This window comes from Electrophorus electricus, chromosome 4 (genome assembly GCF_013358815.1).
Source record: "Electrophorus electricus isolate fEleEle1 chromosome 4, fEleEle1.pri, whole genome shotgun sequence".
Taxonomy (NCBI): Eukaryota; Metazoa; Chordata; class Actinopteri; order Gymnotiformes; family Gymnotidae; genus Electrophorus; species Electrophorus electricus.
Window position 1 is genome coordinate 20,387,680 of NC_049538.1, and position 55,195 is coordinate 20,442,874.

Below are 55,195 nucleotides of genomic sequence, written 5' to 3' on the forward strand. Positions count from 1 at the left end.
AGAAAATGGGGGGGTGTAGAGAGAGGGGGAGAGGCAGAACGAGGGAGAGAGACATAGAAAGAGAGAAAGGGAGGGACAGTGTGAGAAGGAAAGAGAGTGAAAGAGAAGAGAGGCAGGAGGAAGAGAGTGAGAGGGAGTGAGGGAGGGATTGAGAGAGAGAAGGGAAAGGAAAGAAAAGGGACAGCCCATTTTATAGAGATCCTGAACACTGTAAAACAGATACAATCTACTGTTCTCTCTCCTAAATAGCTCAACGATTTCATTTCATTGTCTGTCTCCCTACAATCCTGTCCCCTGCCCAGCAGAACTGCGTATGGAGCAGAGAAATTGAAAGTAATTTTCCCTTTCGTGACAAAATAGCCCAAGCATTGACTTTGCAGTCTTGGCCCATATATCAAGCGATAGAGCTTTGCACGATTTGGAACGTGCCGGTGGCGTGCCGGAGAGGGGTGGTGGCTTGGAAAAATCCAGGCTGAAGCAGGCATGCACACTGTGTGAGCATGCCATGTAAATTAAATTCCTCTTGCAGAAAATCAGTTTGAAGTGTGTGGAAAGATAGGAGACAGATAAGAAAGCAAGTAAAGCAAAAAAGAAAAAGGTTGGCGCAATGGTGAGGAAAGAATGGGAAAAACAAGCTAAATGAGAAGAGAAGAGAAGAGATATGGACTCCCTCTACCTCCACTGCAAATAATTTAGCATCAGCCTCCAACTGCCCCATTCCCCATCCCCCCTGCGCAGGGCACACCACAAACCTCAACACCCCACCACGGAGCTCACACAGATGAGGCAGGCTCATTTGAATGGATGTTTCAGCCCAGGTAGAGAAAGCCGTGCCGTCTCCCGCTTGGCCAGCTGGAAGGGAACATTCACATTTCTGTTCGGCTCCAGAGGGAGAGGCTTAAAATATCCACCTTTTGTTTCCAGAAAGATGAACAGGAATCTGATTGGGAGCATCACACCTGGTGCCGGTTTCAAGTCACATGACAAGGAACAACTGCTGTCATTCAAACTGCTGTCACTGGGTGGGGTCAATCAGGACGCCCTGCCATAGCTGCTCACAGATAGTAGTGGTGCAAGAGATGGTATTTTATACTGAGAAAGGGGTTAGAAGGCCATATCAGATCAGATGGAATGATAACATGAGAGTAACTGACTGACATTTATGAATATTATGAACATTTATGGTTCTAGGTTCCAAAACAGTTTTACAGCCAAACCATGTTTTTAATGTTATGAATACCATCAGCATAGTAAAAAGGATTGCTTGATCATGTACGCACCAACACCTACATTTGTTAGGCATTTAGCGTATATCAAAAATAAGATAAACCTTGCATATCACTTTTTCATACCACTACTGCCTGACTGACATTATTAGCTCTTCGAGTCTTTTTCCATGTAATCTCTTATTGAAGGAGTCCATTGTCCTCAAGTGGTACGCAACTGTGACATGTCCTCTCCTCGTGGTACGCCGCGTCAGCTTCCTTCGGTTAAAGATCCAAACCCGGCCCCTCTGCCCCCAACCAGGCCCTCTCAGTCTCCTGTTTAAAAAATTCATTTGTTTTAGCCTCCCTCTTTGTTTCCTCATTTTGCAATTCACTCTAATTGCCAGAGGCGCTCAGGCTTCAGGTCATCTATTCTCATCAGCTTGGTGATCCCCCGCGCTCTGATCTCCATGCTTCCTTATCTCAGCTGTCAGCAGTCTGCAGCCAGTCAATTGGCTTTTACGAATTCCTTTAAGTTTCTGGTGGACCAGACTGCGGCTCTTCCCCTAATGTTCCACGGAATAAGCAGATAGCTTACTGTGCACAGTGAAATTGCTGGTGCCGAATTAATTATCTTGAAGAGCTGATTTAAGTTTAATTTTGTGCTAATTTAGCAGAGGTGTTTTTTTAATAGCAATCTGGTTTCTGCAGGAATTCTAATAAGGATATTTCTCATAAGTGTAGTTGTAAGGAAAGTTATAGCCAATAAAACCCAAAGGTTGACCATGCGCAACTTCAATAAATTGAATTTCTTCGCATTTACTGTCATTCTGAAAGCAGTGCATTTGGCAATCTAATCGTGGGTTGCCATTCTGGCCAGGTGACATTATTCCCCTTACATCATCAACCCCGGTCATACAGCATGACGCAATGAATTGCAGTCAAATGCCAGGCAGTTTGTCATGTGTACATAAATTAATTTTACATTTCACCACTGCCCATTCTTCTACTACCAAGAAGATTAGATTCAAAGCCCAACAGTGCCATGTGCACTATGGTCAGGGGTCTGTGAAGGCAGAAATGTACATCACCAGCTGCTGGGCTCTCTGATCAGCCATGTGGTAAGAACAAATTCTTTGTGTTCTTCTTTAAGAGCACTGAGAGGATTGGGACTGCCAGGCTGTGTTGGCCCACAGTCAAACTTACTGGCATCATTTGTTTCAAGTGTTGCTTGCAGTGGAATTCTGGAATTCTTTTCTTTTCTGGACCTGCTGTGTCTTTTCTGAGGTCTTTTTTCTTAACTAATCTTAGTCAGTGGGTCACCATCAGCATTACTCTCTGCATGCAGAAAACAAAAACCTCTGTGACACAGAAAATGGTTTTCAATATCAAAATGTTTTACATCAAAAATATAAATTTGCTCTACTATATTAATAATGCACACAGAAAAATAAGTAACAAGTGTCTAATTGCTTAGTAATAAATGTTATCATATTAGTTTTCCTTTAATTGCTTCTCAGTGTAACAAATTGTAATGCTGACAAAATCACAATGTATCACAAAGTATTGACAATCAACAAGTGCAATACTCCCCTGTAAACTGGGAAACTAATTTTCATGTATATACTATTAATTACTTGGTAATTAATTGATAAACATTTAGTATCCAGTACAATGCTAGATTTTTTTGGAAACTGCATGAGTGTGACAATGTGTTTTATTGTTAACACTTTTTATAAAAACTTTTCATAAAACTTTCCATAACACTATTCTCACCAGCTTCTCAGAAAGAGCACCTATATCAATCACACCATCATGCAGCTGGCCCTTCTCTTCTGTCCACGGCAATTTTAAAAGTGTGTGTTGAGTAGACCTCTGAAGTGTGTGTTATTTTCGTTCTTGTAAACCTGGTCATCTTCCTTTCAGTATTCGCCGTGCGGCCTTATTTATAGCCCAGCCACGGTTTTCTCAGACCTGTGCAAATGTGGGATTATTTCTTTTCACCCTCATGCAAAATCACTTAGACGGTTGTGCATCCATTAGAAGCTCACGTTCCTATCCTCTGTCTCTACATTGCATTTAAGGTTATTTAAGGTTGCTTCCCTAAACCTCTGAAAAAACAAAAAGCTCTAGCCAATCCAGGGTCTGTCCTTCCTCTCAATTTTGTAAAGAAAAAACTTATTTTTGCTTCTAGTCTACAGTCCGTACAGTTCCTGCTCTACTATGTTTAGAAATCTCAGTAACGAATGATATTAATTTGCATGCATGTCTCTTCTTTCTGCTCTTCATGATAAACATTTGTGCGATATGATTTATTACACCTGTGAGATTGAACTCTAAATCATTCGGTTCTGTTCCTGTGCTTGTAGATCCTCAGTCCCAGTACTCAGTATATGACATGTTAATATCACTGAATTTACACTCATAACCACTGAAGATGGGGTCGAGAACAGTCCATAAATTACCTTCAAAAAGGTTATGGACATATGTGTGAATTGAAAAGCCCTGGATCTGGCCGTGCTCGCAGACCTGTGATTGAGGCAGGGAGATAACAAACGGACCTGTCCCCTCCAGTGTGCTGTGTCTCTCTGATGGCCAGCCTGGGCCATCCATCCCCCTGACCTGCTCTCGGCTGCGACCTTGGTGCCTCCTTTGCAAGCCATCATGAGCAGGCCCTTCAGCAATCGGGCGGAACAGGAAACTGCCACATCGGCCTCCCGGGCTGCCCCCTTTTTTCCTGCGCCCCGCCCTGTCTGCATTACTGCCACGAGAGATGTCGTTCTGTCATAATAAAGACCCTACAGATGCATGATGAAGGAATCTGGTGTGGCGGTAAAAACTGCTCAGGACTAAAAGCTATCCCCTCCTCTTCATGGAGAAAAATGGACTGACTCCTTTTTGAAGGTGAAACGTTGGTCACCGGTGGGGGAAGGCGTGTTATGTTTTACATAAAATCATTCATCATCTATGCCTAGAGGATGAAAAGTAGAATTGAAATGAAACTTCTTGTCAAAGATTCCCTTTCTTGGTATGGGATTGTAATTAATGTTTTTGTATGCTGTGGATGAAGCTTCTTTTTTCATAGACTTGTTTATCTGGATAATTGACTCTCTACCTGGCAATAAAACTCTTTTTTTAATGGCTCTAATCTAGCTTGGGATAATAGCTGCACTGCTTTGGAGCATTTTCACCATAGTTTTCAAAACTACAATTCAAGGCAGTGCAATAGAGGTTGACCCAAAAGTGTGGCTCACTAAAAATGCAATATTCACCATCAAATGCAATGTGATGGACTGCAGTGCAGCCAAAGGGAGCAATGCATCACATTTCTGATGATAAAATGTTAATGCTTTCAAAACACATGCTGTGTGTGTTTGTGTTTGTACATGCTGTGTGCGTGAGTGTGTGTGTGAGCATGCAAGAAAAAAAGCATGCTGTGTGTGAGTTTATGCAAGTCTTCTCTCTTAAAAAAGAAAGAAAATATATATGGTTCTGTATACAAATATTTGAACATGAAAACCCCTCGGTCTCCTCGGTTTCTCCTCGGTTGCTTCCAGGGATTCCTCAGTATCACTGTAACAGGAATGATCTAACAGCAACATCAAGAAACTTTGGGGTGTGTGCTGTGGCAGTGAAATTTGGATTTAAACTGCCTCAAATCCATAACCACAATATATCCCACCATGGAATGCCAAACAAGTGAGATTAAATGTCAGAGCTGGACAGGATCTAATATTCTTGCCCTTGCACTCATTACTGTCACTGTGCAGTGAAGTCATGACAGGAAGATGATGTGACAGTCCCCACATTTGGCTCGCAGGTTAGAGAAACCTTTCATGCTGGCAACAGCTGTATTGGCTGTCCCCAGAACTTCCCTTAAAACGTTCCTCTCCAGACCACCTTATACATGCACAAGCACATGCTGAAGATAAACAGGAATTTAGCATTCCATGCTAATTCTGCCCATGTAGATCTTTATTTGACTCTGGTCTGGAATGATATAGGATCACAGTGAGCTGTAGGAATGATTCCAGATATCCGATGTTCGCGACACTTCGCGATGCCCAATGAAGGCATGGTTATTAGTCATTCCAGGTGGTGGTTTATCCACTGATCTGTCATTTTTCTGTGTGTATTTCGTAGTGCTTTGAGAATGTGTAGGCCTATTTTATCTATCTCCCGCTCCATGTGTATGTATGTGTGCATATATATATATATATATATATATATATATATATATATATGTGTGTGTGTGTGTGTGTGTGTGTGTGTGTGTGTGTGTGTGTGTGTGTGTGTGTGTGTGTGTGTGTTCAAAATTATAGTAAAGCACAAAAGGTTTCCAGAGAAACAGGACATTTCGGACAGAGGTGTGAAAGCATCAGCTGTTCAAGCAAAGTGCTTCCACTTAACTATATCTCAGCTTGTGTTCCATGTGCAGTGTGGAGGGGAGCAGTGACTAATGGTGATATTCCATTAGTTCTCCCCCAGAGCTGAGGACACCCAAGTCTCTGCCATGTTCCTCCAGCTCTGCTGTCACCTTCTCCGGCTGCTTGCTAAACTGCCCGCACCCAGAATGGAGTTCTCGTTTTCAAGCGGAACGGCTGCCTGGAGTAATGCTTTTGCCTTGAGAGTGACTCCACTGTCACCGCGTGCTTGTGTGTGCATGTGTGTGTGTGTGTGTATGTGTGTGTGTGTGTGTTCATGAATCTGTGTGTGTGTGTGTGTGTGTGCATGAATACGTGTATCTGTGTGTGTGTGCGTGTTTGCGTGTGTGTTCATGAATCCATGTGTGCGTGCATGTGTGCATGTTTGCATGTGTGTGTCTGTGTGTGTGTGTGTGTGTGTGTGTGTGTGGGTATGTGTTTGTGTTTGAGCTCATGCTCGAGGCTACAGACATGGCTGACTGGCTCTAGGGTAACAGATATCAGTTGGTAGCAGAGATGACAGGCACTGAGGAGGTTCTGATGAGCGTGAGACTGTGGCTTCCCAAGGAGCAGGTTGTCTGGGTGATGGGTGGTGTCGCCTGCACTCATTCCTAACGCCGCCCCCATCCCCCACCTGCACACTTTCACTCTTCCAATCCCCTCCCACACACACATATGTACGGACTGTCCGTATCCAGCCCATAGAGAGAGTGTCCTGATGGCCAATGCAAGTGACTCACGATAGCTCATAAAACTGCCACACTCATTTCTCCCTATTTAATTTAATTTAGAACTCGCACATTAAAGCAATTCCTCTAATGGTGCTATTAAAAATGACCGTCTGGCTGTTTGCTTAAGTCTTTTTATGTAGCGTCTTTAAGAATTTGACAAGATCAGACACTACTGATTTTGGACCTTTTCTCATGATTTTAATAGTTTGGTAGTTTTTTTTGTCAGCAGTACAAGCTACATTTCTTGAGAGTGAATGCTTGTCTATGTAGGATCAGCCTGTCCTTTATGGTCTATGCTCTCATGACATTCACAACATAAAAGCCAACATGCTGGGTGGCTGAGACAATGTCATCTACAGTGCTAAATGTCAGGAAGTGACGTTTAAGAGTGGTTGGTATAGTATATTGAATAGCATCAATGCCTCTTCTGTGGGGGTCTGGGGATTAATCCTCATCTAGACAAGGCTGCCATACTGTACCAATAGGAGTCCTTGGGCAAGACTCCTAACACTACATTTGCCTATCTCTATATCTCTGTAACATGATTGAAATTCTAATCTGCTCTGGATAATAGAGTCTGCCTAATTCAAAAATGTAAATAAATGATTCAGTTGTGATAACCTTCTGATTCACCGTGCACATGCAAAATTTTACACTTCTAACTGAAAAAATTAAAGCTGAAAATTAAATGCAGCCATATTGAAAATGAGAGGTTAAGTATTTATGCTAGTGCCTTATTGTTGAGCTTTATGCACTACAAGGCCTGAAGTTTCAAATGAGCACCCACAAGAGAGTATGAGAGAAAGAGAGAGAGAGAGAGAGAGAGAGAGAGAGAGAGAGAGAGAGAGAGAGAGAGAGAGTGTGTGTGTGTGAGAGAGAGAGAGAGAGAGAGAGAGAGAGAGAGAGAGAGAGAGAGAGAGAGAGAGAGACCAGATAAGAAGGTTGAGCAGAGATGACCCACATTGGAGTAACTGCTTCTGCATACGAAATGAGGTAGTTCGGCTTGTTAGCGCCCCAGTGGGGAAGCTAAGGGTGCTTAGAGATGTACAGACTCGGCTAGCATAGCGGCTAACTCCTCCTGCAATTCTATTACACTTGTTTATAGCTTCTGGCAAAGCACACACCAAAGATATTTTAGCACTTCACCTCTGGGACAGAGCGCGTATGTGCATGATAGAAGACAGATGCTACTTAACTCAATGCAACAAGGAATAAGGACAAAGCGAAGAGGAGAGTGAGTCCGTACGAAAAGAAAAGAAAACTGGACAAAAAAGGCAAATGGGAGAGAGAAAGAAAGGAAAGGAGAAATAAAGAGAGGAAGGAGTGAAGGAAACAGAAGCAGGAAGTATACAACAAGGACAAGTACTCTCTCCTCACTCTTCTCTTCAAACACACACACGAGTCCATGCAGGCACACTTGGCACATGTAGACGGTAGATATGAATAAACATTCTCTCAATGAGCTGATACTGACACACAGTGTGGTGTGTGTGTGTGTGTGTGTGTGTGTGTGTGTGTGTGTGTGTGTGTGTGTGTGTGTGTGTATGTGTGTGTGTGTGTGTGTGTGTGAGTGAGTGAGACGTCCTTTTTGTCTGTTTCATCTGTAGCCAGGAAAGAAGACCAACAACCTGGAGTGACAGGCCACAGTCAACAATAATGCAAACAAAACTAGGAGCAGGGAGAGAGGGAGAGAGAGGGAAGGGAGAGAGAAAGCAAAATGGAGAGACATCCATAAACATCTAATCTTTGCAAACTTGGTAAACATCATGTATGCACACACTACTCTCGCATGCAACTGCAGACTCCAATATGTTGCTTATTATTACCATTTTCATACATGAAAATGTGCAGTTTTCATTAGGAAATCCACAACATATGTTCCTTAGCAAAAACCAAATTATAGGCTAATTATAAATTCAAACGCTTTGAGGAATTGTTGCTCAGATCTGCCTGTTTTTCATCTTTCTTCGCTCTCACCAGACACAGCTTGTCTTATCTTTGTGACAACATACTGCATCCGTCTAATTTTGTGTATGAGAAGTTCCCAGGGCTCCTCCACCCCGCAGTGCCATACAGTGGATAGCTTTGGAACTGCAGCCTTAGTGAAGCAAATATGATTCCCACTGCTGTGCAAACTTGATTTTAGATGCGCTACTCTGGTTTAAAGCACATTTGGAAGAATTTCTCTGGCATTTGGTAATGTTCCACAAAATGTAATATGCATAGCCTTATCAAAAGGAGGAGCAATTTCGGTCATTTGGCTGAAAAGGGGAGAACTTATTGATCCCTGTGTTCACTAAGGTCACAAAAATTCTTCACTTTATCACACCTACACAGACACCCACCCACGCACGCACGCACGCACGCACACACACACACACACACACACACACACACACACACACACACACACACACTCACACACACACTAGCAAAGCTAAGTTGTTCTAGATCTGGCAGCAAAAGAAAGCAGCCAAAAGCTGAATTGTGTAATGGAAAGATCCTTGATCCTGAAGTATCACATAATGGAAGTATGATTGCTCAGTTTCAAATAAACAGTGGCAGTCAAATAAAACAGTGGCTGGCTTGCTGGCACACTCTCCCTCATGGCTCTAGGAGCACATTACTACGGTGATTTCCTCCCAAGGTACACCTGTGAAGGCATGTGCAAGAGCCCTGCAAGAAAAATATTGCATTCTATAAAACTTCACCATAATCGGGCCAGGCACAATAAATCCAGGGCAGAAATATTAAAGTGGGACCGATATTTTCTCTAGTTCCCCTCCTAAAAACCACCAGTCAGCTGACCTTAGCATTAAAGATATATAATGCATTGGCCAAAGCGAGAGAGAGAGACAGAGAGAGAGAGAGAGAGAGAGAGAGAGAGAGAGAGAGAGAGAGAGAGAGAGAGAGAGAGAGAGAGAGAGAGAGAGCGAGCGAGCGAGCGAGCGAGCTGAATGCATGCAGTTGTTTGGTAGTCTTTAAGAGAGGTAGTGTCTTACTGTGTTACTTGCTTACTGGGGTCATTTGCTCTGATGGTCTCTCAATGAAAAGACAGACATATTACAACCAGCCTATTCCAGTGGCATTTTCAGCATTCATTAGATACCAAATTATGCAGAGCAGGCTTACATAAGACAGTAAATGCATTTAAGGGAGAGACTGCAATTATCCATGACTTATAAAATGGGAAAGTGCACAGGCACCAAGGCAGTGACTCTCCCAAGGACATCAGCACAAGATTTCTGTTCTTTTTTTCTCCACCATTCAGTAGTGCCGCCTCCAAGAGCCGCATCTGTTCAGAGTAACACAGTGCTATGTGTGAATAGGGATGATTTGGCCTCCACCTACACATGTGAGTGTACATCACACACTCATACACATGCAAACACACACACAAACACATACACACACACTAGCACTTGCTCATAAATGATGATAAGCTTGTTTCACAGTGGACTAGAACACAAGGTCTGGGACACACTTTCCTTTGTAAATGCAGAACTCACCCAGGAGCCATTCTACAGCAGGGAATCAATAAGTCCTTAATTAATATGAACACAAACAGACTACATAACAAATCTGTATACAGAGTATACAGATTAAATATATGTTTGATACATAAAATGGCAATGGAATTATATTCTGCTTTTGGTGAAAACATGTTTTATTGATCAAAACAAAGCATACAAAAGAGAATATTTTATATAACATCATATTCTCAATTACATCCATAAGCCAGTAAATGTTAAACAAACACTCGGACCATTCCTCCCCAGTCCTACTTCTATTAATCAAAAATGAAACCAATTCATAAATACCACCTTGGACAAAACTCTTTATATCATAGAAATTACTGTACAAATAAATGAATCGTTTACACAATTCGTTTACACCATTATCATGTCCTATTATGTATATTTGAGTTTGGAGCTGGGCTATTCTCTTGACAGCATGTTGTCCCCTGATCCTGATGAACTGAATCAGAGTGAGGGGTGAAGGATGAATACATAGAATAACGGAAGAAGAGACCCAGAACACTGTATGGGAGACTGCATGGAACAATATCAAGAGGAGGAAATAAAGAGGCATAATTGTCGATTCAGAAAGTGGGATGGATTTGGAGGGAGAGAGAAAAAGACTGAACTAAAGGGAGCGATATAGAAAAAGAGAGAAAGAGGCTGTGTTCTCAGTGGCTAGGGTTAGCTGCTGCTATCTCTTTAAGTTCCCTGGCTCCTCCCCCTCTGCACGGATGGTGAGAGACAGAGAGAGAGAGAGAGAGAGAGAGAGAGAGAGAGAGAGAGAGAGAGAGAGAGAGAGAGAGAGAGAGAGAGAGTTCTGACAGCAGCCGGAGCCACTTGATAAACTCTTGATTCTAGCAACCTGCATCCACCAGTGTGCGAGGGAGAGAGGGGAAGCGACAGAGAGAGAGAGAGAGAGAGAGAGAGAGAGAGAGAGAGAGAGAGAGAGAGAGAGAGAGAGCGCGAGAGAACGAGTGTGCATGCATGCATGCGTGTGCGCCTCCACAGGGCTCTCTCTCTCTCACACACAGAGACAGAGCCTGCATCCCTCTCCCAGACCCAGGCTGTCATCACGGACTATGGGAGGCGCCTCTACCTCGGCGTCGCTGTAGAGACACAGCGTGAGGCATCAGCAGTAGCAGCCTCAGCACGAGTGGCTGCTGTCGCCGCAGCAACGCAAGCTTCCTCGACGACGGGAGTTCCTGGGGGGGAAAGTGCTCTCTTCTCGCGCGCTTAGGCACACGCCACCGGTGCTCCACCTGCCTCGTTCTCCTCCCACCGCCTCATGCTCTTCCTCTAGCCCTTGTCCTCCTCCAGGTTCCTTCTCTCCTCTGACTAACGGACAGCGCTGGAGGAATCATCCTCAGCAGCCCAAAAGGACTCAGGTGAAACAGACAGTAAGTAACTGAACGAGAGACAGTTGCGTGTGTAGGGGGGTGGGGGATCCAGAGGTGACACGTGTGTGTGTGTGTGTGTGTGTGTGTGTGTGTGTGTGTGTGTGTGTGTGTTTGAGATAGTGATTTCAGCACTGACAGGAGAGGCGTTTAGGCCTTCAATGTCACCCCCAATCATCCCCCCACTGACCTAAAGCAGAGGGCAAAGGGCAGAGGTGAGTCAGTCAGCCAGAGGAAGCATTCTGTCTGGAGCCAAAGTAGTGAGCTCTGCCAGGCACCTTGACTTTCGTCTCTCTCTTCCCTTGCTCTCATTTGGCCATTGAGAAAGATATTAAAAGCTGTACCACAGAGAGAAGGACAGACAGACAGGGTAAAAGGAGGGAAGATGAATGGCTCTCCTTTGTGTCTCCTCAGGTGTGGGCTGAAGTGCTCCAGTGCCTCTACCCTGTGGCAGCAGTAGCACAGAGCCTGGAGCCGTGACGGCAGCCAGACCTCCTCTCCCGTCTGACTCCCTGCGGGAACAGCCACGGAATTTACCTACGCCGGCCACTTCTGCTAAAGCCCCTTCCTCCAGAATCTCACAGCAGGGAACGGTGTCCCGGCAGACTGGATTTTGTGCACTTTCAAAAGGAATTGAATTGAGAGCTGTCTCTGGGGTGACAGTTTACAATGTTTTCCAAAGAATTCGGAGAGCCGCAGTAGTTTCTTTATCATGAGGAGAGGCGCGGCAGGGGGGTTTGGATCGAGCACACGCCATTCGCCCTGAGGACAGGAGAGTTGCTGTGCTATTCATCATGCAAAAAAAAAAGAGCTCTCACCATACTCTTCCTCGGAGAACTCCCATCGTGAGTAAGGTTTCTTAGTTTGCTTGTGACGCATTAGGTGAGCCTAACTTGGATTAGGTTGTGCTTAAATAACCACACACACACAGTCACACGCACACACACACACACACACACCACATAAGCACATACAAGCTCACATGCACCACAAAATATTTTCGTTTGGTGAGGACCCCTTTCAGTTCTCTGTGTGAAATGGTTGCATGTTGCAACACGCAACTAACAGTCTTCCCTGTTTGGTGTAGGTTTCTCAAACCCACATTAAGAACAAAAGGAGATCCGTGCAGGACTTTGGGAATATCTGATCTTCTGGAATCTTTTGCCTTTGCCGCCTCCTTTCAAAAAGACAACAGTTTAATAAAGCAGGTTTTTGTGAACAAGGCCTGTTTTCTCCATTGAGAGTAAAATAATTCCTGAAGCGACACTCTGTTAAGAATAGATTCTTCTAGTCTGAATTCTGTGTGGGTGTACAAAGTGGACCATCACACAGGATGGCAATCGAAGAGGCAATTTCTTCTCAATAGTCCTCCGTACAACTGAATATGTTCTTCGGGAGTATCTGCACTACACTGACTGTAGATTGTAGACCCACAGATTGTAGACCCACCACATCCCTAAAGATGTCTGCGGTCCCAGAGGTGTGATGTGATGAAACGCATGTCTACTGCCCAGTTACCCCTGCCCAACCTTTCTCCGTAGCGTCTCCATTCCTGCACTGTGCCTTTCCCCAGCTCTTCTTGGATTTTGGTCCCAAGACGTTGTCCGATGCCCCACGCACCCCCCTCTGCTCCGCCGTCCCCCTCCAGAGCTCGTGGACCTGGCCCAGCAGTGTGTGGGAGGAGGCTTCCCCGGGTCTCCTGGCCCCCCGAGCACGTCTAAGATGCTGGAGCCCGCTGGAGCGGCCCGAGCCCCACATCGGATCGGCAGCAGCACCGCGCCCCCCGCTGGCCCCGGACATGGACCGCGGCTCGGCCCGGCCCCGCCCTCAGCCCTCCGCCCGTCGGCCCCCGCGCACCCTGTGAAGGATGTCCGAGAGCGTGGCCCCTGCCCGCGAGCCCTCTGAGACCCCCAGCCAGAGAGAGCGCATCCGCAGCCACATGAAGATGGTGATCGAACAGCTGGAAGGCATCCTCAGAGAGCTCAAGGATGTGGCCAAGGAACTGCGGGAGGTAAGCCTGGGATGCCTGGAGGGGGCATGGCATGGGGGGCGTGGCTGTCTGGAAAAGTTGAGCTGTTAGATGCGCTGGTGAACTGAGGCAGGAACTCGCATAGCTTAGATGTTGAGCCAAACCCCTTGCCTACTACTTAATGGTTAACACATTACTCTTGGACGTGAACAGGAAGTAGAAAGAGTTAGGAGGCATGAGGAAATTCAGGACTTTGGAGTAGATATTCAAGTGAGCTTGGCTGTGGTGAAGTGTAAGAGAGTTCTAGAATATGCTGCTCTTTGGTCATAGAGGGAAACTTTGAACATAACTCAATTGAAGTCTGTCTCCAACATGACCTACTTTGCTTTCATTTCAAGTGAGGCTGCGACATTTGTGAAGGTAGCTAACTTTGTCTTTCTGGGTGAAGCATTTTGTAAATTAGAAACAATCTAGAGAGAGTGGGATATCTTGGGATATCTCCAGAATTCTTATACCAAACAAAAGACAAAACCTTGGTGCTTGGAGTAAACCTTTGGTAAATAAGATTGCAGGAGGAAGAAAGTGTTACATGTCTCAAGATGGATGAACTCAAGACCATGACTTGGCCTAATCCACCTTCTTCTGCCTTTTCTTAGAGCTAGCGTCAACTCTATCAGCCTGGTTTTTGGAGTCGCGCTGCTTGCCTAGGCTTAACACTGCAGTTAGGACTAACTAATGACCCCTTCACTCTGTGATCCAGCATGTTTCGCTGGTCATCAGTGTGACGGTTGGAGAGGTGTAAGAGGAGGTGTGGGGCTAGGAAACTAGAGCTTCTAATGGAATTGTTGGATAAATTAGCTATTGACCGCATGTCATGACCAGTGCATTTGCGCAAAAGAAATGGTAAAATAGACATAGGGCAAACAGGCAAATGGAGTGGATTTTATACCAGAGGATGAGAGATGTGTGTGTGTGTGAGAGAGAGAGAGAGAGAGAGAGAGAGAGAGAGAGAGAGAGAGAGAGAGAGAGAGAGAGCGTTCGGGAGAGAGCTCAGAGGTGTGCTAGGTAGGAGTCAGGATTTGGCACTGCGATAGTTATGTAAGCACTTTGTTATCAGCTGGATTCCTACTGTATTCTACCAACTGCCATGGTAACAAGATCAAAAGATTCTATGGTGCATGTGTGTGTGCATAAAGGGAAGCTGATGGAGGGGAAAGAAAAGACAAATGTGTTGTGTGTCTGTGTCAATGTCATATCTGAGCTGACAAAACAGTGTGTGTGCGTGCGTGCGTGCGTGTGTGCGTGTGTGTGTGTGTGTGCGTGCGTTTGCGTGCGTTTTCATGCATGACAGAAAGTGAGAAATGGATGTAAGGTGTTTGTTTAGGACTGTGACTGAGGTGTTAGAATAATATTTATGTGAATTTCTCATGCATGTCATAAAGCATAATATACAGACCAATATGAGATAAATTGAAAGATTTCTCTCCCCTTTTTACAATATACAAAAAACCTTACAATATATAAAAGATAAATGATGTGTGTACATGTCTGTGTAGAATAACAAACCATTTTTGAGTCTAAGATCAGCTTTCTGTCCTTCACTGTGATGTGCTGTAAGACTTAATAAAAGGAAGGGAAGGTGAGAAAAAGTGTTCGTCTCACAGAGAAAGAGAAAGTGAGAGAGAGAATGTGTGTGTGGGGGGGGGATAAAGTCATTCTCAGGAGAGGAAAGCTTAATTAGAACAGCTCTTGCAGTCTCTCGCTATATATGGACTTCTTTATCGGCATTATCATTTTCCTGCCACGCCTACACCCAACCACCTACCCACCCACACAACCAGCTGCATTCTGCATCCCTCCTCAGCTGGCCTTTCTCTTGACCCCTCACTCTGAGAGGTGGGGTGGAGGTAGAGGGTGCTGACCTCTCACTCTGATAGGTGGATAGGTGAGTTGGAGGTGCTGACCCTAACTGTGAGAGGTGGGGCACTGACCCCTCGCTCAGCCCCACCCACTCACTCCCAGAACCCAGCCACTGCTCCCACAGCCTCCTTGCCGGTGTGATCCTAAGCAGCAGAGAGATGCCACGCCCCAGAATGCCACACCACGCCGCCGGGACTCGCCTGATCTCTGGGCACCACCGTGATTGATGATCAGAGGAGGTGAGCAGTGAAAATAACGCCAGCTCCAGCTATTTATAAATACCAGCATTACCAGTGCCCTCTGCAAAGTGTGCCTTCGCCCACACCGCGTATGCATAACACTAGAAATAGAAGGCGAGCGGTACAGGAATATGTTCAATCACACAAAGACAAAAATGCAATGCTCTGCTCGGAGCAGCGCTCGACAAACGCTGACTACTGTACCGGTAACGACAGCGCTGTACCATCCCTGCTGCTGTTCCAACCGTGGGTTGCCTGTTCGAAGTGCCATCGCGTGTACAGACTGCTAATGTTCCATAAAATCTTACATCTATTTCCATGTGAGACGAGCAGTATGATGTATAGCACGTGTCAGATAAATCGATGATAAATGATCGCACAGGCATGAGCTCCCTAATTCAGCAGGCTGGTATTACTTGTGTATATACAGTGATAAAGCTGTAGGTTACGCGTGTATATGTGCACGCGTGCGCGCGTGTGTATGTAGGAGGAGAGTTGTCCCACATACTATCCAATGAACCTCACGTGGGCCTCTGAGTCCCTGTATTCGCGGGGGTCCCAAATGCTCCAGCTCCGTATCAGTTGTAGTAGGCTTGTTTTGTCTGTAGGCATCTTCCACCTTTATTGTATACAGTAGGAGGATGGCTGCAGCTGCTGGTCTGAAATCAGTTGTGTTATACTGAGCAAAATGACTGCCAGAGCAGCAAGGCTGGATGTTTATTGACCTAGATCTCCCCTCAGACATGAAATAGGTAAAAATAACACTAAAAATAAATAAAGCATGCATGTGTGTGCGGGTGTGCGTGCGCACGGAGTGAAAGAGAAGCCTTATGCAACTCTGCCAATAACTTACATAAAATAACACAAACAGTTTTGATTTAGTCATCAGGCCTCTCAGTCCAGAAGACTAGTGCAAATCTGTTCATCTCTGAGGCAGACTTAGAGAGCCCAATTTAGCTACTGCCAGAGCCAATTCCTACAAACTGTTTAAAGGTCAAAGACAGGTCACCCAGTCTTACTGATTGTTTAGGCAGAGAAACAAGACTTGGCTAGACTTAAGTTATTTTAAGACGATTTAATTGGGGTGGACTCCACCCCTTTGTTTACTCTAGTGACCTCTTTCAGCTGGTGTGGTTAAAGACAGATATATTTGTGTTACAACAGTTGTGATTGCTAAAGTAAACAGGTCCCCTGAAGGTGGACAGTCTTGAATTGAATAATCAATATGTTTCATTAACAAGTAAATATCGTGGCTCCTTCTCCAATACAATATCATGCTTCTAAGGATCAAACATTAGAAGGAGATCTACACACAGATCCTACATACAAAGCCACGAATGGGCTTCTTGCAGTGGTACCAACATTCCCTCAGGCTGTTACTGAGATGCAAGGCTCACATCTAATGAGGCCAGGTATGAAGAATCAAGCGCAGAAAGATCATAGAAGCGAAGGGAGCTGAGGAGCATCTCAGTGATGTAATGCAACTCTGCGCTTGGAAATGAAGGCAGCACTAGAGGAAGAATTAGACGCCATCTAAAACACAAGAGGGGAGAGGACACAGGCAGACTGCATGATGGAAAGGAGAGAGAGATAAAAAAGAGTGAGAAAAGGAAAGACAGACAGACACACACACACATGCATGCACACACACACTTACACATGCACACATATACATTCACATGCACAAACACATGCACACATAATTGCAGCATTTAATGAGAGGGAATTGAATTTGGAAACAGCAATTATCCCCAGCAAAGAGCACTGGTAGACACTCCTAGCTTCACCTACCATGCAGATCTCGTCGTAGTCCATCTTTGCTGTCTCACACAAATTTTCCCAATCGTAGTGACATCATTAGATCTTTGCTATCCCTGTATTCTTGCAGCGGTTGAAAATCTCTCCGAAGACGTTCCATCCTCCGTTCCATCCTCCATTCCATCCTCTTGACGTGTCTGAAATATGCCAACTATTCCCGAAAATGTCAGAAATACTTGTCGAGATCCTGGAGTGTGAACAGTGCTGTGACAATAGCCATATCCCTGGCCGAGGGGTTGGGATACAGATAGAGATCTTATGCCAGACTTGTATGACGGAATCAAATCACGAAGTTTTGAAGCTTCTGTACCATCCCAACAGCTACAAATATGCATTGTCCTGGTTTAGATGTTCTTTCAGTATGTCCTCCATGTTAACGATGATAAAGAATGTTTACCTGAACTTGTAAAGTCCATGCCTAGAACAATCAGTGGGTTTCTCTGGTGGTCAGAGGGCCAAAAATCTTAACAACTCATTATAAAAAAAATGAACATTGATTTGTGTACATTGCCGGTTGTTGATATGACCGCAATCATGTTAGTAAACCCAAAGAAAAATAACTGATATACACTAATTTGTGATGAAGTACACAGAGTTTCCAGGGAAACAGGATGTTTTGGACAGAGGTCCTTCATCAGCTGTGCAAGCAAAATATATACATACATATATACACACACACACACACACACACACACACACACACACACACACACACACACACACACACACAAGGTAATGATTCTTGCACCCATATATCATGGCCTGAAATCCCAGAAGTAAGAGTTGTTTCCGCAGCTCTGCACTCAGACAGAACTGCACCAGCAGCAGCACTGAGTTACAGTTCCCACTGAGTGCCTTCTGGCTCAACTAATGCTCGGTGAGAAGTGACACGCCGCAGAAGTTAATCCAGGAGAGCACGCTGGCAGAAGCTTTCTCCGCGGCCACCCCGTGTGCCGTGCGCTCCCGCTTTTCGAGGCGCACTGTCCGCCGGAAGGGCAATGAGGATATGGCATGGCCATGAAATCAAAGAAATAAATGTGAGTAGTGAGATGGTAGCAGATGGAAAGGACAAGAGGAAAATGTTCCAAGCCAAGGAGATCTGTAAGTGGCATGTGGCAGGTCCTCGCAAACAAGGGAGTGGGGTATGTGTATCTGGAGTCAGATCACATAGCACTGTGTGCAAAGATATCTGGGTGAGACACAGAGAGAGCAAGGGAGAGAGAGTCACTCTGAGGGGGTGGGGGGACACAGGCATGCAGACAGCAGGAGCATGCCAAGCAGAAAGCCTTTCAGTGGGCCCAGACCCCCTCTATGTGCCCAGACGTGGTGCTGAGCATGGTGGAATCGGCTCAGGACACGCGGGGAGCTGTGCGGAGCCACGTGGAGCCACACGGAGCCGCAGGGGGGCCTTAAACCCTGAATCAAAGGCTGCTGCTCTCTCACCGGGAGTGTTTACTCTGGCTAATGCTCCACAACTTCCTCCAGCACTGGGTGAGCAACAAGGCGATATGGCCATGGGTGCAGCATTGCATGCTGTCCACTAGGGAAACGTAGAAGGCCTGAGACTGAGTTATAATTCATAAAGTTTTGTTTCCTGTCCTCTTGAGATGAATACAAATATTTGCTATGACCTTTGCTTGTTTTGAGCAGAGTACAATCTTGCTGTTTAATACCAAAAGCATTAAAATCTTGGAGCCAGTTTAGCTGTAGTGTCTAACATGTTTGACCAAAAGTACAATAATCTTATATACAGTTTAGCAAGTATTCTGTTTTGAGATGTTGTCTTCTGACATGGCAGTCAGCTAATATGCTGTACTCACCAAGGCCAAGCTGGAGACATTCTGTCAGAAATGGGTAATTGGAGAAAAAAATGTGTGCAGTAAATAAATGTGGTGAGCCTGAATATTTGTTTATCACTCCAGATGAAAAAATGACTGCATGAACATTGAAACAATTACTAGTCCAGGGACTATTATTTTAGGAACATTCAAAGCAACGAACAGTAGTAGTTGAACAGTTAACATAATTTTACTTAAAAAAGTCATTAAAGAAATGTGCAAAGGGATAAATGTCATGAAATTGTTGACTGCGGCCTGCTGAGACCAAATGCTACTAACAGCTTGTTATTGACGTTCTTCAATAATGCAGTAATCATTTGAGGCGAAGAAAAACAAGTGACTGCCCAGCATCACTTTTTGATGGGCACTAATCTTTATTGAGATGTCAAAGCAAGAGGCCTCACACTGTAGTGACTGAAACATTGACATTAAAAGCATGCTTTTTTTTGGTGTGTCATGATTAGTTTGCCTTGACAGCGTTATTCTGAAGGAAGCATGGAGACCTTCAATTGTCCATTTCCAGTACTTCGAAAATCTCCCCTTTTGCTTATAAGTTTGCAACATGAGTGGATGAGTGAAAACACAGCTTGTGAAAAGCCTGTAACATATTAGCTCACATAATGCATGACTTCCATTATGGATACAATCTGGGGTGCAGGTAACAACACCACAGCTGGTGTTTGTCAACTGCCAAACCTCTAACTCCCTGGATGGATGTTGGCCAGTTTGGCCACCTCATGCTCTCTCTGTGGGTCTGGGGTTCACTGCCTTTGCTGGGCAGCCAGCTAGAGACTTAATTTGCTGCAGATTAGCGTGAAGCTTAGGCCAGGCCACAGGTTCCGTTAGCGTTCGTGCTTTCTGACACTGTGCTCCTCAGCCAGACTGACGAGAGGAACTGTCACCCACTCCATCCCCCTCCCTACCTCCCCTCAGGCACTTCGGATGCACACGCAGTTGCCGGTCCAAGGCCACCATCACCGTCACCAGCACTTGGTTTCACTAACACATACTGGCCAATTTCTCTTTGCCCCTGACCTCATTTCCTTGCTCGGATTAAAATCTAAAATTAATGAGTGCCACCTCAGGGACAGGTGCATCGACTGGAGCTAAACTAATGAAGGTTCACAGCATGTACCTCTGCTTCAGTGACTTGGCTCTTTAAGGTAATGATGTCATCTTAGTGCAAACTCACCAAGGTAGCAAAAATGTTTTTACTACAATTACGGTTTATTTGTAATTTTTTTTATTTTATTTTATTTTGAAGAGGGATAACCTCAGCAGTGAAACACAATAGAGAGCTTATCATTGTTAATCAATTGAGATGTTCAGCTTAGTTACTAAAAAAAAGCAACAGGACACAGGGATACTTAACGTAAATAATTCAACACCTTGTTGGATCTAAGACAGCATAGAAAGCCCAGTAAAATGGCAGAGGAGTCCCAGTCTAAACTAGAATGCTTACTGTATGTTTCCGAGGGAGCATGAGAGGGCAAAAAATATAAAACATCAAGGCTGAGGGTGACACAACTGCATTAAAAGAATAGTTCCATTGCATGCTTTGGATGCTTTTTCTTGGTGGAGCGTTTGGCTATTCTGTGAGCTGGGTTCCCTTGATGCTATTTCTCGATTTCCAGGTGATAATACCATCTTGGCAAACAGAGCACTGCTTGTGCAATCTGACCTCACGTTTGGGGTAATGGGGGTTGTGTTTGGAGGACAAGCCAGTTATTCTCCACTAACAAATCAAATAACGACAGGGACATGATGACTGGGTGTGTGCAACCAATCAGATAGGCCTCCTTCTAATTCTGCATAGAAACTGTACTGACGCCACCACTAAACACAGCTCATGATGGTGAATGCTTGTTGAGCATCAGTTTGCTGGAGATTTGCTGGAAAGTTTGCTTTATAAAAAATGGCAGGGGTGCCAGGCCGAAGTCACAGTGCTGAAGACAGAGAACTGGATAGTTGAACAAGGTTGCAAAATGTCAACCATGTTGTGAAATTATGTAGAATTCACCCACAATGCAAGCTGTCTTTTGTTTGTTGATGTCAGAAGTGATTGGCTGCAATTGTAAGTTATAATTGTTTTTGCTTTTTGTAAAAAAGTTAACATTAAAATGTATACAACATTTATAGTGGAAACATTTCTGAGAACATTTTTGCAGACAACAGGACACTGTTTGAAGATGTTTCTCTCTCTTTCTCTCTCTCTCTCTCTCTCTGCATCCATCCTGTTTCCTGTCTCATTAACATTTGAAAAGCCAGTGTATCAGCAGGCAGTAGCTAGAACAGCTGAACCTCAGCTTTAGCGACTGCAGATTCACGCTTCACAAATAAAACCTTATCGATATTATATACAGAGGCCTACCTTCGCCTTAAATTTCACAGATGTATTTGTTTCTCCTGATTTTCCTCTCTCTTCCTATTTCTGATTTTCATTAAATCAAAAGCACTAAGTGAGCTGTATGTTAAATGCACACATCTTTACCTAGTGAGGACACAGTCTTAAACCTAGGGGCCCCAAACACAGAGCAAAGCAGCAGCAAAGCAGCGCCTGTAAACAACATCTTTTGACGGCAGCAAGAGGGGAGCTTTTCTTCCTTTAAGTTTGTCTTCATGTCAGCAGCACCACCAGACATCAGTCACGGTGTGCTGTCTGCTTCTGTTTGCAAGAAATGCAAAAGCATGCCTTCCTGGGAGAACACAAATAAAATGTGTTGCGTCCGTAACTTCGAAAAAAGCCTAAAATTAGACTGTCAAGACTATTAAAATCAGAAAAGGCTTATGATAATATGACTAATACCGATCTGTGTAATGTGTAATGTAATTCTTTTAAGATAACACATGGCTGAATATTTGCCTCATAGCACGAAAGTGCAGCCTTGTTTGAAGGAGGAAGCTGAAAATCTCCTGCTTCATTATGGTGTGCTGATATGCTCTGCACTGCAATATTGACCAGCCCATCATGCTGGTGAAATCCAGTGGATTAGCCTCCTGGTTCATCTTATTTCCTTCCCGGGGGCCCTCCATGGGCTTACTGTATGTTTCAGAGGGAGCATGAGAGGGCAAAAAATATAAAGCTATAGTTAGATTGTCCCAAATTGTACAAACAGTGCTGCATGGTGCCAGCCATGAACCAGTTTTCTCTCTACCAAATGTGAGTCAGGAGTTTGTGCTTTGAGATTTAACTCATTACATAGTACACGAAAAAAACACAGCTGACATGGTCCTTTCCTTGAAGGAAACAATGCTACATACTTCCACATTAATATAAGTTTTTAAAAGGATTAAAAACATTCATTTTAATACAATAATACATATATGGAATAATAATAATAATAATATTAATAATAATCTCCCGTGCCACACCCCTAGGTACCATTTTGGGAGTCCAAAATGTCAGCAACCATTTCAAAATGTTCCACCTCACAGGCTTCTGACCGTGTGTGAAATATGAGGATCGTTTATTCAGCTACGCCTTATGGCATTATGTTTCTTGTTTGTTTTTGTTTTTTATCTATTAATACGTGACAAAGTGAGCATCCTGAAATCTTAAACCAGAATCGCTTTGCACATAACTAGACCCAGGACATATCTATAAGCTTGGAAATACATTTATTTCATACCAAAAGGCTGCTTCACTCTGTCCGCCTCTTCTCTGGGGAGGGATAATGTTGGTGCATCCAGGAAAGGCAGAGATAATAGCTTCTCCCTGCAGCTCACCCCTGTTCTTTTGCTCAGAGAGAGAGCTAGCCGACTGGCCAAAGCTGCCGATTGCATGTGCACTATGACTTTGATCCATTGAAGCAGTTGCACTGACGGGTGTGTTCAGGACTCTTTCTGCCTCATCACTGTGCCGTGAATTAAACCACTGGCCTGGACCTAATGGAGTGAAAAAAATGGCACTCTGACTTTTACATGAGTTAATTGTTTTTCAAGCATGCTTAATGCAGAGAGGGGAAAGGATGCTTTTATTAGCGTCGAGTAGGATTGTTTTAAGGGTTGAATGCTTGATGGGTTTTGCCATGCAAACACATTTTTCAGAAAAAAAAAAAAAAATAAATAAATAAATGCACCATTTGGCCTGGTAACGTATCAGCACGGATTAACAGGACAGACTTGGAGCTCAGTGCTAAACAAGCACTTACAACACTGGCAGAGGGCACACATGGACTTCCATAATTGCTGGTTGTATCATGAGCTGACATAAACTGCTGTGGCTCGGTGATCCAAGTCGCTTGCAAGTTATATTTAGACAAGGAATAGCAATTTTTGTCTAACGATAAACACGTTGCCCATAGCAGTAGACAATTCTTTGCACCTCCACTTCAGACACAGAAATATAGTTAGGACCTGGTTCTGGTAATATCATGCCTCTATTACGATATGCCAAAGGATTTTCAAGCTTTATTTTGTGCCAAGGCCTAGAAGACACAGTAATGGCAAGAGATCATGCATAACTAAACTGTATTTCTGGGATTGGACATGGTGACTCGACCTAGTTTTCAGGGATCCTGTAATGTGATTGTTCTGAGAATGCAAGTGGTAATATCCACAGCTTTTACAGCAGGCCATTGACAATCATGCATGCCTTGTCTTTAACCTCTAATGCCTCTCAGTCAGTGTTTGAAGTCAAAAGACGGGGTGAAATGATTCCAACATTAGATTGATTCCTGGCATATTCTTTTATTTTTGGCTCAGATGTAGGTTAGGTTGAATCTCAATGACAGAGCGGGTCTAGAATGGCACAAGCTTTCAGATTACCTCTACCATAATTATAATTCATTAATGCAATACAGCATTTCTTATTTAATTCAAGAAATGCACTGCCAGCTCAAAGATAAGCACTTAAATATCATTAATTACATATATTCAGAAGTCTTCTCTCAGCTTGAATGCTTGCATGGACCTAATCAACTAAAAATGTTACAGAGGCCAAGAGGATGTATATCTGAGATCTGCTGAAGCCTAACAGAGCAAGCGAGTTATGATTATGCTGGAGTCTAATTCCTCTCGACCTCAACCTAAAACCTAAACATAAAACTGGAGTTTCATATAGTTGCACATTACAATTTGAGACTTCAGATCAGCTGTGGTAATGTGCAGCTATTTGCCATTACCCTAGCCTTGCCGTGCTAGCTTTGCTGCTGGCCTTTCAGAAGCAGAGCCATGTCTTCTGCTGAACAAATGGTCGAGACACATTGGAGTGACATCAGGCTTGCAGTGATGTGGTATTCGCCCATGCTGCTTATAGCCCCCATCCCCAAAGTGAAAAAATCGACATCACTTTGAGCTCAAGCCAAGCAGCTGCCTCCACAGCACCATCACACTGACAGGTGTCTGCTCCAGGCTGGTGTTGATGAAGGAGGAGTAGAACAGATCACAGATTCATTATTCACAAGATGTGTTCCCTAAATCCTGTACCGTGTTGGTGGTCCAACAAACTGAGGTGGCCATGTGGAACTCAGGTGTTTGGCAGTGTGAAACTAAGCTGGTGTGGAACCTAGGTGGTATTTAGGAGCATGGAACTAAGCTGGTGTTTGGGAGCATGGAACTGAGCTGGTTTTGGGAGCATGGAATCAAACTGGTGTTTGGGAGTGTGGACCTGAGCTAATATATGGGAGCGTGGAACTGATCTGGTGTTTAGGAACGTGGAACTGAGCTGGTTTTGGGAGCGAGGAACCAAGCTGCTGTTTGGGAGCATGGAACTGAGCTGGTGTTTGGGAGCATGGAAGTGAGCTGATGTTTGGGAGCGAGGAACCAAGCTGGTGTTTGGGAGCATGGAAGTGAGCTGGTGTTTGGGAGCATGGAACTGAGCTGGTTTGGGGAGCATGGCTCAGTGCAACTGGCCTCTGCTCTGTTAAAGCTGAGCATTCCCTTCCAGGCCACTGAACAGGCGATGTGGATTCACCGTATGGATCAACAGGGCACAGACCATGGACCATGCATGGGATTATGAAGAGGGCATGTGTATGTCAGGTCCATCAGCATAATGGAAGAAACACGATCATTTTCTGTCCTGACCTTAACTCTGAATCACTGGACCTGTCGCCTCTGGTCCTGCTTAATTGCACTGCACACAAGATGGATTGGTCTGATGATCTCTTTCGAGCTTGCACAAGTCAGTCACACTGATCATTTGATGGAATTAGGGGGAATGAACAATACTTTTTGCTTAAACTTAGAAGCAGAGACAGATAGTTTTGGAATTTCAAGACACTATGTACAATAGCTAATTTACAGTAATGAAGCAATTGCTTCACCAGGAAGCAAGCAAAAAGAAAGCTAGCAATAGGTAGCTAGCCACAAACCCATTAACTGTCATAAAATCACCCCCTCTGATCCTGAGTCCTCACTCAGGCACTAATTTAGCATGCACGCCTCTCGCCCAAAAGGCAATTAAACGCCTAATGGGCAGAGACATTAATTCCTGGGCTTGTTGGCCTAAGAGCCAGGGATGACATGGCTGTAATAAAGCACTGTGTTGAGGATGGGTGAAGAGACAAGAGCCTTCAGGTGAACAGTGAAGGTCAATGGGACTGATGAAGTTTGAGGGAGCAAATATGTCCTTTTCAAGCGTTATAGAGGAGTTGTGAACTCAGTGGGTAGGACACAAACCTGTGCAAATACACACATACATGCACACACGTGTTCACACACACATACACATGCACATCCTATGGTTTCTCTGGAAATCATTCACCATGCTACACTGTTGTAACTCTCTGTACTGGAATCTTCTTCACATATATGCAAACGGAATATATATATATATATATATATATATATATATATATATATATATATATATATATATATATATATATATACATATATATATATATATATCCACACATTATCTACATTTAAAAACTGCTTTCATAATTTTAATTTGCTTGCATAAGCATGAAAAATAGTATTCTAATGAATGAATGAATTGATTGATTGATTGACCTTAGGCCCATGTTTACGTAAGTGTAACACAGTGCAAGTAACCAGTCAAATATAAGCTCCCTCTGCTGTTTGGCCATGGTCATAAGCATACTGAAGGCATCAGGTTCCCTTTCATAAGCACTCAGACTCAAATAGGTTTGATGGCTGCAACCAGTAGTTGGGTGAAGTGGCATTTGGTTGGTCAGCAGCTCTTGCAAATGGTCCAGCTCAAATGAGCTCCCATCACGTGAACAGAAGCTGACATTTGCACTCAAGGAAAATTGCACATTCTGTTATGTTGCCACATTCCCAGATTAATTCAAGGGTTCCTTAACAAGCTTTTGTATTCATTACATTTTCTACAACATTAACCAATTGCTACGCAAATTGCCAACACAACTTGCTACAATTTTCTTTACATAAAAAGAAACAGTTTTGATTTTCACAAATAAAAAGAAAGAGAAAAAAAGAAAATGGATGCAACTGCTATGGTATTTTCTAGACTGTTATGCAGCTCAGGTTGTTGTCTGCCTGTGCATTTATCGCTGTGTGAAAAGGATTGCACATTAAGCCGTGGGGTTTTTAACTGTTCATGTTTCATGTAGTGGAGAAAGTCACAGAAAATGAAAGTTCAGAAACCTCTGAAGGGATATTCATCAATGCCTCACTGATCTAATATGTACTCATTGAGCTCAGAATAGAAATAAACTGCTGAGAGAAAGAACACTTCCAGGGCTTTGCCCCCAGTGGACCCAATGTGCATTATTCTGTTGTTTTTTTTCTGTGATATGCATTTAGCCAATTCTCATATTACTTACTTCCATCTTTCTACTGGGAATACTTCTCAAATAAAGTCACATGTATTCATCATCATTGTCAGTGGATTAGCAAGCAGATGCTGGGCTTAATCATAGCCCTCCCTCTCAGGACACAGCGTACAGAATAAAACTCCAGTGGGAATGGAGGATCCTACTGCTACATTCTGCTGTGAACAATACAGCTGTTCCTTATGCATGATTAAGCAAAGACAGAAATCTTCTTTACTATAGATAAAGCAGAAAAAGAAAATAAGTGAAAATCCAGATAAAAAAAGGACAGAAAAACAATTATATTGCACTATGTTGGCATAGACCAATTAAAATGTCATGTCATGCATGCAACATTAGGGAAGCTTGACAAGTCCCAAGTTCTCCATGAGGCTGTGATGACCTAGATTGGTACAGTGGATTCCTAAAAGAGGGTCTCTCTTGGACAAGAGAGCTACTGCGGAACAAAGTGCATTCAAGTTGGAAACGCTTTCCAGATGGCAGCCTGCCTTTAAATACAGCCTCACTACCCTTCACGCAGAGCCATGTGGAGAATGTGTCTCTGCCTCTTTTCTGCATCGCCACTAATTGATGCCTCGGGCTGGGAAAAACAAAACACGTCTCTGTGTGACACTTCAGCATGTGGTCGTGAGCTCTTAAAGGTGCACCTGCAGGGAATTTCACACCATGAGATGATGCAGCTAAACCGGGCTGGCCGGGGACAGGCATACACCTGGGAAAGAGTGACACGGGGAAAAATTAGCCCTGCAGACAGGATCTGGCTCGCAGCAGAAGGCTTTTTAAATGGAGAGTAACAAAAGTTATGTAACCAGCTTTGCATTATACCATGCTAATGTGACATCATGCTTTCATAACACAGACAAGGATGGGTAATCTTTAGTAGTGTTAACCATGAAAATGATCAAGAATGCACTGGGCTCCTAAAATCTTATTACATTTGTCTTATCATTTGATTGACAGGTAGATGTGATGACCAGAAGGATCCCTGGGGTAATATCACTCTCAGTGCATTTTGGCTCATTGGAGTTGTGGTGAAGGGTAAACTGAGGTATTGCTCCATTGGGGTGTGGCCAAGCAGAATGAGGCAATACCTGCTGGTAGGTGTGCAATTAGAGATACTGCACCAATGCACAAATCTCAGAGCTGCTCACTGATTTTGCTGCTGCCAGCTTTTTTGCAACACAAAACTCAAGTGTTGCTAAATCTAAAGGCTTTTAATTCTGAGTTTAGTCTTGTGCTATTTTAACACGAGAACCAGATGTATAAACTCAATGCGGCCTTCCATTACATTACCAGAGATGTTTCAAGATGCATAAATCCACAAAGAAAATTGTATTTTTGCAGGGAATTTCAATGAAATCCAAAGTAGGCTACTAATAAACATAATTGAAAAATGAATCGAATTATTACATAACATACATTATAAACCTACATTATAAACGTTCATTGGTTTCGCGGCTATGCCTGGCATTGTCGGGAGTTGAAATCACAGGACACATGGCCTTTGGAAAAAGTTCGTCCCTAAGGTTGGCCAATAAGTAGTGAGTATTAGGAAAAGGTTGCACTGCCATAAGAAGTGTTAGAGAGAACAGAGCTGCGTGTTGCAGCTAGTATTTACACACTGCAATAAAAGCCAGAAAGACAGCCCAGTTGCCATAAGTAGTTTGCTTTGCAAGTCAACTGGTCGTGAACCCTCAACAACCAACTGTAAAATGGTCAAGGCCACTTTAGCCTTAAGATGGTGACCACAGCACCTAAAAAAAGCTTGGCAGGCATAAAATGGTGGTGATTTGAAATCTTTTAAAATAGCTTCAATGTCTGCCTTTTTTATCCATTAACATTCCACGCTGTGATTCCCTCCACCTCCTCCACCTGATTTGTTTATGATACTTTTTATGTGAAAAAATTCACAAGCATACGTAGACAGAACATATTCAACATATTCAACAGAGAAGAGAAAGCATAATATCTGTAAGAATTCTGTAACATTATGCTATTAAACAGGAAAAGAGATAGCTAAGCACATTTTAAAAAGGACAAGCCAAAGATTCTCTTGCCAGGGCTTTATGAGTAAAAATCTATCAGAAGTGCTTCCTGTCTCAGGATAACTGGCAGAAAGCTGAAGTAGATGATATGAAGCTGTTCTTAGAGCAGCTTAGTGAGACAGAAGGACCAAGGGTGACTAGTAGAATGCCAAAGTGGATGATATGAAGCTGATTTCAGAACAGCCTAAAAAAAACCAAAGAATGACTGGTAAAAGACTGACAAATGATTAACTGATTTCGGAACAGCTTAAAAAATTGTTACTGTTATCCCCATAAGTTTCAAAAGCAGTGAGCTACTGTCTTTCATCCTGTACATGTGACTTCCATGATCAGGGACACTGTATTTCGCGGGCACTGTGACTGTGCTCCAGTTTAACCGCACACCTCTGATATAATTTAAATAGACTGACTATGCCCCAGATTGTGGTGTGTATTTGCACACATGCATATTGGCATGTTGGTTTCAGAGAAACTATTTGTGTGAATGTGTGTGTGTGTGTGTGTGTGTGTGTGTGTGTGTGTGTGTGTGTGTGTGTGTGTGTGTGTGTGTGTGTGTGCCCCATAGATGATGAGAGCTGTACATTTCAGAGGAGTTTGGTGGGATGTGTTTATGTGCATGTGTGTGCATGTGTATGTGTGTGTGTGTGTGTGTGTGTGTGTGTGTGTTTGTAAGAGATAGAACATCTGGTTGTGCAGGCTCTTGACTGAGGCACACTCTGTGTGAGGCAGACAAATAATCACAGAATAAGAGGACTTACTATCGCAGGTCACCTCACACAGTCCAGGCAGAGTGTGGGGCCTCTTTTACATCTTTTACTGCTCATTCTCTCCGTACAGCCATGCTATGATTGGCTCCTCACTGCTTCTAGCCACTCCCCTATTCTAGCCAAATTACTGCAGTTTCACATTTGGTTTCAAGCTTTGCATCAAGAGATCACAACCCAAGCTGTTCATGTCCAGTGCAGAGCTGAGATATGTGGGTGGCATATGAAACATTTATTGCTTGTACATGGACACATGAATGAGTGAGGCCGGTGTCATGCTGCATTTATTAAATTTATATGAAGCCTTGAGTGTGTTGTTCAGAATTCAATAAAGGCAAACACTGTCTGTAGTGTTCCAGGCCCAAAGGGATATATTTTATTAAAAATGTAAAGCTTTATATAGAGCATATAGGGCCTGGAATAATGATTAGAAGACAATCGGTATACAGATTTGCCATATGAATATGAACTTAATATGAAGCAATTAAATGCAGAAGATATGAAACATGTCTTGCTTCAAGAAATCTATTATTAATGCTGAAAGCTTGCAAGCAATTTAGTAATTTTTTGATCATCCCTCATGACACCACAGCAATGTACCTACAGTACACTTGACCAAACGTGAGCACAAACACGATTCTTTCCAAATATTAGCTACAGTTGTTGGACTGAGCTTTCTGTTCCATTTTTATGTTTCGAACCTTTGTTGCTAATCCATATAAACATTTAGAAATTAAATGAATGTCAGAAAACAGCATTTGGTTAGTCCTTGTACCTTTCAAGTCCTTGTACCTTTCATTAGTGGGTATTCATGGCATGTCTTTGAACCTGACAAACACTGTCAATCAGTGTTAAGACCAGCTTCTTTTTATGCATTAGCCAACAAAGCATGCTGAGTAATATACAGTGCTAATAAGACAGATATTGTAGTTGTTGAAATACAAGAACAAAGCTAGGATTATGGTCATATATTTTTCACAGAGGGATATTTGTTGAATTTTTGAAGTGGCGTTTTATGGATTGCGAATGTATGAGTTTGGCCAAGCAGTTCGATTCAGTGAAATCCACAGGATCTGTACATTTACTTGTAGATGTTTGAAAGGTACTGCAGCATCGACTCAGATATGATTTTATATCCATATATATATATATATATATATATATATATATGTGTATAAACCCAGGAAGACCACTGAAAGCTGTATGTGGTCCAACCAATCCTGAAATCCTGGCTGATGTTTGGATGGCCATGACAGGCCCCTCTGCATGTCTGTATTACTGTAGTCTATACTGAGAACCCTGGGGCCTGGGACCCGGCATAAGAGGGCAGTCTGCAGTCCGTGTTCTACTCCGCGACGACTTCGTGCTGCTGGACTTGTTTTCGCTGGCTATATTTAGAGTGGCCTGCTCGTGTGCAGATAGAATACTAATAAGTGCACAGTAAAAGCCCGAGCTAGGGTTCAGCATGAGAGGCAGACTCCTGCATGGTTAAGCTCAAGTGCGCATGCAAGCATATACACACATGTATGCACACGTACACACACAATGCATATTTGGTGCTAGAACTTCTAATGATGTTAATTTTTGCATGCAAAATTCGTAAATATGGATGAGAAACTTAAACGGGCATGGCTACACGATGCCATTATATTCCTTTAATTTTGGATATGGATGAAAGGATGTTCATGAAAGTATGACGAGACAATGGAGATGTGTGTTTGAACAAAGCTGTGCATCATGTAGATGGTCTGGGAAGGGTTACAGTAAAGATAACACGACTCACATCATGTACAGATTCAGCCAACCTCAGCTGTTCATTTCCTGTATCAGTCTTATCACCCCCATCCCACCCCTTCCTCCTCTCTTTGTTTTGGGATTTTTCTGCTTGCTCTTTCTCTCTGTTTCCTTTCTCTTATGTATTGCACCCTTCTTCGCAATTTCTGCTTCACTTTTTGTATTTTTCCTTCTAGTTGTCTCCTTTGCCTTCCAATCTACTCTCTCTCTCTTTCTGTGTGTGTGAGTGCATCTCTGTCTGTCTCTCTCTCTCTCTAAAGGAACACTGCAGCAGATGCCAAAAGACAGCATTAGGCAGAGAACTAAATATGAATGCATCTGCATAACTGATACTGTATCCAGGCAGTCTTCAGAACTGAGACACTGATTATGGAAAACAGGGTGAACGGAGACATCACTTCAAAATCATTAATAATGTCAAACATTATTTCAAAATCAAAGAATTTACAATTCCAAAAATCTGTGTAAAGAAAAAAATTTTTTTAAGACATATATAACATGATTTTAAAAACAGAGTTTTTTTAAAATTTGTGTAATTGAAACAAATTTTTATAAATCATTTTTATTATATTAAAATGTAATTATACTATAAGCTCATGACCTTGACATATGCTTTGAGCTTGCTTGAGCATATGACCTCTGTGGAAAGCTATCAGAGTGGATGATGTTACTGGTGCAGTTATAGTATAGAAGTGGCTAAGGATTAAGGTCTATAAATTTTGCGTGATGCACCCATCCCCCAGTATTGAGTGGGGCAGTGAACTGGATGAACAGTGGCCAGGTACAGAGGCGAACTCTGCCACACATCCAGAGAACGATAGTAAGAGGGAAATGGCAGGCAAGATGGATGGGTAGTGGAGTGCCTCATACCCGCCAGAGGGACCTGGACACTGCTAGGAGAGATTATTAAAATAATGATCATATACATTGCCTGGCCAAAAAAAGGTCACACAATCTAATATTTCATTGGACCACCTTTAGCTTTGATTACGGCACGCATTTGCTGCGCCACCATTTCCACAAGCTTCTGCAATGTCACAACATTTATTTCTGTCCAGAGTTGAATGAATTTTTCCCCAAGATCTTGTACTGATGATGGGAGATTTGGACCATTGCGCAGTCTTCTTCAGCACATCCCAAAGATTCTCAATGGGGTTCAGGTCTGGACTCTGTGGTGCCCAATCCATGTGTGAAAATGATGTCTCGTGCTCCCTGATCCACTCTTTCACAATTAGAGCCCGATGAATCCTGGCATTGTCATTTTGGAATATGCCCGCGCCGTTCAGGGAAGATAAAAATCAATTGATGGAATAACCTGGTCGTTCAGTATATTCAGGTAGTCAGCTGATCTCATTCTTTGGGCACATAACATTGCTGAACCCAGACCTGACCAACTGCAGAAACCCCAGATCATAGCACTGCCCCCACAGGTTTGTACGGTAGGCACTAGGCATGATGGGTGCATCACTTCAGCCGCCTCCCTTGTGCCCTGATGCACCCATCACTCTGGAACAGGGTAAATCTGGACTCATCAGACCACATGACTCTTCCAGTGCTGCAGAGTCCAATCTTTATGCTCCCTAGCAAATTGAAGCCATTTTTGCTGGTTAGCCTCACTGACAAGTGGTTTTCTTAAGGCTACACAGCTGTTTAGTCCCAATCCCTTGAGTTCCCTTTGCATTGTGCATGTGGGAATGCTCTTACTTTCACTAATAAACACATCCCTGAGTTCTCCTGTTGTTTTTCTACGATTTGATTTCAGCACACGTTTAAGTGATCGCCGATCATGATCATTTAAGATTTTTTTCTGACCAAATTCCTTCCTCGAAGATGATGTTTCCTCACTGTCCTTCCACTTTTTAATAATGTGTTGGACAGTTCTTAAGACGATTTTAGTAGTTTCAGCAATCTCCTTAGATGTTTTCTCTGCTTGATGCATGCCAATAATTTGACCCTTCTGAAACAGATTAACATCTTTTCCACAACGACAGGATGTGTCTTCAACATGGTTGTTTAACAAATGAGAAGCTACTCACTGTATCAGTTGCCAGCTGAAACATAATCACCCATGCAGTAATTATCCAATGGGAGGCTCTTACCTATTTGCTTAGTTAAATCCAGGTGGTGACCTTTTTTTTTGGCCAGGCAGTGTATAAATAAATAACCTTTTCTTGCAGACATTGATGCTACTGTGGCCCTCTTGAGTCTTAGATCCTACAGATGAACCCTTTTAATAAACACACACACACACACACACACACACACACACACACACACACACACACACACACACACACACATATAGATGGAGGTAGTAATTAGTATGCTTTGAAGGTGTTTTTGTGCATTTTATTGTATTTGCTGGTGTTCTTCTGAGCATTCATAAACTGAAAGCCAACTGTGTCCTTGGCATCCTGCAACTGTAGTGATAATAAGGCCAAAACAGGTGAAAGCCCAAATAGTTATTCTCCACTGCTGAAGGTGAGGAGAATCTTATCACATATAGAAAAATGTGATCCATTTAAGAGACATGGCTACCAAGACACAAAAGTACAAAGGTGGATACTAGGTGCATTATTTTCAGACAGCAACAGCTCTGTGCGTCTTAAGCTGTGTAACAATGTAGTGTGGGCATGGATCCAGGACTCCTGTTGGAACCAGGTGCCAGGCATGAGTTTGGCTTGAGTTTCACACATGCTGTTTAGAGCATTTTTTCACTGGATCAAATCCTCCAGAAAAAAAGATCAAACAGGTATATGTGAAGGCATCTGAAGGGAGAAGAAGAAGAAAAGGTATAGTCAAAGACAAACTAACATCAAAGAGAGCAAGAAAGATAGTAAGAGAGAAAGACTGCTGGTGAAGGTGAAGCAAAGATGAAGAAAATAGACAGAATGAAAATGATATTGAAGGATGACCAGAATAAAGAGAAATCTAGAAATAAAACTGGCATAAGAGACAGCTGGAAGGACAAAGAATTTTACAAAATTGTGTGTGTGTGTGTGTGTGTGTGTGTGTGTGTGTGTGTGTGTGTGTGTGTGTGTGTGAAAGAGAAAGAGAGAGAGAGAGAGAGAGATAGCAAGAGATTCAGATGGGGGAATGAGTCAGGGAATAAGAATGAGAGAAAGGGAGTGTTTAGGTGCTTCATCATCTCGAGTGACATGCACAGCGGTCACACAGTGTGTATTTTTATGCGCGTGTGTGTGCATGCATGTGTGTGAGTGTGTGTGTGCGTGTGTGCAACACCAGTAACAGTGCCAGTGGTCACCTCACCGTCTGGACAAGACCCATTCATTCCCCAACATCTGGCCTATATCCAGCATCACGCTCCCAGCCCCCAATACATCTTCCTGGATTTAACTCAGCTCATGTTGCGCCCATATGAATTGTGATTGCGGACGAGGTCTTGTACTTCTTTGTGTGTGCGGGGCTCCATCATGTTCCTGGGTGTGCAGTGGGAGGCCCCTCGCGTCTTTAGCAGCCACGCTCGGCCGTATGGATGTTAGTTGCCCCAGGTTGGCTACTCTCCAGACTCCTTTATTGCCAACATCTGGCATCTCAACATCTCATTTTTTTCTAGCCTCGGGTCTGGAGGGTCCAACCATGTGCCTCTCCACAGCAACCCTGCTTACACTGCTTGGACTTGGCTCCACCTAGTCTGGGGAGATGGAGAAGAAATGTGCCTCCGTATTGTGGAAAACCTGTTCTTTCAAATTATAATACATAATTCATTTAAAACATTTGCTAATTTGCATATATAAAATTAACTTACAGATTCGTTCACATCAGGAGTACTTCTGAGGCAATATACCAGCATGCTGTAACCACCTGTCATTGCTCATAATAAGAACTTGTAATTGAGGCCAAAGTGGTCTAGAAGGATTTGGCATAGTTTTGCGACACTCACGGTGCTCCCAGGTCACCTGAACAGAATTTCGGTTCACACCACGGCCCCCTGCAGAGTATGCCCCTTTCTGTTGGCCTGTTACTTAAGCATGCTTGCTGCACCTCTTACTACTCATAGGCAATATGAGATCTCCAGGGTTTTGAGCCACTACAGCATTCATTAATTTTCGATTGCCTGCATGCACGTAATTTACACTTACCAAGCAATAAAGGCAACTATATTTCCACTTTAGTCATTTCATGACTTCACTCTAGATCACACTGTTTTAAAGTAGATAATTAGGCTCACCAATCAGTTGATCAGCAAACTCAAAGCTGTCTGGTAAACCCGTCCTTTCTCCAAGGAGCTTGCGTTTGTTTGTTTGTTTGTTTGTTTGTTTGTTTGTTTGTTTGTTTAGGGGGCAGGTGGGCTTCTTTTAAATTTCCATTTCTATTAAGAACAGAAGTGTGCTCCAGATGAATAAGAGAGAAGCAGATTATTAATGGGGGAAAAAGGAAAGTGTTTCAACCTTGGAACTTCAGAGAAAAAAAAAGGCTCTCATTAAAAGTCTTGAAATACCACGCGAATACACAATTGGAAAACATGAAATGAAATGCCTTCTGGGATGCCTTGTCAAACCATAGCTTTATGAATTATGTCATTTTTAATCTATGTTCCCTCATTCCACTCCAGCTCCCTGGAATCTTGCCTGTTGTATGGAAGCCATGTATCCGTGCACAATACAACAAAAGCAGTTTCTCTGTCACCTGGTGTGAGGAATTGGATGGGAATACTCCTAACTCCTGAACACCCAATAATCACCTGGGATTTACCATGTGGGCTTGTATTAAATTAATTGTGCATACCAAAGGGAGGGTAAAAAGAATAACTCACAGAAATGGATTTCACCTTGCTACTGTGTTATTGCTCGAAAATATGCAATGTCATATGAACTCTAGTCATCCACTCTTGTCTGAATTAATACTAGAAGATGGAGCAGTGATATATGTAGTACGGGTGGATGCAGCCTGTCAGGCATGTTTAAATATTACAAGCTTTCCTTGAGGGTAGTGAAATTGTTCACTGTGTTGGAGGAATTACATGATTCAAAGGGAAGAAGATAATGAAAAAGCCAGAGTGCTGGCCCACAGTGTTGGGTTTGTGTGTGTGTCCTGTCATTATTCATAGTACTCAGGAATATTAGATACTGTGCTTGGAGCAAGTTCACAGCCTAACACACCTGTGAGTGTCGAGGAAAGTCTCTCTCAAATGCAATCTGTCTCAAATGCAGGCCACGCAAATGCTCTTTGCTCTCAAATTCTTCACATATACACTCAAGCAAAAGGATGGAAATATGTGCTTTAGCACTTTGTGACCTGTTATTTTGATCACTAATTTTCAAACTAACCAACTACGCAAAACTTTTGACAGAATTTGACATATGTTGATCTTTGATGACATGGTGACTTTTGATCATATGTTGTTGACTTTTGATGACATCATACCACTTTGTAATATTAGCAATATTGATTTTACCACCATGAACCGTGCAAGCAATTATAGCATCATGGGACATCTTGATGAATTGGTCTTGGGAAGCTCACCAGCCTTTTTGTTTCTGTATTGTCTGTTATTTGCTGTTGTGATGAAGGGCTTTCTCTCAGGATGACACTTATCCCTGTGTACATGCTAGCTGTTAAGCTGATATGGGCTGAATTAAGCCTGCCTGAGTCTCAGGCTGCAGAGGGATGCTAGTGCCTGTAGCGTTGACCCCCATCAGCCGTTCGAGGGTAGCGACCTCCCAGCTGGGCTGCATTTGCTGGGAGGCCCGCACACATAGACAGAGTTGGGTTCAGCACTCATTGTGTGTGAATGAGTTTCAACTATGACCTCAGGACTCGCTGTAGAGAGATGCCACAATATGCACATTAAAGGACAACACACACACACACACACAGACCTGCATGCACATACACACACCACAAACACACACACACACACACACACACACACACACACACATCAGATAGAGCCTGAAACACATACACAGTTTGTTGGCACTGTAAATGCACGCTGTGCATGAGCGCTCTTCACCTTTGATCTCTTTTCTCTCTACATCGTGTTTGATAGTGAAAAACACTCAGTAGATCTACAAACACATTCACTCACACACACAGACACACACACACACACACAGGGATGCAATGCACACAGACGCACAGGCACACAGGCACAGACATAGAGGCTTAGAAGAGGACTTGATACTGGCACTTGCTCCAGCGAGCTAAGACGTCAGCAGCACAGAGACCATAATGAGAATAAGGACAGTGTCACCACACAGAGGATGGCGTGAAAAATGAAATAACATGCAGTGGAGAAGGGAACAAGACGCACAAGGAGAAAGAGAGAGTAAGAGAGAGAAAAAGAGAGAGAGAGACAGAGAGAGAGAGAGAGAGAGAGAGAGAGAGAGAGAGGGAGACAGAGAGAGTGTGTCGACAGTAAGCCTGTAAATCCATTGGGTTTTTTCAGACACAGAAGTAGAATAGAAGTGACAACGGCTTCAGGGGCCAGAGCACCACGGACAGAATACCAGAGCAGGGAGAGAGGTAGAGAAAGCAAGAAACAGAGGGATACAGGGTGAGACAGAGAGAGAGAAAGAGAGAGAGGAAAAACAGAGAAAGATATACAGAGAGAGAGAGAGCGCGAGAGAGAGCAAGAACTGGAGAAATAAATAAAGAATGTGTCATGCCGTGGGAGGAGGAGCCATGCAGGCTAAAACTGTCAGGAGTGTGCTGCTGTCTGCAGATTAGAATCGGGAGCTATTTAAAGAAGACCAACAGCCCACACATACGCACATGCACACACACACAGCATGTCCAGTGCAGAAAATACACACGCGTGCATAGCCACACAGGCGTGCAAACCTCCCCCCATCTCCCTACACATGCAGACTTATATACAGTTCTTTATGACAGGTCACAGGAGATATTCCCATTTTACATCTCTGCGCTAGTCATTTTGCATGCACAAGTTCAGTTCAGGTCCTCGTTTACTCCATATATCTAGGCGATTCTGCATATGTTCCAGTTGCTCTCAGCGTGGGGTTCTCTGGCGATTGCACACATGCATCTGTGCATAATAAGACACATTAGGCTGACATGAACAACCCAGCACTGCCACATGATGGCTATATATGCATTTGGTTTTTCGAATCAAAGCAGCATAGTGCCTCTGAGTCTGCACTGTCTGCAAGTGGGCGAGCCCCTTGTCCTAAGCTAGGCTGATTAGAAAGAATACAGTGGGACAGCTCTTGATCTATTCAGGCTTTTTCTTCCTTTTTTCTTAATGTCACTCTTGGCTCCAACCGGTCTTGCAGCGATCCCTCATGATGTCACCATCACCCTCACACAGAGGCGCACAAGATGGAGGCAGTGCTGTGAAGCTGCTACCCCACGGGGCAACTCAGCCATAGGGCCGTGCTTACGCATGCCATCCCCCACCGTCTCTCCCCCCTCTACCGTCATCTCGCCCTCTCCTCCTGCCTAAAGCCACTCTAATCTTCAGCTGGTCACTTCTCTTTCCCTCATCTTTTACACTCATCTTTTTCTGTGTCTGTTCACTCTCTGTATCTCTCCTTTCCTTTCTCTACCCTGTCTTTTTCTTCAGTTGCCCTCTCTCTCTCTCTCTCTCTCTCTCTCTCTCTCTCTGTCTCTTTCTCTCCCCCTCTCGCTTTCTCCTCAGGTGCCCCAGAGGACAAATCACTCTCTGAACATGCTTCCTCTCTCTTCACCTCCTCCTCTTCCTCCTTTCAGCTCAGCCAAGAGCTCAGCCCAGTCCGCTCCTCCCCTTCGGGTCCCCTGATCCTCACTTATCACCCTCTCTCCATCCCTTTTCCCCCTCAGTTTTGCCTCCACTGGTGCTGGGGCCGTGGTCACAGCTTCTGCTCCGGTCCAGTCCTTTCACCGGTCACTTTCTGCCAGTTCTGTGCAGTGCTAATAACAGCAACTATCTACCCACTTGTTCTGACTATGGTGCTGCCAGCTTGCCTGGGAAGATAAATGTGCATTATATGCAGCAATAGAGTATATGCATACTGTTCTTTCACCCCAAGGTGTTGCAACAGCATGGTACAATGTCAGATTTTTACTCCCAAACCTTTGAAGTGAGAGGGAGAGAGGGAGAGAGAGAGAGAGAGAGAGAGAGAGAGAGAGAGAGAGAGAGAGAATTATGTTTATTTTTGCTGTTTGCTTGCTTTTGGCTCTCTATTCCTTAACTCAGTTCATTTGTAACTCTTGTATCTGATAATTCAAATATGCTGATATGCAAATGTTCTGGTGTCACAGACAAATTTTCAGGTCCTGATAATGAACTGCAGGGAAGTGCTTCTGGGTACAGATCTCAGGTCATTTTACCTTAACTGTGCCATACTACTGTACAGTCAGTGTATGACAAGTCTTGGTACAGTATGAAAAGTGCATGGATAACACAGCAGCATGTGCATGTGATTCATGTTGAATCAATCAATTAGTCAATCAATCAGTGCAAGGCGATGCAAACATTTTGTCCAATAATCTCATTGCTTTAGTTGTTTACTGCGCAGTAAGTTTTTTTTTTTTTTTTTTTGGAAGTTTATCAAAGTCATTTCAGAAGCAGCCAAGGAAACCTAACAAATCTGCTTCCAAAATGCAAGGTATGCACCTTTATTGTTTTCTATTTTTAACAACTATTCTTTATTTTAACGTTTTTTTGGGGTTTTTTTACTTTTAAATCAGTATTCTTCAGGTTTTTCTTTTTGTTCTTTGGCATACCAGCCACAAGTCACTTGTGCCAGCTTACATAAATCATCTTAAGCAGAGAGTTTTCCCTGAAGAAAACCCTTAAGGGGTGCCTGAAGTTAAGATTCTCCTTAAGTATTTTATTTCCTTAAGTTTGTCAAGACTCCTTATGTGTAGACCTACTTGTACCTTTAAAATCTGCTAGGCTGGAAGAGGAGATTTATGCACAGTGCAGTACCACACTGGACAATAATAGAGCATTAAGTTGATTGTACAGTCTTGTGTGTAGAGACTAAGTCTCTACAGTGTGTAGAGAATTAGTGTTGTCTTCCATTAATTACCTGTTACTCATGTCACTGAGGAGAAGGATGTGTTGGTTTAGAAATGCAAGGTTCAGTCATGTTCACCTGTTCTTATGAGCTATACGAATGTTGAATTAGATTGGGGTGTTATTTGAAAAAAACAACAACAATTTAGCCTTTGAAGTCATGTCCCATTTATGTCTCAATTATTAAACTGGCTGTCCAGCTTGTCTATATTACAATTTGGTAGTCACAACTGCTGTGTGTATACTGTATTTTAGCATGTAGCTTAATGAAAGAAACAGTTGGGATGTCGAAGTGTTTCAGCTAATTCAGAAGGATAGAAATTGTTTAATTTTCTTAAGTGCGGAAAATTTAACCTAAAAGGGATTATTTTAAGCAAATTCATTATTTCAGGTCTTTCCACATTCTGTTTTGAAAATGAGGTTTAGTTACCATGGTTACCATTGTAAACAACTAGGAGAAATTTTGCTCTGATAAATTTGTTAAAAGAAGACCCATCACCTCAAAAGGTGAAACATGTGATTTCAAAAAATGTTTTGTTAAGAAACAAGTTGGCAGTATGAAGTCACATTATGCGTTAAAAGGAAAATAATGCTCTGAATAAGCATTTGGTTTTTTTTTTCTTGTAAGATTTTCACTGTCTGTCATTGTCATTAATAATATAAACTGAACACTGAATATGCACAGCTGCATGATCACTTTTATTTAGTTACAGAAAAGACGATCTTAGGACAGACATGTAAACTGATAGATGGTGCTGTCACGGACATAGAAAGTGCAGAGTGGGAAGCAAATGTGATTTTACAACTGAATAGTTGAATGAAATGAGCAAAAATGAACCCGAACATAAAAGTGCATCAACAGGAACAAAGGAAAGCCAATGTAACAAGAGCAATGACTGACAATGGTCATGCAAACAAAAAGGGTTTTTAAAGGAACAAACATAATAACATAGGAATGCATCAGCGCAGCAAATGAGGCAACAAGCACCACCTGAGTGGGGTGTGGTGATAAATCAAAACAAAGACCATGTGCAAATAAAAACCAAAACAGCATGACACCATGCCACACACTACTCAGGGCACAACAGACATAGTGGCCACTTCCTTGGTGGGGTCCCCTCTCGATGACTAGAATGGAGATGGGAAGACAACACCCAATTCGTTCTACGGTGCCCCCTCTCAGGTGACTGGCCATAGGGATGCAGAAACACCACTCTATCCCATTGATGTAGCCTCTGCTGGGCTCTCTTTGTCGATGGCCATAGAGACATCACCCCGTTTTGTCACTAGAGTGAAAAAAATCACCTTCTAATGTCAGCAGGGAAACGTCACCCTTGTATGTCAAAAGAGGCCCCTTTCATAGATTGGATGTAGAAACAAAGCCTTGCTACATCGACGGTGCAATGCCACCATGAACACGTCTGCAAACGCAAAGCACAACAGGTGAAATGCCCCTGGGCGACCCACCGGACCAACCTGCCCATGTAGCAATCAGGTATGAACCTGTCAGCACCTTCTAAGCAGAGTCCATGGGCTTACCAGCCCCCCAAAAAAGATTCCAGTGGGGAACCCCCTCCACGGAGCCCAGGGGGTGCCAGAATCCACAGCCTTAGGTCATCATCCAGGGCAGGATGTTGAATGCATTGGCTGAGGCTTTTCTCTCTCAGATGGAAATGATGTCATGGCCTCCCCACTGCTTCACATGAGAAAGATGGAACAGGACTCGCTGGCATGCGTAGGTAGTGATAGCACCATCGCTGCCATCCCTGGCATGGAAAGGTAGTGGTACCGCCGTCCATGCCCAGCTCTAGGGCACTAGGCCTCCTGGGTGAGATCCAGGGCTTCCTTCTTGCCCATACGGAGAGTTCCATGGCGAAACAAGTCCCAGGCGAACTCAGAGAAGCACCATCCCACATAAGCCAACCAAACAAGGCCTGTGGAAGGAGAGAAGAAATAGTAAGCAGGTGAAAGTGGGAAAAAGAAGAAAGTAAAACAAAATGAAGACAGCTGCTTCTTAAAATGGTCAGCCATTCTATCATTCTATCACAGATGTACAGGAAAAAAGGAGAAAGCTAAACTGTCTCTAACTAAAAAGTTTAATGAATGAAAACAAAGCCAAACATTAAAGTGCACTAACGATAACAAAAGAAAGCCAACATAACAGGAGCAATGACCAATAATGGTCATGACAACAAATATAATAACATAAAAATACACCGGTGGTGCAGCAAATGAGGCAACACACACCACCTGAGTGTGGTGTGGTGATAAATTAAAACAAAGACCATGTGCAACTTAAACAGTAAACAAACAAATGCCACACGCAAAATCACTGCCATATGACATTGTGACAGGTGTGTTTCCTTGTGTATGTGCTTTGTGTCAGCAAATAAATTGATTCCATTAGTATCAACAATGATTAAAAATATGAATGACAAATATGTTTTCCCTTTCACCTGCTTGCTATTAACTTACATAATCTAGTGGGGCTAAGTATCTGAGACCTAAGTGCTATAATTCCCTTAGTGTCCAAGTTGAATTTTACCCAAAATTGAAAGGCTTTTAGAGGTCCCCTCTAAAGATTTCTACTTGAACATTATACCATTGAATGATAATTAGACCTCCAGGTCTCTGGAAGGGGGAGAATATGACTGCAGATGACATCCTTTCAGTGAATCTGTGCTACACTGACATAGACACAGAAACCATATATTGGTAATGGTTTTATTTCACTATAGGTAAAGCAGTGTTAGTGAACATCTGAAAGAATGCCATCTGCCATCATCTGGAGACATTTGATCACACGGTTTCAAATGAACTTTTGACTCTGGTTGTTTATGTCAGAGTCACTGCTTGGAAAAGATCACGGCTTTGTTGCTATCTATTCATCTAAATCCCCCATGGAGGAGTCAAGGAACACAGGCTCAGTTTCAAATAGTCACCTCCCCAGGTTCGGAAAGACATCAGGCACTCAGATGGGGTCTTGGGGGACTGCAGGTTGTCTCATGACGAGTTTGTAATCAGGCTGCCCAGAAGCACCTTCTGCTTCCTCGCAGCTATTTAACCCCATGTTACCTGAGCCACTTGGGGTGGCTGATATATATATATATATATATATATATATATATATATATTACACCTACATAATATGGAACATTTTTAATGTAGATAGTGTAGATTTAATGTAGATAATATAGATAGCTAGACAGATAGATAGCTAGATAGATAGATAGATAGATAGATAGATAGATAGATAGATAGATAGATAGATAGATAGATAGATAGATAGATAGATAGATAGATAGATAGATAGATAGATAGATAGATAGATAGATAGATAGATAGATAGGGCGACATATGGAAAGTATTTGGAGAAAGGAAAAGTAAGAGAGACATATCATGACAGGTGTGGTCACTCTTTGAGGCAGGCCATCCAGCAAACTGTCACAGGTGGAGATGGTAAGAATTCAGACATGCCAGCAAATTGTTTTGAAAGGGAGAGGCAAAAGAACTGCGATACAATTCTCTTCACTCCCCTGGTATGGAATTTTCTGACTCTGGTGAAACCCTAAACTGCTTTGTGTGCGAACACCAGCAAAACATCATTTTTGGATCATGTTCCCTTGAGGGAATGACTAACACAGAGCTCTTGCTTATCCCAAGTGCCAAATCCTCATAGCTCAGAGAGAGCTCAAGTCTGCTCAAGTATTTGTAAAATGTCTTGTGAATAATGATATATATATATATATATATATATATATATATATATATATATATATATATAGAGAGAGAGAGAGAGAGAGAGAGAGAGAGAGAGAGAGAGACAGAGAGAGAGAGAGAGAGAGAGAGAGAGAGAGAGAGAGAGAGAATAATAGAATGATCAGTTATCGTGGCATCAGTCAAGTAATGCTGAATAAGCCATCAAAAATATAAATGTCCTCAGACTCAGACTGGCTCTTTTATACCAAGATCTGGATTTATATTTTCATGGTTAAATAATTCAAGGTTTCACACAGCCCCTGTTATACCACCCAATGCCCTATGGTTTCATATGACACCCTGTTTTACCTCAGAATGCCCCATGGTTTCATATGGCCCTGGTTATACACACAGATCTTGCTCCAGGTAACAGTCAGTGAGTCACTGACTGTAAACTGTTTATAACCATATGCATGTTTTAATGGATGCTCAGGCCCTGGCTTGAAACACACAGCACTGAAAGAACGAGGAAATAGAAATGGATTTGGAGCAGCTATGCCCCACAGAACATCCAAGCAGCTCTGAGAATGTAAAAATAAATTGCATAAATTGTTTCTCTTTCACTCTCTCTCTCTCTCCCTCTTCCTGGCTTCAGGATTTCTACTTTGGTTTGGTCGAGCTACATTTGTTGAGTAGTGATATGTGGAACCAAAAACGGCACAGTAAAACTGTATGGGAAATGGGAGCCACTGAAACTGCACTCTAGGTCAGAGGAACAGAAGATGCCCTACATTGGAGGGAGAGGTGGATGTCTCAGCAATGTGTCTGCACTCATAATTTTACATTAAGGCCCTGTTTTAAAGAAAACTAACAAAAATACAAAGATGTACAAGAAGTCTTGCGATCTCGTGGTCAGTGACCCACAAAACTCAAGGCAGATGTTTCATTCACAATTTCAATCAAATGACCTACTACAGTGTTTCTACCTCTCCTTTCCTGTTGACAAACATGTGTTGAGTGTACAGACATAATGCATAAACCTTAGAATAAACTTGTTCTGCTTTACATTATTCAGCAGTTTGGATTTTTGAATAGGTTACTTGAGCATAATGACATTTTTTTTTTGCAGCACAGCAAGCCTTTTTCCCTTTTGAAATGTGGCCTCAATCTATGTACACTGTTTGTAGATTATTGCAAAAGGAGAATGTGTGTTTGTTTGTTTTTTATATTTCTTTGTGTTGTTTTTTTTTTCCTTAACAGTCACATTGCTGTAATAGCAACTAATTTAGATAAAAAATCATCATTTGAAGTCCCTCTTCTGATGGTATTTAGTTCCTGTACTCTCTGTAATTTTCCAGTACCAGGCGATCTTGCATGAAATGCAGCCATCAAAGGTTTGAAAGCTAAGCGTTTACCTCCAGAAGATCAGACGCAGACCTAGCCCATGCTTCTAATCCCATGCTCTCTGCCATGAGCAAAATATTAGGTGGTCTGAGCAGACAGCTGCAGTAAAGATAATTGTTCAAAAGGACAGGTGCGTAAGATAAATGCCAATAGAATGACACAGCTGCAATTATTTTTTTCAACCAAAGGCTATGGGCACTAATAAAGCATATGCAGAACCATACCAGTTATTGCAGTATTCAATTCTAAGATATGGAGTGAAACAGCTGTAGGTGTAGTTATTTAAACCTTTAAACTCCAAGGACCCAGTTGGGTAGGTCTTATTCTTTACTGCTCTAACTATATAACTTTCCTATTTGTTTCAATGTAGTTACTGAATAATTCATAGCAATTACTGAATAATATGCTTTAACATAAATAACTAAATAATAAGATGGAGATTTTATAGGAACCTGTTTCTGTTCATACACTAATTCATCTTAACTGTCTCTTTCTCACTTTCTTTCACTCTCTTAACCTACTTTCCTCTCGTACTCTTCCTCACTGAGCAATACTATAAAGGTTTTAAAAGCTGATGAATGTGTCAGGGGAGAGGAAATGCACGTGACTTAATTAGTGACGATAAGCTCTTATTAAGTCGTTCCTTACATACTTCCTCATCTTACCAATTAAACTGTCAGCCACAGACTCTGGGCAGGCGATTTCAGCATTGTAATATATAAATTACGCTCCTTAAGCCATCATTATGGGCCTAAATAAACTCCTACTGTTTTTTTGTTGTTTTTTTTTTGTTTTGTTTTTTTGCAATGACTTGAAAAAGACATTTTCAAAATTGGTGGTTATTAAAGACACATTGCAGCTCAAGCCCATATTCAAACCCGGTAGTGGATGCACACACCTGTGCCTGAGCTGTGGGAGGAGCAGCCTGCGTGAGCTTGTTCCCTCTCTCTCCTCCACAGCTCTGTGACTCAGGGGCCAGGAATGCCCTCCTACACACACCACTGCACTGCTTAGCTGCTGAAAGAAGCACACGATGACTGAATCATTTACATGCTGCTGGTGTCGAGGCCCTAAGAAACACCTGAGTTCTGTGCATGGAGGTTGGGGATTTATCACGTGGTGTGAAAGCCGCGGGTTGGCAAAACATGAAAAAGAAAATGAGATTTTAGGGGCACGTCACATAGCATGTTCAACGCCTGACACTGAATTAATCGCAGCATGGCCTTGACCTGCACAGGCACTGATTCTTCACCTGCACATGCATGAGATGTGATTATATCCAACCGATCGTAAATAGAGGTGCCGATGGCTTATTCTTGATGAGCTGTGCGACCTTTGACACTGTTAGCTCCAGGCTCCTGCATAGCTTACTTGTGGTTATGCACACGAAGTGTTATGTAAAAGGATTTTAAACCCGGGCCACTGGATGCATCACGCTCCTGCTCTGCGCCACCAGTAATAGGCCGCGAACCCACGCACAGAAATAGCCGAGCCCATATCTAAAGATAGCCTCACCCATATCTGTAACTGTGGCCCACATAATTCGGAGTGCAGTGGTGCTCGCTAAGTTTTGAAATCGCTGCTCTTTGCCAGTCGAGGTCAGGCAGGACAGGGGTGGAAAAACCTGTCTCAACAGGCGATTAAGAAGCAGCGTGAACTGTGGAACACTGAATGAAGGGGCCCATGGTCCCGCCAGCTCTGCCCCGGCCCCACATGCACCTCAGCCCCACATGTACCACACCTGTGCCCCACGTGCACCCCATGGCTGTTCTCAGGCTGATTTGGATTTGCCACTTGCGGAGTGTGCTGCTGTGATGCTTGTGAGACTGAGGCCTCATCTTAAGGGGGCTATGCAACTAATGAATGAATGACTGAATGAATGAGTGAATACATGATTTGATATTCCCATGTACAACAGGATAATTAGCTGCTAATGGGTGGCGGGAGCACTTCAAAGACCCAATTTTTCCCCCTGCAAAATGCTAGTCACACATCGAACCAATCAGGTCTGCCTGACCTAGATTGGACTCTGACACACACACTAGGAGTGCCACCCACCAAACCTCTGGGTTCTGCAGTCTCACATGCATGCATATACAAACATACACGTAGACACACACACACATGCGCGCGCACACACACCCACACACACACACACACACACACACACACACACTCTTACATTGAGTACGCCCTTCAAAACTTATCAAAGATTGATTGAAAAGCACACACAAACACATGGTTTACAGAAGGAGTGTCCGTAATCAACTGGAGATCTACTCCACATTTTGCTCTGGCAGAAACGGAGTATCCCTGCAGCTCGGCAAAATATGGAGCACGATGAATTCCCCTCAGCAGGACATCATAAACAACACAGAGGCAGAGTTAACAGATCGCTTTGCTCAGGCCCAGTGAAAAAGAGAGAGAAAATGGGTGAAGCAAGCCGCAGAAACCTCTAAGAGGACAACAGGGAGGCACCATGAGTTAACGGCATGTTTGTCTGGAGGCAGCATGCAGCAGGGACAGATACAGTGATAATGCGTAGCTTCTAATTGTCATGCACAGACTGTGTCTGTGGACATGCAGTCTAATAAGTGCACCTAGCCTTACCGGTCACATTTGAGGCAGGTTTTTCGTGCTGGAGACATCATGCCAGAGATGAGATGTTATATAAAAAAATCAGTGACTTTATTTGATGAACTTTTTCCTTTTCCTTGTCTATTGGGAAAATTTGTTTTTGAAGATGTCTCTCTGAGAAATGCAAAATGCAATCAACCAATAGGGCTTATTTACTTTAAACATTATGATTAACTGTGACCAAAACAGGCCAAATTATAATACAAGCCTGAGAAAATACAAAATAAATAAAATTGCATAAAATAAATGTGGCAGCAAAACTCAAACGCTCTTTATCTTTTCTGCAAGAGAGCTTTTCCTCCAGAAAGTGATAACTCAAGATCATCACTGCAGAGGAAAACAAAACTCCCCTCATTTAACATCTGTTTAAATAATACCAGAGTGATAGTTCTATGAAGTAAACACTGTGTCTCTGTCAACCGGGCGTCCAAACATATATTCGCAGATTTATTGGTTCCACATTCTAAGCCCTCCCACCACCCCGCCAAAAATAAAAAATAAAGCATGCTACTATTCTAACCAACCTGATGTCAGCGTGTCAGACCAGCAAACACTTTCAAGGGGAGAGTAGTAGACAAACAGCCCTTGTGTAGAACAATGTCAAAACAAGACAAAAATAAGCCAGGCTAGAGAAATGCAAACGTGAATGTGACACCCCATATGGGGAGTGCACAAGTGTGGGCCGTGGTTGGAAGGCCACCAGCAGGTTATGTTCACGGATCACTGCCGTCAGATGCCATTCTGCGGTAGCTGTGGCCTGTGTGTCAACTGTCACTCTTAGTTACACCGGCATGACTGTGGCGGCCGACATGCACCAGTGCACCGGAAAGAGGCTCGCGCCGCTTTGACCCCCGATCAGCCCGCCCAGGCGTCGTGTCAGCCTCCAGGGGTCACCGCGAGACTACCCAATACCATGTCAAGGAGTGTAGGGCTCATGGGAGGAAAAATATTCAGGACTATGCACATACACACACACACACACTGATGACTATGTTAATGTTTTGTTATGTATCTCTACTAGTGAATAAATTCCACTGTGCCTCTAGAATTCTTAACTTTCGGTCACGGTTTTACCCTAGTCGGTAACTCAGCCATTAGTACTCCCTTTCCAGCTCCATGCATAGCTTATGTGTGCGCTTCTTCTTAAGCCTGGAGCCATGTAATTTAGCTCTGGTGAGACAAACAGTATCTGAGAGCCAGGAGGAGGAGAAGGCTTTTTCTGCCTTGAATAATCCAGCTGCAATCTCCGCCATTTTGGGGGACGAGGCCGACAAGTGGATGTGATTTTGACTCTATAGGCTGTAATTACCGTTGCAGGCCCTCATTGTGCTCTTTCCATTTAAAACACAGTGTGTCCCTCCACTAATGACTTGTTCCTGATGTGTTCATTCATCCTTTGCGCTTAGGCAATCTGTTTACCCAATAATTTACTCCGTAGCCCACTCACTCGCTCCACATCTCGAAGAAAGGGCTCAGGGATTACTGCTTATTGTGTCTCTGTCAAACCCATCTGTGACCTAGAAAGCTCCCGCGGCCCCTTTAAACTCGTCCTGTTATCTAGCTAAATTGCCAGTGGAGTAGCGGGCGGTGCGGATGGCATGCGCAAGAGGGCAGGGGCGACGTAAACTCGTTTGAAGTTTTTTTTTTTTTTTTTAACCCTGCACAAGATCTTGGTCCGGTCGCAGCACAGGTACACTCGTAACGATACAGACGGTGTCTATGCTTCCATGGACACTACTGGCAGAATTAGTTGCAATCTATTTTAGGGGACGTCGTCGACAAAAAACGTGATTGTCGTCTCACGCTTGATTTTGCGCCGTTTGAAGAGATTATGTGAATGCTGCTGAATGGAGCGTTATCTTGAGTGACAGTTCAGTTGTTCCTGGTAAAATGTGTTGCAGTGGTAATTAGTATTGAAAATACAATGGATCACAATGGACCAGATAAGGATAAAATTAGGTCACTCTCATGATTGACAAAGAAAGGATAGTGAAATGTCTTAGCGCATTAGCCTTAGCGAGGCTTAGCGCAGAAAACAAATGTGCAAAAACACAGTGCATAAATTAAATTCTGACTTAAGGATGAGTAATTTAGTAAATAAACCCACGGTATGTCATTAGCCCTTAGGATAGCCATTCATCTCGCAGCATCAGCGCATCGGTGAGGTTTCTACACTTTCCATCGCTTCCAGTCTGCTGTAATTCAGAATGCCTGCTACCCGGTTGCTGCGTTTTGACTGCTCGGACGCCACACTCACACCAACCCTCCATACGCTGTCAAAAGGAAAAACAAAATCCGTTATGCTCTGTGTAAAACAATAAAGACTGGTTAGTCACCTGTTGAATCAGTCCGCATATTATGACCCCCGCCCCCATCTCTGGGGCTCCTAATTCCCTTTTCACCTTATTGTGAACGATGAAAGATTTACGATTTTAATCCCCATGCTAGCAGCACTTTTTATGATTCCTGTCCCCACAGTGTTCCATAAGCAGAGTATTATACAAGCTAAAAAAATCACCATGTTACACAAGGCACAGTGTGCTGTAAACATGCTGTAAACTTTATTTCTATATTTTAAGATAACATAGCTGCCTATAACAAACATGTAGCTAAAATAGACATACTTTCTAGTGTGGAGAAAACTGAATTTATACATTTTGAATTAACCAGTTCTACAGTCATGTGTGGTATATAATAAGATGCTAGTGGGAGAAAACTGAATTTACAGATTTTTAATTAACCAGTTTTACAGTTATGCATAATAAGATGCTACCAAATGAACAAAATAAGAAAAAAAAAAATGCCTGGGATACCTTGAACCTTTTGTAACTTCAGCCATCTTTCAACCTCTCTCTCACTCACACGCTCTCTCTCTCTATATCTCTGTGTCATTCTCCCAGGTGGTGGGTCAGATTGACAAGCTCACGTCAGATTTTGACTTTGATCTGGAGCCAGACGACTGGACAGTGGCGACCGCAAGCAGCACATCCAGCAGCGAGCGTGGCCTGGGCGAGGCCTTCCGGCTGGACTTCCTCAGCCACGAGGTGCTCTCTGACAGCTGGGACTTCTGCAGCTACCTGGAGGCCTCAGGCAGCACCGGCCACAAGGCACCCCGCGATGACGACCTGGAAGAGGAGCCAGAGAGGTCGGCCACGCCCACACCAACGCCCACCACAGCCAGCGTGTACTCGCAGATGAACGGTGGTCTCCCCATCCCCAACGGACCCTTGATTGTCACGCCGGACTCGTCTAGTGAGGAGGCATCGAGTTCCACGCACAGCCAGAAGACCTCCCGCACCTCCGGGACCCGAGAGAGGGTGCGATTCAGCGACAAGATTCTGTACCATGCGTTGTGCTGTGACGACGACGAGGACGAGGGCGAGGACGAGGAGGGCAAAGGGGATTGCGGACCACCAGACACGGACAGCGAGCCCAGCCCGCAGGCCTACTCACCCGTCCCCCCACTTTCCTCTTCATCCTCCGAGCACTCGCCTGCTCTCCACATCTGCCGGGAAACATCATCGGCGGGACCGTCGCCCATTAAGATGGCCATGCTGGGGCCTCACACACTACCCAGGAAGGGTCTCCTTAACCCGGGCTGCAGGAAAAAACTGCTCCGAAACAGCAGTACGCAGACAGTGTCGGACAAGAGCACTCAGACTGTATTGCCGTATGTCTCGGCCAAACAGAAAACCAAGGACCACTGAGAATACACTCACACTTACCCTGAACACAAAAAAGAAAGAAACACCCGAGGGAATACTAAAATGACTGTGTGCTATTTAATATTAAATACATAGATAATAGATTAAAACAAAAATTAATAAATGAATTACTAAATAAATAAATTATATATGGGAAATTTGTCAGACTAAAGTCATTCTATAGCTCAGGGATCAAAAGCACTGATAAGCCTCCTCTAGCTCCAGATCATGAGAGGTGCACAACATTGGTAAACCCAGGTGATATATTTATTATGAGTGTTTACATATTCATGTGTTCCTACCTGCTTAGAGTACATACCTTAACATGGTACACATTCTTCAGTATTCCTGTGTTAAATTGTAGTCTAACAAACAATCTCTGTGTCACATACATTACAGCATCTACACAAAATGAACATATCCCCAAGGGTCCATATATCCATGATCAAGCCTACAGAGGGAACTAAGTTAACCTCAGCTTGACTTCCAATTGGTTTATTAAGCCATTTCAAATTCAAATCCTTTCATCTGCTGCTGTGACTGAAGCAGGGTGGGTGTAGCGGGATCCAGAGAAAAAATTGCATTTTCGAGCGCCTGCTCTCCACTCTGACATTTACTCTCCCTCCCTTACCTCTCCCCTCTCTGCAGAGTAGGGCAAGTTTGTAGGGGGTGACGACTTGAATCTAGGAGCAGAAAGCTGAGATGCAAAAGGTTATGTCTCTCCATTCTCAGGCCCAGTGGGGACTTGTGCACTCAATAGTACTGTGTTTTATTCACAGGGATGATGCCAATAGCATCTAATCAATAGTGGCGGTTCAGGGCCTCCGTGGGTGGGCTTTCTGCTCTGTGTGCATCTACATCCCCCTCAACCAGCCCACCCCTTGCTTGGAGGTTCTTTAACAAAACCAACTTCTCTGTCAGAATGCTTGGTATTTAATCTACGGGGGGAAAAACGATTCCGAGGTGAGGGGTGGGGGAGAAGGAGAATGAGAGAAAAAAACGGAGTGTAAATGAAGGGTAAAGTAGCCCAATAAAGGAATATCTGAAGACAGATTGGCAATTACCCTCACCGAACGTGATCATTTACTTCCCAATCACATACAGTTGAATCTTGTCCCAGGGGCAGGGGGAAGGCCACTGCGGTAGATTTCTACAATGATCCATTCTACAAACTTGCGTCCAAGGGCTTTTAAATGCACACCTTTAACCATTGGGGCTTATGTGTAAACAGCATAATGAGTATATAAAAAATTGCTGAATCATAGAATCTGACAAAAGTAAATATAAGTCTGATGTGTAATATAACATGCACTTTAAATATACAATTTTCTTAGCAGAGGACAGACTCCTTAATAAAGAAACAAAACAATCAGAGAAATAAATACTTAATAAGCAAGTACACACAAAAAATAAATAAATGCAGTTGAAAGAAGAGCCAAGAGAGCCAAGAGAACCATTGTACAGGGGCACTGATGACATCAGCATTATGACGACAAAAAAAAAACAAAAAACAAAAGCCAACCTTGTTAACAAGATCACAATGAAAGAAATGATGGCAATCTTCAGCAAAAATGTCTGTGGAAGCCTTAGTAAACATAGGCCAGCTGCCACAGAAGTAGACATTCTACTTACACTTCCATTTGTCTTGTGTGTTTAATGTTGGAAAGGTTCCACGCAAGGATTCATTGAATTACAATCGGAGGATCACACCCTGCTGTTCTGAATGCCATTTCCTCAGTTAGATTAAGGACCAACAGGTCAGCAGACACATTAACATAAATAAACAAAGCCCTTGCCAAAACTGGTGCACAGAAAACCCATCAGTCACATCAAATGCAAACAAAGGCCAGATTCTAAAAGCCAAGCTTCCACTATGTCTTTACACCCTACCACTATTAATGTACAACAGCTGCACAGAGGACCCCCCCACCACCACCACCATTGTAGGAAACAGCCATATGTCTGTGTCTTCTTTGATGAATGGATGAGTGGGATGTCCCATGTTTGGTGAACATATGAATGGGTTATCACATTTTGACAGACTATGTGTAAAATTTTAACCAGCAAACAGCACATAAATGACTATGTGCTGCTCTGTTCTCAATGATCTAATTGACCTTGCCTGAAAACATCTAGAAGCATGACCAACTGGCTTTAATGAATTTACTGTACATATCAAAGATCCCAATGGCGAATTAACACCTAATGTTTAACTAACCTTCTATGGCTTATATATGTTCAGCTGGTGTTATATAGACACTGCAGGCCAGGTGCAAATTCAACACTCTTTTTCTTTCATTTGTTCATCTTCTTTTTTCTATTTTTTGCTGTGTACCCATTTCACTTGCCCGTGTGATGTCATTCTGTCTAGTGCAAACACGTCCAGTGAAGAATTAGGGGGGTTATTTTGCCAATTAAACCATATAATGAAGTGGTATTTGCTCTTACAAACTTATTGAGTGGTGCAATCCAAGAGACAGAAAGTAATAAGCCTTCCCTTTGAGAGGCTGGCAGCAGGCTGCAGAACATTCATAAGTAGCAGGAGACAGATGAGACAGCATTTCAGACTTTAGATTCCAGTGCCTCCAGGCTATTATTACTATGTAGGCAAACAGAACTGGACAGTATTTCATTATAACTTCTCTCATCATTGGTGGAATATGTATTTTCCCATTTAAGTAGGAGAGAGCTCTCTACTGTTTACCCCTGCTGTTTGGTGGAATATCAATAATTATTTTGGGCAAAACAGAGATTCTTTTAAAACCTAATTCTCATCCCTTTAAATATTAGCAAGGGATGTTTAATATGCAGATCCAGAGTACAGTAGAATACTCTGTAGATTATGACACTGTGTACCTCTGTGGAGATTATGATGCTTTAAGAACAAAGATGTGTTGAGATGAAAAGAGATGAAGACCACCGATTTTGCTTCAGTGTTGCTAAAACTGAATTAACAGAACATTATTATAAAATATTACAAAAAATAGTAAAAGGTAATTAAATAAACCCTTGCCTACTGTTACTGGTATGATATAATATTCATGCACTTGTAGTGTTTTAAGTAAAGTTCACATTTAAATTTCACCATGTACCTGTCCCCTGTACATCCAGAGCTATGGCAGTCACTGACATGCAGTAATTGGACAGTGACACCATTTTAATTGCTTTGCTCCTGTACTCCAACACATTGATTCTGAAATGAAACAATTACTATAAGGTCAAAGTACAGAATGTTAGCTTTTATTCATAGGAATTTCCATGTACAAAAAGGGCTATTCTTATGCTTCATCCTATATAGATGTGCCCTCAAATTAATGCAGACTCTGCCCTTTGACCTCAC

General features: G+C 43.1%; 1 protein-coding gene and 1 long non-coding RNA gene across 3 annotated transcripts; both read left to right on the forward strand.

Annotated features, from left to right (window-relative positions):
- Positions 1–10,849: 10,849 nt before the first annotated feature.
- Positions 10,850–13,057, forward strand: LOC113576097. The gene is made up of 4 exons (XR_003410470.2): positions 10,850–11,278; positions 11,399–11,490; positions 11,690–12,120; positions 12,363–13,057. It is a non-coding gene; the product is annotated as an uncharacterized LOC113576097 (long non-coding RNA).
- A 45-nt stretch (positions 13,058–13,102) lies between these two features.
- insyn1 (inhibitory synaptic factor 1) lies at positions 13,103–52,441 on the forward strand. 2 transcript variants are annotated; one of them, XM_027008017.2, is made up of 2 exons: positions 13,103–13,286; positions 51,052–52,441. In XM_027008017.2, exons 1-2 carry the CDS (start codon positions 13,143–13,145, stop codon positions 51,856–51,858), a joined length of 951 nt encoding a protein of 316 aa, XP_026863818.2. In that variant the 5' UTR covers positions 13,103–13,142; the 3' UTR covers positions 51,859–52,441. The 2 variants fall into 2 exon arrangements, with proteins under 2 accessions (XP_026863818.2, XP_026863819.2); XM_027008018.2 differs by lacking the exon at positions 13,103–13,286 and adding an exon at positions 18,511–18,712.
- The last annotated feature ends 2,754 nt before the right edge of the window (positions 52,442–55,195 follow it).

Bases quoted from the DNA above. Each gene is read 5' to 3' on its own strand.
- insyn1 (XM_027008017.2), top strand. From the start codon at position 13,143: ATGTCCGAGAGCGTGGCCCCTGCCCGCGAGCCCTCTGAGACCCCCAGC. The intron at 13,287-51,051 runs GTAAGCCTGGGA...TCATTCTCCCAG, and splicing joins TGGCCAAGGAACTGCGGGAG to GTGGTGGGTCAGATTGACAA.